Source organism: Euleptes europaea, chromosome 3, assembly GCF_029931775.1.
Source record: "Euleptes europaea isolate rEulEur1 chromosome 3, rEulEur1.hap1, whole genome shotgun sequence".
In the NCBI taxonomy this organism is placed as follows: Eukaryota; Metazoa; Chordata; class Lepidosauria; order Squamata; family Sphaerodactylidae; genus Euleptes; species Euleptes europaea.
Window position 1 is genome coordinate 62,535,427 of NC_079314.1, and position 72,089 is coordinate 62,607,515.

Sequence of the window (72,089 nt, forward strand, 5' to 3'; positions counted from 1 at the left end):
CCATTTTTCTCCAGGTGATCTGATCTCTATCAGCTGGAGATCAGTTGAATTAGCAGGAGATCTCCTGCTACTACCTGGCAGTTGGCAACCCTAATTGTTTTATATGTGTTGGGGACCCTGCGCTGGGTGGAAAGGTGCACAGAAGGTTTTTACATAAATAAATAAATTGCAATAATTGCTACTTTTCCTGGGAAGGTAGTGCTAACACTGCCGTCTTGGTAACATGGCTGCCAGACCCTCTCACCAATGGTAGCTTCTGCCCCCTGTTGTGTGCCCATTTCCACTCACTCCTTGATAAGGATGGAAGGGGCATACTGCAGAGCTCAAGCATGAGCCAAGGAAGCCAATTCTGGCAAATGGCATTCCAGCAGGCACACTCACCATGAACCCCTTTGGCCAAAGAAGGAATTAGAACTGGAAGAGCATGTTGTCCAAGGTAATGGGAACGTTTACACTGCGACTGGGTGCTGCTTCATTTATGGTGCATTCATAAGAACGCTGCGTCCTTAAAGTAATACCCATTGACCAGACCTGAGTAGGTTTTTGAGTAGGCTGCTTAGGATTATTCTTACATATACTCTAATATTTTAAAGGTACGTGTAGAAGACTGAATGTTGCAGACAAGTTTACAAAATATGTATCATACTTGTCAGGGAGACCAGGATTGGCCTCAGGTCTCTAAAAAGAGTATAATTGGGCCACCTGTTTGAAACGAACTAGAGAGGCAGCTAGCATGAAATGACAGAGGACAGAAGAAAAGATGGTTGAAGAAAGACAGCTAAAATTCTTGCTGGAATTGACAACAGATGGTCTTTGGCCACAAACTGTTTAACAAACACAACATTGTGGATGTGGTTTTGTGGGGAGCGGAAGGGAAAGAGATTGTAAGCTTGGTTGATTCTCCTTAAAAGGTAGAGAAAGTCGCTATATAAAAACCAACTCTTCTCCTTCTCCTTCTCGCTGTCTTCATACCTTAAAGAAACTAGGAATATTGCTGATATTTAAATATGTAGAGGAACTGCTCTCTTTTTTTCCCTTCAGTGCCTTAAGAAGCCCAGAGGACAGAAGTAAATTAATCAGAAATAGAAGATGATGAGAATAGGTAACTTGGGACTGCCTCTTCATTCCTGTGAGCAGAAGCAATTAATGTACCCAGAATGCCTATTAATTGGAGCAGATTTTTATTACTACAGAGTGAAGCTACATACACCGACTTGACTTCCATGCTAGGCTGGTGCTGTGCTGTTATTGCACAGTGTTATGAAACACAGCTGTATAGAGGAGGTGAATTTAATATTGCAGGAGCGTAAGAGCCCCAGCCACATGTAGGGGTAAATAAATCCAAGATGAAGGAGAAGAGCAATAGCAGCAATGTTAACTATCAGGATTCCCATCAGTACAGCACATAACATGAGAAGATCCTTGTTCGGATTTTTAAATGAAAATGTAAAGTTATAGCACATACCATTTTGTAACCTGTACTGTGTGGAATATAGACTGAAATCAAAGCACGTTATTCACAGGTGGAAGAATACATGGGCTGGGAGGGGTGGGAAGATTTTTACTCACTCTTCTCTCCTGCTGCAGATCCTATACCACCCCAGTTCAGTGCGTCTTGTGGACTGATCAGTTGTAACTTTCTGACACTAAAACTAATGTTCGGAAGAAAGATATTCATCAGGTTTTTGCTGAAAATTTTCTGATATGAAAAATCAGTACAAGGTATAGTCCATTTTTTTAAAATATCTTTGTATGTAATAGCCAAGCATTGGCCACCATGTGGACCAAAATATCTGCAAAACAGAGCCAGCTCCAGCTACAATTTAGGGTTCTGAAAATGCAGGGGACCTCCCAGGTTTTCAGAAAAATATGCCTTTTAAAAAGTAGAAGTAAAAAGAAGAACCCTAAAAGTATTAAGAATTATGTTTGCATATGCGATGTGCAAACATTACCTCCCCACACAAAAATCTCCAGTTTGGGTGGCATATTGGGTTGCCATAGCAACTCAAAATGACACCTTGAGGAGGGTAAGGAGGTAGAAATAGAGGAAAAGGTAAAGGAAGAGGGAGCCAGACATGAAGGGGGTAGAGATGGAGGGAAAATGTATTTAAGGGGACAGTGGAACCTAAGCCACCAGTTCAGGCAAGAGGGGAAACAAACCAGCAGGAAAGATGAAAAGAGCTGGGCATTACCACAAAAGTCCTTGCATCCCCTTCCATTGTATTTTACTTTCCCCACAAATTACTATCAGAAATAGTAACTTTACATTATATAGCAAACTACTAATTTTCTGCACTAGTCTTAATACATTTTTATTTACTCACAATGACTAAACCTTCTTTTTCTGGGAAACGAATCACAACTATGGTGTCTAAAATGAATTTTGTAGGGGGGAAAGATGATGTCGAAATAGAAAATGATTGAAGCTCAATGGTTCATTAACTTTCACAAGATTGCCAGCAATTAGAGAGACCGCCTTTTCATGAACATGTCAATTATACAACATTGCTGCAGAATGTTACTATGATTAATAACCAGCAGAAATATTCAAAAGATTGTAATAAATTTAAGTAATTGTGTGCCACAGCTATGAATGCAGTGTCAATTTTCAATTGCGGTCCGTATCTGATCATCAAAGGTCACAATAATGATCACAGTTCATGCACGGTCTATGGTGCAGACATGTACAGTGTTATTAAATATTCCCATCGTGTGTAAACAAATATGAGAGTGCCTGTGGTAAGCTGTAAAGAATGTCCAAGATGTCTTATATACAGCTGTTCTTAATTACGCAACTGGACTAAAGCCAAAATGGATGCAAAATGAAAGTCCAAAGCTATTCAGCACATACAATCGGAACATGGAATGTGAGAAGTATGAATCAAAGTAAACTCAAAATCATAAAATGAGAAATGGAAAGTTTAAACACTTCAATCCTGGGAGTGAGCAAACTAAAGTGGATTGTTAGTCTTTTAGTTAGTATTTAAACAGCTACTAGACTCTTGCTCTTTTCTGCTGCTACAGATAGACTATCATGGCTACTCATTATAAACTGGATTGGATTATGACATTTTCAGTCAGAAAATTACAAAATCTTTTATTCTGGAAATAAAAACTGAAGGAACAGAGTTGCTCTAATAGTAAGACAAGAAGTAGCACAAGCAAGCAGGGGCTATAATGCAAAGTTTGACCAAATAATATCAATCAGGCTTCATGGAAAGCCTATCAACATAATCATCATTCAAGTTTATGCCCCAACTACAGAAACTGAAAACTTTTATGAAAGTTTCCAGGAAGAAATTGATCACGCACCTAAACAAGATGTGCTAATAATCATAGGTGACTGTGGAAACAAATATTGTTGGACGATTTGGGCTAGGAGCACAAAATGAAGCAGGAGAGTGACTCATAGAATTCTGTGAAGACAACAAGTTGTTCATTGTGAACACATGTTTCAGGCAACCAAACAGACAATTGTATACATGGACATCACCGAATGGCCAATACAGAAATCAAATAGATTACATAATCAGAACCAGAAGATGGAGAAGCTCTATTCTCTCTGCTAAAACAAGGCCAGGAGTTGATTGTGGTACAGACCATAAATTGTTACTATTGAAAATTAGAATAAAGCTGAAGAAAAATACCAAAATGTTCATACTGCCTAAATACAATCTAAACAACATTCCTGAAGAATTCAAAAACACATAAAGAACAGATTTACATTACTAAGTTCAAGTGAACAGGAACCAGAACTATGGATTGAAACCAGAGATATAATCAAGGAACAATTAGCAGACTATTCCTGTGGCCAAAAGAAATGGAAAGCCTTTCTGGATGACTGATGAAACTCTCAAAATTGCTAAAGACTGATGAAAAGCAAAAGTAAAAGGTGACAGAAATAGAATCAGAAGTTAAAATGCAGTGTTCCAGCAACTTGCATGTAGAGACAAAGAGAACTATTATAATAACCACTGTAAAGAAACAGAAGAGAACAACAAAAAAGGAACTCACATTCTAACTGTATCTAAAGAAGTGAGCTGTGACTCATGAAAGCTCATGCCCTGCCAGAAATTTTGTTAGTCTTCAAGGTGCTACTGGAAGGCGCTACTCTTGCTCTTTTCTACTGCTAGAGACAGACTAACATGGCTACCCATCATGAACAAAAAAGGAAGTACAAGACATCTGTTCCACAAGATCCAAGAAATCAAAGGGAAATTTAAATCAACATGGAAATACATTAACTCAGTGTTTCCCATCCTGTGGGTCTGGACTCAAAAGTGAGTTTCAAAGCCTTTGTCCTTTCCACTGCTCTCTTTTGTATCTTGGAAACTTTTGTTTCCCATCCTGTGGGTCTGGACTCAAAAGTGAGTTTCAAAGCCTTTGTCCTTTCCACTGCTCTCTTTTGTATCTTGGAAACTTCTAAAACTGTAGGTTCTTCTTCAAAAGATCCTTCTTGGAAGGAATCTGTCATTCTTTCGTCTCTCCTGTATTGTTCTTCAGTGTATCATTCCCATCTTTTCTTTATTTTGTCTGTGGCATTCCAAAGTACACAGACACGTTTTACTTGGTCAACATATATATGCAGTGAAAACAATACCAACTAATGTACGACCTGAAAGATACTGTACATTAGTTGGTTTTCCCCCCACTGTTTCTACATGTTGATCAAGTAAAATGTGTCCTGATTCATCACTAGAGTGAGAATCTTAGGGGGAATTCGAGGAAGTAATGGAGAAGGAGAGGGTGGTCAGAGGCTGGAATGTTACCTCCATGTACAAGGGCTGTGTAATTTGGAATGCCACTTGCTTGGGGTTCATAGTGTGGGAAGCGGCACCCTTTCTGCATTGTTTGTTGGTTTCTCAAAAATATCTGGTTAGCCCCTGTAGAAAATGGAATGCTGAACTAGAGGGGTGCCAAGGTCATAGTTTGCCTAGGGCTCCAAAAACCCTATGGCTAGCCTTGGATAGGTCACCATACCAAGTAAGTTTGGACTTGTCTGTTAACAAAACAAAAATGTTGGGAACTGTTGCATTAACTAAACAGGACAAAATAAAAAAATGGGAATGATACACTGAAGAACTATACAGAAGAGATGAAAGAATGACAGATTCCTTCCAATAAGGACCTTTTGAAGAAGAACCTACAGTTTTAGAAAGTGAAAGTCTAAAAGACGTTAATTCGCCATCTATTTGTGTGTGTTTTTTTAAATCCTTCCACTGACCTAAGCACTGGAATTTCTTGAAAAACATCCATTTAAAATGGATGACTCTAAGCACTATTTATTGGGGGGCAGAAAGGGCCATTCCTCCCCCCCATGTTTCAATCCACCTGTGATTATTCCTCAGTGTCACCTATATGTCTGTCACCTGATTGTTAGGGTTGCCAGGTCCTTCTTTGCTACTGGTGGGAAGTTTTTGGGGTGGAGCCTGAGGAGGGTGGGGTTTGGGAAGGGGAGGGACTTCAGTGCCATAGAGTCCAATTGCCAAAGTGGCCATTTTCTCCAGGTGAACTGATCTCTATCGGCTGAAGATCAGTTGTAATAGCAGGAGATATGCTAATCCCTGGAGGCTGGCAATCCTAGTGATTGTAAACAGCCAAAGAGCTATTATTATAAACAATACCAAGTTTATCCACAGTTACAAAAGCAGGAGTTCACATTTTGTACAAGTCTGTCAAAACTGGTTCTACAGTATGTTCTGACAAAGAAACACATCTCAGCACAAAGCCCTAATTACTAATCAGATTCACATTTTCATCCTACCTTTTTCCCCTCAAGTACTAAGAATGGACTAAACATTGCATAGATTTCTTTTACATTTTTCATTCTCTGTGCTATAACTTATTTTCCCCTCAGCTATTACTGTTTATTTAGGAAGGGATTTTGAATACTGTACAGTACATTGCACATAAGTTAAAACAATTTTCAATTTAATTTACAGTCCCCATAGGACACTGCAAGCATTTGCTTATTTCTTTCTATATACATGAAGAGATAAACTATACACTTGAGGCTATACAGTTACGCTGCTCAGTTGGTTTCATAATATTGTTTATAAAGCATTCTTCACTGTACACATCACACACACACATTATATATGTGTGTGTGTGGGCTTGAATAAAGTATATTTTCAGACAGAATAAGGGCTCCATAGCAATAAAGTTACAGATATTGTCTGAAATAAGATAAACAATTGAACGATTCATGGGGTAGCAGCAGGTATAAAAAGGCTCGTTATAAAACTGCTGAGTTAAACATTTCCTTGGAAATTTTGCCTTCCCCAGTCCTTCTACTTTCACCAATTATCTATATTATTCTAATGGAGCATAAAGAAAGTGGGCCCAATCCAGTAAACAGTTCTCTTACTCAGAGTGTATTGAAATGAATGGATTCTCAACTTGGCCACTACATTCAATACAATGGTGCTTGCACAAGAGACTGTTCCACTGGATTATGCTCAGTATGTTAAGGTTATAGCCTTATCTCACAGCCTGTTCGGCAGTTCCCACATGATCCTCCTGTGTTCAGTAGTCATAATCACAGAAATCAGAGTGGCTACACGTATTGGCATTCCATGAAGAGAAGCCAAATCATTCTCTCTGTGTTGTGAGTTTAACTTTCCATGTGTAGTTACCATACAGACCACCAAGAGACAGCTCTGAAGATGGACTGTATGGCATTATACCCTTCTCAAGTCCCCCCCAACTCCCACCCTCTAAAGGCTCCACCCCAAATCTCCAAACATTTCTCAGCCCAGAGTTAGCAGCATCATTGGCCCTCTCAATCTGTCCTTTCTTTCTCAGGGACTAGGGAGCCGCCTCTGGAGCTACTGGTGGTGTCCAGTGCCCCAGATACATTAGAAAGAGAATCTGAGATGTTGTGGAGATGAAGTATAGGGAGCAGAGAGAATCTAAGCAGGCACTGATTCCCTTGCCTGGCACAGCCAAGTCTGGCTTAGCTGGGTTGGCGGCAGGAAAAGTGGTCCCCACCCCAGAAGCAGAATTCACAATCAGTGGGGGAAGAGGAGGAGGAAATCAGTAAATCAATAATGAACATACAAATTACCCCCCCCCCGCCGCAAATGTGAATATAACAAAAATAATGAATGCAACATTAAAGGAGAACATAGAAAGAGTTGGCGATCACCTCTTGACAGCAGAGACCAAATAAGTTTTAGCAATCAGAGCTCCTGAATTTTTTAGAATAATGTGGTAATCTGTACTCTTCCCCCCTTTTAACTTCTGACTGTAATCCAAACTCACAAGGGACAAGTATGTGTTCATTTATTTATATCCCCCCAACCTTGTGAGGTTAAGGTAAAAGAGAGAGAGTAGGTCAAAGTAACCCAGGCTACTTCAGCAGCAAGGATTTCCCACATTTCATCCACCTGACTTTTACATTTTTTTTTCATGTTTCCACATAATTTTGTCCTCAAATTATGCACAAGCCATTAACAGTGTAGTCCTTCCACAAACAAATCTGCTTTATTTTAAACGTGTTTTAAAAAATGATGTTTTCTGGGCAAGATGCTATCAGCATAAGCAGTTCCTTGTGTCTGAAGGGAAAACAGCATAATTGAACTATTTCATGAAGCGCTAATCAATGACTCCTTTAATTTGTTGATGTCTTCAAGGAGCTGCTCCCCTGCAGAAATTAACATAACAGAAGAAAATCACCTGCCTTTCAGACAGAGGAATCACTGGAGGGAGAGTTTTATTTTTTAAGGCTGCAAAGTACTATATTATTCCTGTCCATCATTATTCATGCCTTTTTTGGGGGTGGGGGGAGACCATCAATGGAGTCTGAGTGTTTTTTATAAAGTTTTTTAAAAGTATTGTGTTGTTTCAATGCAGTGTTACCCATGTTCCTCAAAATGGAACATGGGTGGAGAATCCTGAGGGTCACATGAGAGAATGGGTGGGGGACTTCAATACACATCAGGTATAAAAGGAAAATCAAGCTAACAGTGGAGAGAAAACCATTACCCTCTGCTGTCAAGAATCCCCACAGGAAGGGTGATTTAACCCAGGATCACTTCACAACCAGACTATCATGGAAAATCATTCGGGTGTGGAAAAAGTCAAAGTGATATTTGCTGGCAACAGGAGGTTTGACTTGGGGCCCTCCAGACCTAACTCAACACTCTAGCCGCTAAGAACTGCCCAGAATACTTCTACACAAATTGATTTGCTGATAGATGCAAGTAATTTGTAAAGTGAACCTTCTGTTGATTGAGCCAAATCCCGATATTAATAAAGGTAAGTCCAGACACAAGGCCATCTGGAAAAGGGACAGTGGGCATTCCTGACCCAGCAGCAATTTCTGTAAAAGTAGGCATATAATTATCCCCATTGCCCAGAGAATTATAAAATAATATTTTCTCCATTCCATATAATTACATTCCTTGAATTTCTCATTTTTTCCAAGTCTAACACAGCAAAGTCCACAGTGGGTAGCCGTGTTAGTCTGTTTGCAGTAGTCAAAAAGGGCAAGAGTCCAGTAGCACCTTAAAGACTTAACAAAAATATTTTCTGGTAGGGTATGAGCTTTCGTGAGCCACAGCTCACTTCTTCAGATACAGCTAGAATGTGAATCCATCGGTCTTTAAGTAGAGGAACAGAAAAGTCCATATGTTATGCTGTGTTCCTAGACATCATGCTGTTTAAAACTGACGTGTGTGTGTGTGTGTGTGTGCGTAAAGTACCGTCAAGTCGCAGCCGACTTATGGCAATCCTTTTTGGGGGTTTTCATGGCAAGAGACTAACAGAGATGGTTTGCCAGAAAACTGACTTACCTATAGCTAAATGACGCACACTTTTCTACATCCCTACATTGCACCTGTGGAAGCTTATAACATTTTGAATTCCTGTCTGATTTGCTGTCCATCACTCTCAAGTTCATGTCTATTATTACTGCACCAAAGACTTCAATATAAATAGCTGACCTGGTCTTCAGTATAAATAACTGACCTGAATTATCTCTGTTCATTTGTTTAAATGCAATTATATTATCTCCTACCCTTAAGGACTGTCCTTCTCCCACCTCTAATGACTATTACACAGGCTAACAGGAGCATAGCCGTAACTAGCTAATTTTGTGCCTGAAGCAAGAATATAAAATTCCCCTCATTCCCACCCCCCCTTCTTTCATAGTAGTTATTTTGGTAAATATTTAATAACAAGAACAAAAACACAACATTTATTTTAGTTGTGAGAGCTGCATACACAATCAACTAATGCATACGTGAGCATTTAATTTACCATTCAAAAATATAAAATTAAACTACATCAGGTGCAATCTTTTTTTTTACAATTACACTTTTTGTGCTCTCAATGACATGAACATTAAACGAAATTAATATGTTTTTATTTTTTACACTGAATTTACTGCCAAACAACCGGGAACATTAACATGAACAGCCTAGCTCTGATGACTTGAACGATCTTAACCATTTCTATTTCATATTTTCTCTGATGTCACAAAGCAACAAACCACTATTCTCAAAAAGAATGGAAAGAGTGGGGGAGCAGGCAGCACGGAACCATGAACATACAAGATGCCATATGCAAAGTCTGAAATTTGCAACACTTGGTTGCCCTGGTGGTTGGTGCCCGCTGGGGCTGGTAGTGCAGAGGGCAGAGCATGGTGGGCAGAGCTTTTTGCCTTGTCAAGCCAGTCATATGCTTATTTACTTGGAAGTAAACTGAGTCTAGTAGGTTTTGTTCTCAATTTTGTTCTTAATTTATTTTATACACGTGACAGTAATACACTTTGCTAATAAAAAGTTCTAGACTGCAATTCTGCGAGAACAAAGGACTGAGGAAGAATGAATAAACAGCTAAGAATTTGAAATGTCGTATCCTCCATAACATTTTGATCTTCTGCATGACTACATGATATTTGCCTTCAGGAAAGAAATTGTACTCTGACAAGAGACTTTTTTGAAAAAATTGACTTTATTACACAAGTACTCTTACAAGAGACTTTCTTTGGAATACCTCTTTGTACATACGTATATGTGTTTGTTGTTTGTTGTAGGTTTATGCGCACACTCTGGTTTGTTTGTACATTTATGTGGTAGCTTATAAAGAGATTTTGCACTTTGTATATACATCTTTCGCTCCTGTACTGATTTCAAAATCTTTTGATACTAGTAAAGTGGTGTCTATTTTCCTTCCACTACCTGGCAGTTGGCAACACTATCCCTAACCTTCCCAGATTGCACAGCAAAGGTCCAGGTCCTTCCAGAACAGCACAAACATCACAGCAAATACCCCAGGGCATGCCATGCCAGAGCAGCAAAGCACAGCACAGCAAAGCCACATCCCTTGACATAACCTTCACTTACTTTCCACAGCTACAATTGGACACAGGCAGAAGGGTTGGCTATCCTTGTAAGTCTCTGATTAGTAGGGTTGCCTGGTCCCTCTTTGCCACCAGCAGGAGGTTTTTGGGGCAGAGCCTGAGGAGGGCGGGGTTTGGGGAGGGGAAGGACTTCAATGCCACAGAAGCCAATTGCCAAAGTGGCCATTTTCTCCAGGTGAACTGATCTCTGTCAGCTGGAGATCAGTTGCAATAGTGGGAGATCTCCAGCTAGGGTTGCCAACCTCCATGTACTAGCTGGAGATCTCCCACTATTACAACTGATCTCCAGCTGATAGAGATCAGTTCACCTGGAGAAAATGGCCACTTTGTCTCTATGGCATTGAAGTCCCTCCTCTCCCTAAACACTGCACTCCTCAGGCTCCACCCCAAAAACCTCCCACCAGTGGCAAAGAGGGACCTGACAACCCTACTGATTGGTCAATACATTCCATAAGAATTCATTGACCATGCCTATCAATCTTTCCCTATTTTTATATGCCTCACCTTCCTTTCTATGGCTGCATTGGGCAGCCATAGGCTTTGGCCCAGAAAAGTGCCTGCACCTTGAAGAAGAATGGGAGGAGGAAACTCTCTAGCTGGAGTGGAGGGAGGAACTTGGCTGAGCACAAAGACAAGCAGACTAAGATTGATTAAAGAGGAGGGAGTTACTGCCTGCCAGCCCTGGGCTTTAGTTTTACTAACTTTTACTGTGAAAGGGGCAAGCAGTAAGCAGCTGAGCTTGGTGCAGCACTGCCCCTTCTGCCCTAATAGATAAGGTTGCCAGGTTGCTGGAACCGATGGGCAATCGCCCACCAATCCAACAGCCTGCTTGGAGCAAGGGATTGAGTGGTAAAGGGCTCCTTCACCACGCAGCGCTTCCGAGACGAAACCTGGAAGTGACATAAGCACTTCATGCCTGGCTGCGCACAACTGCCCAACCCTGCCCCCCAAAACCTCCTGCCGGTGAAGAGGGAGAACCTGGCAACCCTACTGATAAACCAGCCATCCCTGCTTGGTTGGTTCAATTTGAATTTGTAGAAATGTGCCCTTTTCTTAATGGCATGGTGGCTTGGGATAGTAGATACATATTTTGAATTTTTTTTCCTGCACCCCTCAGCTTTGTGCTCCAGCTTTGTTAATTCTCTGAATAGGGGAGCAGACTGGATGCACCTGCACACCTTTCTCTACCATAATGGTTTCCAAAGTACAATGTGTGCCTGCACAGGGTGAAAATATTTTGTTTCAACCACTAAAAGTGGTGGCCAGTAGCCAAAAGGACGATGCCCCAAACCATTGTGCTAACGATGCACTGGCTAATCAGAAACAAAGGCCTCAAACAGGCTGTTTTTCTTATTCAGCATGGAGGAGGGTGAAAGGGAACCAGCTTAGCATATTGCTTTGTCACAGTGGGTGGGTGTCACGTCCAGTGGGATGCGGTCTTTGATATTCCTCTCCACTGAGGAAGAGGGATTCTAGTTTGATTTGGGAAATCCAGTTATCTTTGCCTGAGCTGCGTTTGCTTCTATTCCCAGAAGCAAAAAAAAAGGCACAATAGGGTAGACGGGGCTGGTTGGGCTGGGTGACGCATGCTGTATACTTGGTAGTGCAAAAGGGGCCCTAGCTGTCTACTATTGATGCTATTCATACGCATTTGGATGCTCAGCAAATGTACACCTTGCCGTTCATAATCCAATAAGTGATATAGATTATGGTCAGTTTCTGTTTTACCTGTTTTATCTGACATATTAAAGTAAAGGTCCCCTGTGCAAGCACTGGGTCATTCCTGACCCATGGGGTGACGTCACATCCCAACATTTACTAGGCAGACTTTGTTTACGGGGTGGTTTGCCAGTGCCTTCCCCAGCCATCTTCCCTTCACCCCCAGCAAGCTGGGTACTCATTTTACCGACCTCGGAAGGATGGAAGGCTGAGTCAACCTTGAGCCGGCTACCTGAAACCGACTTCCGTTGGGATCGAACTCAGGTCGTGAGCAGAGCTTTTGACTGCAGTACTGCAGCTTACCACTCTGCACCACGGGGCTCCTAATCTGACATATTAGCCACAAATAAAATTTATTTATTGATAAGTGATATAGACATAGAAGCCTGCTTGTGCATTCACTAGGCTAGGGTACGCAAGTATAGTTTCTTCACAAAGCAAAATCTCAGTTTATCAATTATGATATTGCTATACATACATTCATATGTAAAATCAATAAACAGAGCTCTCTGTGTTTGTGTGTGTATTCAACTAGGAATTCTAATTAGACATTTTCAAACTGTCGGGAACACTAAGGCTTACAAGAAAGACGGTTCTGAAACTTTTATTTGTGTGCTGCAGATGGTGCATACTTGTTAAATGGCGTTTTGCTTATGGAAGATAATTTGGGAGATCAAAAAAGGAAGAACTGCAATTAATATGACCTGGAGGCATGTATAAGAGGCAACAGAATGGTTCAGATAACTTAATTTGGTACTCCCACTTCCTCATTTAAATGGTTCCTTTCTTTTCCAAAGCCCTTATACCTGAAGGGAATGAATATCAACTTATGACATCAGCTCCAAAAGCAGCTGTAAGACCAACTGGATTCCCTTCCCCAGGGTACACATAGCAGCAAGATTGCTAGGTTTCCATTTAAAGATATATTTTTATTTCCTCATAAGCATTTGCAAATCACTTAGTGGCCCTGAACATTACTTTAATTTCCAACAAAACAAAATGCAAGCTGCATTATTCTCAGTATGAGTTACAAACTGCAGTGTCTTCCATCCATGGGCTTGTGTTGATGGCCTTTTGATCCCTTCCAGTTTTAGGAGTCCTACTTTGTTAAACTTTCCCCCCTTTGTTTCACGACTATGCAAGTAACACAGCTGTCTGGTATGAAAATCAGAAGGGCAGCATTTTATATAGATTTTGCCCTTTCAAAATGTCCCTGATATTTACGGCAGGACAAGGAATCAATCTTCTTGGGAATGACAATGCTGGGTCAATTCTGCATTACAAACATATATCAGTATATACCAATGTAACTGTCATGGATTTCCTCAAAGAATCCTGAGAACTGTAGTTTGTTGTGGGTAGTGGGGTGTATCCTACCCCCATCCTACAATTTCACTAAGTTTATTTATGTATTTATTTAAATATTTATACCCCACCCTTCTTTTTGGCTCATTTGAAGCCTTCCTCCAGTCGAAGGAAGAGCCCCAGCATTTTCAAGCTCTCCCCTAAAGTCCTCCTTCACCTCAGTCAGGCGTACTCTAGCCTATCACTTGGACACCACCACTCTTGTCTCTGGGTTTGTGTGTGCTTCCCCTGGTCTCTGCTGCACTGGAGAGCTGCTCCTCTGTCCCTCCGGCTAGTTAGTTGCTTCAGACTTTTGCCACTTCTGGAAGACTTGCCCACCTGACACCCATCTCTCCAATTGCCTCTCCCCTGAGGTTTGTAGCTGTCCTTTTTAAACAACTCAACTGTCTGGCCAGATTCCGGCAGCAGCTGCCCATTTCCAGCTCAGATGTCCGAGCTGTGGGAGAGCCCCAGCTGCCGGCCAGGTCCACCAGGATCCCCTGTCCAATCACAGTGATCAAACACAGTTTTGCCCTGTTTACATGTTACAGTGAACACACAAGCTTCCTACATGTACATGCATGAATCTGTTTATAAGAAAGAGCCAACATGCATTCACTTTACAAACAAAAGCCAAGAACAAGTACCTGAGTAAACGTGTGGTTTCAATCAAATGTTCAGCTGTAAATGTGTTGAATAAAGAGAATAAAACTGTTGCTATCATACTGCCCTTGTAGAAATCTATGGTGAGACCACACTTGGAATACTGTTTACAGTTCTGGCACCACACCTAAAAAAGGATATTGCGGAGCTTGAGAAGGTGCAGAAAAGAGCAACCAAAAGAGCTTAGGGTTGTTTCGCTTGTAAGGTAAGTAGGTAAAGGTCCCCTGTGCAAGCACCGAGTCATTCCTGACCCATGGGGTGACGTCACATCACGGCGTTTTCTAGGCAGACTTTGTTTGCGGGGTGGTTTGCCAGTGCCTTCCCCAGTCATCTTCCCTTTACCCCCAGCAAGCTGGGTCCTCATTTGACCGACCTCGGAAGGATGGAAGGCTGAGTCAACCTTGAGCCAGCTACCTGAAACCGACTTCCCTCGGGATCGAACTCAGGTCGTGAGCAGAGCTTTTGACTGCAGTACTGCAGCTTAACACTCTGCGCCACGGGGCTCCTTTTGTGTGTAAAGAAGGCGGTTAATGGGAGACATGATAGAGGTCTATAAAATTATGCATGGTATGAAGAGAGTGGACAGGGAGAAGCTTTTCTCCCTCTCTCATAATACTAGACCACGGGGTCATCTGCTGAAGCTGAAGGGTGAGAAATTCAAAGCAGATAAAAGGAAGTATTTCTTCACACAATGCATAAATTGTGGAACTCCGTGCCCCAGGATATGGTGATGGCTGCCAACTTGGAAGGCTTTAAGAGGGGAGTGGACATGTTCATGGAGGAGAGGGGTATTCATGGCTACTAGTAAAAATGGCTTCTAGTCATAATGCATACCTATTCTCGCCAGGATCAGATGAGCATGCCTATTGTATTAGGTGCTTTGGAACACAGGCAGAACAATGCTGCTGCAGTTGTCTATAAGTCTATAAATGATATGGCCAAGGAGTAACTAGGGAGGATGTTCCTAGTGCACGCACACGGACCCCTGGTCTGAGGCCACTGAGGGGCGTCACAGCTACCACATAAAAAAGGAAGGTGTGGATTACACACACACACACACCAGCCACATCCAGTGCCATTTCCCCTCATGCCCACAATTTCCCCTCAACCACCACCGGTGCAATTTTAGCTGGATTTTTAAAGCCAGTTGTAGGTATATAATGAAATAGCTACTACTAATTTTTGAAAAGCCATCAAAAAGCACCGTGGCAGCTGGGAGGGAGGCAGGAAACAGCAGGCATGAGGGGATACCATGGAGAATACCCACCCCCCATACAGAGCCTCAGTTGCCATAGTGGCAATGAGAGCACAATGGGGAATTGTAGCTGTGTAGAAACAACCATAGAAACATGTTGTGCCTTCATTAAGACAATCAAAATTATTGCAAATAATATACCTTTCTTTATCATTAATACTTCAAGCTACAAATGCCTGTGTTTTACATATTCCCCTATTTGTATAAGTATATGTATTTCTTTTTCCAATATTCTTGGACCTCAGCGTGAATTAAAGTCAAGCAGGAAAAACAATTTCCATTGTTCACTAGAACACATTTGATCTGAAATAAAAAACTAACAGTTCAACAGGGCTTGAGAACAGCCTTTAGCCAGTGAATCAAACGTAATGCCCCTGCTAATGCCAACTTGACCTTTGTATTAACATAGCTCTGTAAGCATATTTGCAAGTTGCAGATTTGCAGAATTTGTTCCCTGTAAGTTGAGCTAGCAGACATGTTTAAATTAGAAAATGCTCTTGTCAGCCACTTTGCTGCTAGGCAGAATGAACTGATGGATCACTTCAAAGGATCACAGAAATCTGCAAAATAAATACATTCAGGCCCAATGAAGCAGTTGTTTAAGACAGGCAAACGCAGCTGATACTAAACAGAAATACCCTTAAGAACATAAGAAGAGTCCTGCAGATCAGCCCAGCAGTTCATCTAGTCCACAACTCAGTACCACTACACTATAATGGCTCTCAATGAAGTAAATAAATAAATAAATAAAATATGTTGGGTATATGGAATTAATATAGAGGGGCCTGATTCTAATTATTATTACTCACAGTCCACATCCTTCAACCTAGAACCTGACAAATCTTATCCGTGGCTGGCCTGCGCAGTCCCCAATGTGTTACTGCATAGAAGATCCACCAGATGAACAACAGTTACAGGTAAGTGAAACTCTGTTTTACTCACAGTCCACATCCTTCAACCTTTATCTTCATAAGGTTTTACTTTAAAACCTCTCTTTCATATACCCTTGGCCATAGCCTACACATTCTCTACAACCTACACATTCTGGAGAGCCAGTGTGGTGTAGTGGTCAGGAGCGATGGACCCTAATCTGGAGAACCAGGTTTGATTCCCCACTCCTCCACATGAGCGGCAGACACTAATCTGGTGAACTGGGTTGGTTTCCTCACTCCTACACATGAAGCCAGCTGGATGACCTTGGGCTAGTCACAGCTCTTTTAGAGCTCTCAGCCCCACCTATCTCACGGGGTGTCTGTTGTGGGGAGGGGAAGGGAAGGTGATCATAAGTCGTTTTGATTCTTCCTCAAGTAGAGAATACGTAGAGTAGAGAAAGTCGGCATATAAAAACCAACTCTTCTTCTTCATCATCTTCTTTTTCTTCTTCTTCGCTATTGCAACTTTTAAATAACTATAGAAGATTTCAAATTTTTACAATTAGAAAGATTAGCATAACATTTTCATTACATGATAATTTGCATAACAGTTGGTTACTTCACTTGTTGGAGCCTGCCATACGTCCATTTTGATAACACATGGATTCATATATTTTTAAAAAATCTATCCTTTCAATTAGCTCTACAAACATTTCTTGCCCTCCAGTTATTTCCTGACATCAGAGTCCTCTCTTCAGTATGCTGCACTTGAACTGACTAGTAAGCAACATTATATAGCAACTGACAAAATAATGAATCTGCACATAACATGCATACTATTTTGAGTAGCAGCAAGGCAAAGAAGCCAGTTTGGACAGGATGCATGTTTGGAAAACACGTGCTTTTTTTTAATGTTCTGATGTGTGTGTGTAAAGTGCTGTCAAATCACAGCTGATTTATGTCAGCCCCTTATGGAGTTTTCAAGGCAAGAGACTAACAGATATGCCAGCAAAAATTTCACACAACAGATACTCGCTAAAAATTAGTCATAGTTTGTGGCTCAGAGGAATAATAAGAAAAGAGAATAAATTGTAATCAACAACAACAAGAAGAGCTGGTTTTAATATGTTGACTTTCTTTACCACTTAAGGTAGAATCAAACCGGCTTACAATCACCTTCCCTTTCCCTCAACAATGTACTTGGACACAAAGAAAAATGAGGTGGAAGTTTTTGGGGGCTGGATAGATCTCCTAAGCATTTAGTAAACATTTTTATTACCCTATACAGCAGGGGTGGGGAACGTTAGGCCCGGGGTGTGTGTTTAAAGCCCGCAAAATCATTTGGTCTGGTCCTCCATGGGTCCTGGCAGAACTCTAGCTCAGAAGGATCTAAGACTGGTGATCCACCCCCTCCCGCAGACAGGAATAGCCTCTATTCAAGGCAGATGTGAGTTTGTTTTGCCGAGAAAAGGAACCCTTTTCCCCCCTTGCAGAAGAGTCATCAGCTATGGAGCTGCTAGGACCGCCCAAGAAACTGTGTTAACCCTTTCCCACCCGGGCCATGGAGAAACGTATTCTCTCTGTACTACAAGAGGGCTGGGGGCGGAAGTGGCGACAATGGAGGGGTTAAAGGGGGCAGGGCCAGAATGCGTGTGTGTGGGGGGGAGTTCTTAGCCAGTGTGTCCTCATTTCATCCCTGCAGGTGGAGGTAGCAGGAGCTGGCTGTAGAATCCAGCCCTAACCATGTAGAGCAGGAGCAACTCCGGCGTGCAGCTGGACGGCTACGCCCAGCTGGTGCAACAGACCATCCTGTGCCATCAGCTGGACAAGTGCACCACCGGTTGGATGCCTGCCTGCTTGCCCGCGGCAGGGGGGGGTCATCTGGGGCAGCTGCCTACATGGGGCTTGGTCGGCTAATTTTTAAGTTGATAATTTTGTATGGCCCGCGAATGATGTTATAAATATCCAAATGGGCCTTGGCAGAAAAAAGGCTCCCCACCCCTGCTATACAGCAATTCCAGAGGCCCAGTTCACTGATACATTAATATGTCTAATTACAAATGACTCAGCAAATTCCAACCTGAATACTAATATGTACGTCTATAGAAATAACTGAAAACCCCCAAATGAGTATGATCCTTTATATAAAATGCTAAGGGCCATTTTGTGATCATGAGAGATTGTGGCCTAAAGATTTCAAAGTGCTGCCAGGATCCCAACCACTGCTTGTTCACAATAAATTGAACTTATTTTCCTTCTTTTATAGGCTGTCTCTTTTTTTAAGCATCTTAGCTTATTACATTTTATATTTTATTGTAACACTGATCACTAACATAACATATTTCAAGTGTTCAAAGATTTACACAAACATCATCCCATAATCTTTACAAGACTCTGGAAACACAGGGCAGTATATTACCTTCATATTGTGCGTGGGGGAACTAAAACTAATTTACTTAACGCTACCTGCACTAAATAGGGACAGTTGCAGTATGTGACATGATGAATGTATTTATTTTACAGGCTGGTCTAATATACATAAATAAAACAGAAATTATGGGCAAAAAAGGAAGCGTGTTTAATTTAAAAGTGACAAGAAGATAAAACCGGCAGTTTGTTTAGCAGAACAACTGCATGTCAGTGCTATTTGACTGTCAGGGCCCTGCCCAACCATTCACTGCACAGGTCATTTGCCCCCGGTTCCAAATTGTCAAGTGTTGTTGCATATCCAGATGTCTTGGCTATAAAGCCTTCATCACCTGCTTGGGCCAGAAAAGAAGCACAACATACCAGTTCTTCCTGCCCTGTTTCATTCACTATAATAACCAGGTCGGACTAGTACTAGGACAGTGATGGCGAACCTTTTCGAGACCGAGTGCCCAAACTGCAACCCCAAACCCACTTATTTATCGCAAAGTGCCAACACGGCAATTTAACCTGAATACCGAGGTTTTCGTTTAGAAAAAACAACTCATACATTAACATCTTTTGTCTTAAAAGAAAAACACAGTAACAGAGCTTTCAATGACACAAACAGCTTTTACAGAAAAACTTTTAAAATTACATGCTGGGTAAGTGGGTGTTCCTCTTTTAGTAGGGGATTTCACTGAAAGGTGGGAGGCACCGCAAAGCCTGTGCTGTGGCCCGAGTGCTCTGCTCCCCTCCAGCTATGCCATGCTGTGAGCTACGCTCCCCTCCAACCTAGCTCCTCTCCAACCCCACCACGGGAATCACCTTCGCCACACCTTCAATTCGCATGTGAGCCGCCCTGCTGTATGTGACAGGGGAGGGAGGAAGCGCTCCCATTGGGCTGCTGGGCAGAGGGGCGGGTGATGTGAGAAATGCCCTCAGGCGCGCGTGGAGAGGGGGAGGGGAGCAGCCCAGCCCCACGTCCCTCTGGCTTTCTAGTAACGAACTTAGGCAAACTCTGTGCTGGGGCGACGGCGGCCGTGCCCACAGAAAAGGCTCTGAGTGCCCCCTCTGGCACGCGTGCCATAGGTTCACCACCACTGTACTAGGAGATGGAAGCACAGATTGGTCAGGAGGACATGGTGAGAACAGGCGCATGTTTAGCTAGATTTGGAAGGCGCTCTTTAGCCAAGTGTCCTATGGTTTGTTTAGCTTCTTTCCTTTTTCTTCTCTGAACAATTAGGTTCTTAAGAACAAGAGACCCTTGAGATAGACCTGATCTTGTTAACTTCCTCCTCTTTTTCTCTCTGAATATAATAAAGTATGTCCCTTTGAAGAATGGATCCACTGCTGCAAGTTGGTATAATTGCAACAGGCGTCAGAGGAGTATTTTGAACTTTAAATTATGGGAACTGGTTCAAAATCATGTGTAATGCTTTTCTCTTTACATCTGTATTGTGTTCATTATGCCACTTTGCCACTGTGGTCCATGTAAGAGGAGGACCTATCTAAGAGCCCAAATCCTATTTCTATAATTAGATGCATAAATTGTCTCCTTTACAGAACTGAAGAAAATCAATAATACATTTTAATTGCACTTAAGGTTGCCAACTGGCCTGAAAAAACCCCAACCTGGATTGCCCTTTCCCTCTAATAGTTTGATATGCAGAATTAACTCCCTGCCATGAAAGGTTTTGCCTGCAAATATTATCACCTCCTAACTTCTGCAGATGACACTGTTTAAAGGACAGCTACAAGGACTGGTTCAACAGCAGGCAATGCTAATGGTATTAGGTGGTCAGCGTGGTGTAGTGGTTAAGAGCGGTGGTTTGGAGCGGTGGACTCTAATCTGGAGAACTGGGTTTGATTCCCCACTCCTCCACATGAAGCCAGCTGGGTGACCTTGGGCTAATCACAGTTCTTAGAGCTCTCTCAGCCCCACCTACCTCACAGGGTGTCTGTTTAGGGGAGGGGAAGGGAAGGTGATTGTAAACTGGTTTGAGTCTTCCTTAAGTGGTTGAGAAAGTCGGCATATAAAAACCAACTCTTCTTCTGGTCCAAAAGCTCATACTTGAAATAATAAGAAATTTTTTAAAAGTTTGCTTCTGGAGAGTTTATATGCTATACCCAAATCTGTACACTCAGATTTAGCAAAAAATATGGTTGATCTATTTGTAATTGGTGCATATAGTGCTGCTGCAAGACAACATTGTATGTTATTTCTGTGTCCTGGAGACAGAATAGGAATTGTCACTTTTGAAACTATATTTTTAACATCTGTGGGATAGGCAGACATTTAACAAGTGAAGTTGTTTTTGTCATTGATCAGTGAGCACAAGATATGAGGTCCCAGCCAAAAAAAGGACAGCAACCCTAAATGGGTAAGGAGGTTTCCAGGCAGTTAGCACACAATGTTGCCAAGCTCTTAGTCAGCCACCTTTACAACAGGCTGATATACAGATACTAGGGGCCACTGATGTTTCTCTCCAAACTGTGAAAAAGTTTCAGGGACTGATTTCTTCCCACTAAGCTGTTGCTGAACTCACAGAGATGCTTACCACGCTGAATTTACCACAATAATAAAGAAGGGTGGCTTCATTCTCTGTCTCCATCAGTGAGTTGATAATTTTAGCATCAGTGTTAACTGTTTGAGATCTTCATACTGTAGTTTCTAGCTTTGTGGGCAGGCTCTCAGCATTATACTATTTGCAAGAGACATCAGATACTTTGTCAGTTAGAGGGTTACATATTTTATCAGCTGAAGCGCCTTGCTATTGGAATGCCCCCTCCCCATGAAGCTTAACTTATGCGCATTATTTTCTTTTAGGCATCACCAGGCTCAAACATTCCGTTTTATTCAATTTTTACCCAGGTTTTAAGAAAGGGGTTTTAGCCCTTTGATGTTTTATGGCCTGCTTCTAACCCAAGAATAATTTTATTTATATTATTTTAGACTGATTAATGTGTATTTTATGCGGTTATGCCCTTTCTTGTTTTAATGACATTGGCTTGTTTTTACTGGTTTTGTTTTACTGCTTTCATTGTAAACTGCTTTGATAAGCTCTCTGGGGAGGTGGCATATAAACTTTCTAAATAAAATTTTAAAAATGCTTCATTCATGGTAACGTTCATGAGTTTAAAATTAAAATTAATTTCTTAGTGTATTTTACTAAGAAAAAACATAATGCTGGGAGCTAATTTGGAACTTCCAGATTTTAAGTACAGTAAAGAAAGGTGAAAATGTAATGTTTCTTTAAAACACACACAAACCTCATGTGAGAATTGCAAAAGCCCACACATATCCTACAAGCCTTTGGTTGGTCATAATAATTTGAATCAATATTGCATCTGGCTGCAATCCTAAAAATGTTTTCCTAGGTGGAAGCCCCATTTAATAAAATGGCACTTACTTCTGAGTAGTCCCATTTAGGATTGATGGCAAACACAGGAACTTTTGGGGGCAGGACAATGCATTGCACTATGGCTGCAGTCCTGGGGAGGGGGGTAGCTGAAGCTCCTTAGGAGCCAGAGTGTCCCTGCGTTGGCATAAGTGCCCTTTTAACCCAGGATAAGGGGCACTTATGCCATCACAGTTGGCATCCACACCAGCACCGGGACACAATGCAGGGCTCAGGTGCTGGCGCTGCCTCCTGGCAGCATTCCAGCAGCACAAGTTCCCACGCCAGCTTCCTGGGAGGCATTCCCAGGGCATTCTTTAGGCAGCTTCCTAACCCCTTTTGCCCTGGGAATGTCCCTCATGCTGCAACGTTGCTATGCCACTGTTTTTGGTGGTGCACCCTCGCTATAGTCAATGGGGACATTTTCGTTTTTAAAATGTTTTAAAGGGTTTAAATTTCTTTTTAGCAGTGGATCTACTGCTAAAGATCTACTGCCACCGCGGATCTACCCCCCCTCCCAGATATTGCACTGCCCATCACTTTCAGGGGATTGTTGGAGTGTTGCTGTGATGTGTGATATCACTTCCAGTTAGTAACAGCCCAATCCTAAAGGGGGGGTGGATAGGAGCTGGCGTGTCCTCTGCGCCAGTGTTAGTGCCACTAGTGCCAACTTTGCCAGCAGCATTTTCCCAGTGCAGGGGCTCACTCTGGCATCAAAGGCCTGGGAACACCCCTTTTTGCATGTGCCTAGTTATGCCTGCAAAAAGGAAGTCATAGCCCCATGGAACTCTACAGAGAGTTCTATGGGGTTTTCTTCTCAATTGCTTTTTCATTTGCTGCGCTTGGCAGCAAACCACTCTAGAGTCACACCCTTCTTCACCTACTGACTTTAAACCCTAAGTAACTCTGTTTAAAATTAAATTGTTATAGAAAGCTTTCCTTGGAGTCAGCCCTATTGAGAAGGATTTTGAGTTGACTTGCTAAGGAATACTCTCTTAGTTTCCAAAATAACATTGAAAACCTAAACCCCATTTCCTAGGAGTATCTGTGTGTGTGTGTTGTGCTCTCAAGTCGCTTCCCACTCATGGCGACCCTATGAATCAGTGACCTCCAAAACATCCTATCCTTAACAGCCTTGCTCAAATCTTGCAAATTGAGGGCCGTGGCTTCCTTTATAGAGTCAATCCACCTCTTGTTGTGTCTTCCTCTTTTCCTGCTGCCTTCAACATTTCCTGGCTTGTCTTTTCCAGTGACTCGTCTTCTCATAACGTAACCAAAGTATTGTAATGCCTGAAATCATTATATGCTATGGGAAATGTATTCTTTGATTTGAATTATATTCTTTGTACTCAATAAAGTATATCTGCACTTATAAACATGCCACACTCAGTATATGAGTTGGCATCCATTACTATAGTCACACCAAGCACTTGTGTATGTTACATGCCTCAAGTACAAGAGGCCCAGTTTTGCTCCTTAGTTAGAAGCTAATTAAAGAATCCATGGATGGTCTTAGTATGCTTTCATAAGCTGGTTTTCCAGAGATAAAGAACCAGCTAGGAACCTCCTTAGTTAGCCTTGGCAGGAACCAAGGTCCAAGATAAGGATGGCAGTAACTTAGGATCAAACGAAGAAGCACCTGACAATGGTGGGTCTTCTCTGCTCATTAGTGAGCATTAGATCACCACTTTCTATGCAACGCCTCCGATTGTCTAATAGGGTATGCTAATCCGGGGGTCCCTAGTATTGGGTATTTGGGTCTCTACGTTATGTATTACGTCTTTGTACCAAAGACTATATTTGTGCTTGTAATCCTTTGATGTGTGTGTGAATTGTCCGGCACTTTGGGCAATTTTCACCAGGTGTTTTGTGTATTGGGCCAATAAACAAACTGCTTTGAATCTTCAACCTCCTGCTGTTTTATTGTCATTGGGTATTGATACAATATTACAGGCATTTCAGTACGATAGCCTCGGTTTAGTCATTTTAGCTTCTAGGGTCAGTTCAGGCTTGATTTGATCTATAACCCACAGATTTGTTTTTTTGGCAGTCCACGGTATCCGTAACACTCTCCTCCAACACCACATTTCAAATTAATCTTCTTTGAAAGGAGTATCTACTCTTTCTTAATTATATTTTTTTGTTAAAATCCCCACTTCCTCTGAGGAGTCTCGGATAGTGGTGTACATACAGTCCTCTCTTCTTCCCGTTCCTACGGATCTGCCACTTTGGGGGGGGGGATGCGCGAGCAAGACTTGCCTCCTGGTTGAGAGGAAAGCGAAAGCGCGCGCCTCGCGTGGACCACCAACAGCTGCTAAAGGCGGGGGGGGGAACTGGACTACATTTCCCAGCAACCTGCAGGGAGAGGCGGTGGGTCACATGACCACGCACGCCAGTCCGTCGACCTGAGCCCTGCCTGCCATGCCGTAGAGACAGAGCCCTGCGGCTGATGCTGCCGCGGCCGCCGCCCCCCCCTTCGGAGCGGTAGGCCGGGAACACGGAGGGGAGGGCAGAGAGGGGGCGGGACGCCATCCCCATGGAGCCCGAGCGCCGGGCCCGGCTCGGGGTCCCCGCTGAGGCCTCGGCCCCCTTCCCAGCCCGGCCTCAGCCCCGAGAACAGGAGCGGAAACGGCAGCAGGAGAAGCTCTCCGGGGTGGTGAAGAGCGTCCATCGGCGCCTGCGCAAGAAATACCGCGAAGGTAACGGTGGGCCTGGCCTCGTCTGCCCCGGGGGCTGGGGGAGGGGGTCGTCGCGGGGGGGGGGCCCTCCCAGGCGGTTGGGGCAGCGAGGTCCACCAGCCACTCCCACCCTTCTTTTCCCAGGGCTGGGGGAGGAAGCTGGGCCCGGGCCCCGCTCCCTTGACGCTCTCGGTCTCCAGCTCTTGGGGGTCTGTGACGGTGGCGGCGGGTGTTCTGAGGCCTGGCGGAAAGGCTCCTCGGGAATGGACGGGTATGGCTGGGGGCCTGTTGAGGGTCCCCCGCTGCTGCGCCTCCTCCTGTCCTGTAAGAGTATGTCTTGTCTTCTAGGGGCATCGCCTGCCTTAATTGAGCACTTGATGAGCTGCTTGGCCAGCCCGCAGCGTTTCATCCAATTAAAGGCGATGCCGAGCTAGGGGCCAGAACGAGGGGTCGGTTGTGTTGCAAGGAGGGTCTGGAATCCTGGTTGAGGGTGATTCTGGGATTAGCACGGCCATCCCTTCACGCGAGACTGCCCTTCATTGATTTCAGTGGGTTTAGACTGGAGTAACTGTCAAAGATAGGACATTTGGGAGGACTTTCATTCATAAAGTCGCCCTGAGTCGGAAGCGACTTGACGGCACTTAACGCACACACAACAACTCAGCGTAGGATTGCACTGTTAGAGGGTCGTCTCTCATTCCTCTGTCCCTGGGTTTGCTGCCTGACTGTACGTCTCACGTTTTTTAACATCCCTGTGCAAAAGAAATCTTTCGTTTTCAGAGATGTTTCACCCACGATGTGTGCAAATGTGGCAGCCGGTCCTTTATTCACAGGGTTTGGTGCAAGTCTGCAAAAAAAAGCTAATCTGACATTGACAGCCTGTACTTGGTAATAAAGGAGCCCCGTGGCGCAGAGTGTTAAGCTGCAGTACTGCAGTCAAAAGCTCTGCTCACGACCTGAGTTCGATCCCGATGGAAGTTGGTTTCAGGCAGCCGGCTCAAGGTTGACTCGGCCTTCCATCCTTCCCAGGTCGGTGAAATGAGTACCTAGCTTGCTGGGGGTAAAGGGAAGATGATTGGGGAAGGCACTGGCAAACCACCCCGCAAACAAAGTCTGCCTTGGAAACGTCGGGATGTGACGTCACCCCATGGGTCAGGAATGACCTGGTGCTTGCACAGGGGACCTTTACCTTTTATACTTGGTAATAAATATTGAAATGCTGTGGTGCCTTCAGAGAAGACCCAAGCCTCTGCTCTTCCAATGATGACCAGGGATTTTCTGTTTGTAGTTTAAATTCCTGATAGTTTTTAAACTTTAAAAATGGTATGTAAATCATCAACTATTTGAGTAAGGTATAAACAACTCCTTTGTTTGTGGTGTGTGGCTCAAACAGGTGGCTGTATTTTCAGTGGACTATGTTCAAGTATCTCAGTAAATGCTTTGGATAAAAGAAACTGCTCTCCTGACATGAGTTTCCATCTATTGCACCAAGACCATGGTCCTGGTATCGCCTCCTTGCTTTTCTTTTCTGTGAACTTCAGATAGTCCAGTTCTGCTTCTACATCTTCCTCTCCAAGGAAAGGCTGGATAGATGGGGTTTCCACTAAACCTAATTTAAAATGTAATAAGTGTAGCCTGGTAGTATTTAAGTCAAACATAATCGGGGGGGGGGGGTCAGATCTGCCCTCTTGAGAGCTCTTATAAAGCCCACAAGCCAGCTGGGGAAGCTACCCTCCCACCTGTTCCCAAAGTGTAAATTATCAAAGACTATTAAATAAAAGAAAATACTGTAAGAGTGTTATTGTTTTAAGCATGTTTATTTTAAGTAAAAAAATATATCATTAATTGGCTTTGCCTGTGTCTTCTATTCAGTTTGTATACATGGCATTAAATCTTACAGTATGCATGGCCCGGCCTGACCAAGTGACATTTATGTCATATTTGGCCCTTGACACCCCTTATTTAAGTTGCAAGCACTTGCTTAATCTGAGGAAACAAATAGTTAAAAGAAACCAATTTCTATCAGCCAGAAGAAGAGTCTAAAGTATTCTGTAGAGCCCTGGGACTAAGAATTGCTAATTTATTTTTGTATACACAGCAAATGGGTAGCAAACCTGAACAGGAAGAAAAGATATATATTTCCTAATCTCACTCTTTGACAAGGCATTCAGCTCTGCTAGTTTGAGGCAAAACTGAAGGATGGAAAATTTCAATCCATAGACACTTAAGATGGGACTTTTTTTTAGTGGAAATTTTTAAAGAAAGGACTTCAGCTTAGAGCTGCTTCTCTGCTTTTAATTACTTCTTTACTAATCACTACCAGCTTGCATGATAAGAATAGCCAGTCAAATGAAGTTACATCTCTTTCTTTTAGCTATCTTGTGGTGATCTATAAAATACATACCATAGCTTAAGTGCAATAGATATAATTTAAGTTGATTTTATTTGTCACCCAGATAGAGTGAAGATAATTGCTACTGAAAATTTAAATGTTAGTTTGTGTAAGTGTGAACACTTCTCTTGTGATAGATAGATATTTTAAAGAATCAGCCATAAAGGAGACATCTTAATGAATGTCAGCTTTAAAAAGCAAAATTGAAATAACTCTTGATAGTTATCAAGGATTTCCTGATCCTAGATAGTTGTGGCAATATATTATCTAGCAGTGCCATTATAACTTTACTCCTATGTCAGCTCAAGGGTCTGTGATACTTTTTCCATCTATATGGAAATATGTTCTGTAAATATTGCAGTTGCTTTATTAGAAAGTGAGTATCTATTAGCTACATTGACTCTCATATTCCTGGGTTGTTGTAGTTGACCCCCCTCATCTTTTGGGGCAAGGAACAGCTGTTTGAAATAAAAGATGTTCTGGAAACCCTAAAGGGCAACATTATCTTGATTGTGTGGCTGTCTCTTAATTCCTGTTAAGGCATGCGTCTACATTTTTCTTGCAAAGTAGCAGTCCAATTTAGAGACTCTGGTGGATAATAAGGAACACTTGCCAGCAATATTTTATTTCTCCATGCAAGACAAACTATTTTAAGGTGTGTGATCTTATCTGGAACATTATGTTCAATCATGGGCATCATAGTTCAATCAAGGTTCCAATAAGAGCTATTTTACTTGTTAGCGAGAAGTGATTTATGAAGAAAGGTTTAATAAAATATCTATGTAGAGCCTGAAAGAAAGGAGAGATGTGTCCGTGATTTCTACATGTCTAAAATGTCAGAAAAAGGATACTTTCCTTACTAGAGTTTAGGGAGGAAAGGCTGGACTGTCAGAATGAGTTCCAGGCATGCAGGATATCCTACACTCTGTCCAACAGTTCCTTTTCAGCATTGGTTCTATGTTTGTGGGTCTCCAGAAGGAAAAACTGTACAGCCTACTTTCATAAAAGAACTAATTTGCAAATTGGATTCAGGATGTATAGAGATCATTCCAGATTCTGATGCCAGTGTGGTGGTGGTTAGAGTATTGGAGTAGGATCAGGGATACCCAAGTTCATATTCCTGCTGGGCCGTGGAAGCTTCCTGGGTGACCTTGATCTAGTCACTCTCTAAGCTGAACCTACTTACGGTGTTGTTGTAAGCATAAAATGGAGAAGGGGAGAACAATGCTTTAAGCTGCTGTGGATCCATTTTAGTGAGAAACGTGGGATAAAAATATCTTTAAAAAAACAATGTCTTTGGTTCTTGTTGGTTATCCGGGCTGTGTGACCGTGGTCTTGGTATTTTCTTTCCTGACGTTTCGCCAGCAGCTGTGGCAGGCATCATCAGAGGAGTAACACTGAAGGACAGTGTCTCTCAGTGTCAAGTGTGTAGGAAGAGTAATAATAATAAGAGTAATATTATTACTCTTCCTACACACTTGACACTGAAACACTGTCCTTCAGTGTTACTCTAAAGATGCCTGCCACAGCTGCTGGCGAAACGTCAGGAAAGAAAATGCCAAGACCACGGTCACACAGCCCGGATAACCAACAAGAACCAATAAACTCTGACCGTGAAAGCCTTCGACAACAATGTCTTTGCTTGATAGCCTATAAAGATAACCTGAGATTCAAATCTGTGCATTGCTATGAGGTTGACCAGGTGGCATGTGGGCAATTTGTCCCTCTCAGCCTAACCATCCCCATAGCGTTCGTGTGAGGCCTGCCCTCCTCTCTCAAGAAATTGCCTTTGAAATGTGTTGTGGCCCTCTCCAGGAAGTCCTCCAGCCCTCAGGAGTGGCTCTTTATGGGAAGGACTGCTATAGAACCTGAAGAGCCCCAGTGGCATGGATACATGCCTGTGTTGCCTTTGGTGTTCCATCTATCTTTAAGATTATTGTTTACACATTCTTATCTGGTGTATCAGTCAAGTTCTTGGTCTCTGATCTTATTAAAATGATGTCTCAGCCATCTCTCCTGTCATCTGTCTGTCATTCTAAATTCAAGTACTTCTGCATATGAGTAATTCCTTTATCAGTCTATGTTGAAAGGGAGAGGAAACTGGTGGGTGGATAGAAATTTGCTGAATGTGATTTTAAAGGTTTTAATCTTCTGCAAAATATGCTAAAGAAATGCCTGTATAGTGCCTTAGTTGTCTCTAGTTCCTTTACTGGTGACTACTAGTTCAGACATGTTGTAGCATCTTCCAGGTGGATTTGTTGGCATTCACTCAGGCCTGAAATTTTGTGAAGGTAAAATTGCTCACAAAACTAAAATGCATGCATACTGGATGTGTGTGATTCCCACAATTTCTGTCTTTCTGCACCATTTGGATCACAAGAAATGTGCAGCAATCATGTTACTGGGCTCAACCGTACTTTTAGTTCCCTCACTTGCTCACATACACACAAACACGAGAGAGAGAGGAGGAGAACAAAAAGTATTTTTTAAAATTGCTGAATTATTTTTGGGTTTCTGAACTACTTATGAAGGAAAAATACTCAATATAATATACTGATGTATGTTATGTTAAAATGGTTGTAATGTCCCCCTTAAGTGCTTGATATATTGTACGTTTCCCTAGCTTAATCTCTATTACCGTATATACCCGTATATAAGCCGACCCGTGTATAAGCCGAGGTGCCTAATTTCTCCCCAAAAATGGGGAAAAATTAGGCACCCGCGTATAAGCCGAGGGTCGGCTTATAACTCCTCCCCCCCCCCCCCCGCAGGCTTACCTGACCGGCTCCTGGCGGCGAAAAGCGGTGCGGGCCCGGTGGGGGCGGCTTTCCTGCAGCCGCAGGAGGCCGCCCCCAGGCCGCTCCGGGCGGCGGAAAGCGGCACGGGCCCGGCAGCCTCCCAGGCAGGCCCCGCTGGCCGCTCCCAGGCCGCAGGAAGGCGAGCGGGCCGGCGGCGGGGGGGGGGGGGCGGAGGGGGCGGCGGCGAGGCCTGCCTGCTCCCAGGCAGGCTCCGCTGGCCGCTCCCAGGGGAGCGGGCCGGCGGCGAAGGATGGCGGCAGTGGTAAGTTTCCCTCCTCCCCCCTCCCCTACCCTACCGTATTGACCCGCGTATAAGCTGAGTTGGCTTTTTTCAGCCCTTTTTTTGGGCTGAAAAACTCGGCTTATACGCGAGTGTATACGGTATGTATTTCTGGTATGCCATAAAATATGTTAATAATCCCTTAATATCTGTGCTGCTTAGTTTGAGTATTTTGTACGGAGAAGCTTTTTAATGCCCCGGGGAAGGGGAGTACAGGATTAAACCTGCCAAATTCTTTCATTCCAATTTTTCAGAGTCTAGCAGCAGTTTTTGTAATCATTCAGGCTGTCCCTTATCAGTTGACTTATGAGAAAAGAAAGTTGCTTGAGGAATCATTACTGCTATCTGATTCAATGTTAACCAAACCTAGACTTGGTAAAGGGCAGATAAAAGCAAAAAGGGTAGATGATGGCTGACATTTGATAATAGTATACAAAATGGGCATTAGTAATGCAGTTAAAGTGTCATGGTTTTAGTTTTTTCTGTTATGTAAAATAAGTTATAATTGCCAGGGTTTTAAAAATTGGTAGCTTTCTATTGGTGCAACAGTAACTGTGTACTAGGCAGAACATCAATCAGTTATTCAGAAGAGATTGTGCAGCTTTCCAGCATCAATTACATCAGCATAAATTTTAGAAGGTTCAGGAAGCATGGCTAGAACAAACTTCAAACTTGGACAGTAAACAATTTCTTCTTAGTAACTTGATATTGTCTGCCTAACAAGAAAAACAAGCAAAATTTTCCATGTATGTGGTGAAGGCTCTTGGAAGAAACGGGAATGAAGACTGAACTATTTCTGCCACTGGGTCTCTTTGCTTCAAAAGAATTGTTGAATCTGTGTGGTTTTTCTAGCATGAGTTTGAAAGCCAAGAAAGGGGACGAGTATAACACAGGGAGCTCTCTACCTGGCTTCTCCTTCAGGCCATTCTCCACTGCTCCCATTCACAAGTGAGTCTAGGGGCAACAGCCTCTGGGAAGGAGTGGTAGCATTCTGTTATGTGCAGAGTAACTGTCATTTAATTAAATGGTATTTTACTTTCATATCCTAAATTACTTTATTCTGTATTTACCTGGAAGTCTGAATACATTGTCTAAGAAGATTAAAAATATGCCAGGCAGAAAAAAGTTCACCAAAATTTATCTCTTAAAATTTATCTTGTGAGCAAGGCTGCTTTGAAAGTTAGTTTCAAAAGCTGTAACCATTTGTACTCTTTGGTGAACTGGTAACGCAGGGTATCTTGCTATTCAGAAAGAAGTGGAGGGGAAGCAGTATTTTTGGAAATAAAATGTATGTAATAGCATGGTGAGGACTTCAGTGTTCATTAGCTTTTATAGTATATTCAAATGGGTTTTCTAGTAAATATTTCATAGCATTCTTCATGACTAAGCTAAGATCCAAACTGCATTTTTCTAGGGGCAATGTGAATGTGATATATGTTAAGTAGACAACTTATGTTACTGTCTTAGTTGCAGTTCAGTTAAATTATTGGTGAGGGTTACTTGCTTTTCCTTCATGAAAGCGGATTCTTGTAGCATAGCCCAGACTTTGGGTTTGATCACCACTCTCATTCTTCATCTCCATCTCTTGCTTGCTGTCTTTTTGTTTAGTGGGAGACTTTGATAAAATCTGGCGTGAACATTGTGAGGATGAGGAAACCCTCTGTGAATATGCAGAGGCAATGAAAAACCTGGCAGACAATCATTGGACTAAAACCTGTGAAGGAGAAGGCCGTATTGAATGGTGTTGCAGGTAAACCTTTTCACTGTCTTCATGGGATAATGTATGAGCCTTTTGATGTGAACCTGCAGCCTCAATCTGTATTTGAGAACTGTTTATCCTTGCTCAGCAACACACATTTTGGTGTATAGCAGCTTTCAGAGTTCAAGTATCTGTCTTTCACTGAAACGTGCATTTCAGCATCTAGAATGCACAACACATGCCGATGCCTAAATATGGGGCACATAAACAATCTTCGTTCTATTTATGTAGCTGGGAAAAATAGATCTCATTACAGTTTCTGGAGCAGATGTGGCCAGTAGTGCTGTATGCTTGAATTTGTGGATTTCATTGTAAAGTGGTAGAAAGGTGTGCATTCACTGAGCTGAATTCAGAATCATCTGCATTTCAGAATCAACTGTTTAATTGTTGATTCTGGCTACTGAATGAAAGGAGGAACAATGTTGAATGGGAGGCTTATGGAAGTATAAATAGGAAATTGCTACAGAAAAACAGGCTGATGACATAAGATCCGGGGGGGGGGGATGGAACAGAGATGGGAAGGAAAAGAACAAAAAAAACCCCAACAGAACCAGTAAAATTCTACAGGGAAGTATACTTTTTAAATATAGGGATCCTGCATGAATTACATGGTACTGGTCAAATAGGAAACCAGCACCCTTGGTTGCTATGTAAATCCAGATTGCAGCATTGATGCATTATGCATAGTTTTGATGATATCCATAGATATGGTAGTCTATAACCTGAAATTCATACTCTGACTTGTGGAATTTGACCCCTCTCCATTCTGGAGAAATGGCTTCTGCCTAACATGTCTCTTCTCAACCCTTGAATCATAGAAGGTCTTGGGATTTGAATTCACCATATAGAATCATTTATTTTTGAGAACATTGATCTGAATTTTGGTTTTCAAAATGTTGTGAGTCTTTGTAAGGATATGATGGAAGTAAATGAAAGAATGTATGAGTTGCAGGATAACACGATTTCTCTGTACAGGGCATAAACTCTAGTCCACAGAGGCCTGCTCAAAGCGTCCCTTGATTTCTGAACCTTTAGCAAATGATGCTTGTCCCATGTGTACTGCAAGAGACTTAAAGTTCCCTTAAGTAAACAGACTGTGCTCGGATTCAAATGATAATATGTAGATCTTAAATTAGCATATGAAAACTGATCTTGATACTGGAAACAAGGGGGTAGCACCGATAATGGAAAAACACAGCTCAGGACCACCAAGTTGCAATTAAACTTCAGTAATTTCCAGTGCATTTCAGCTCTCTGCAGTAGGGGCATTTAAAAAGGTAAAGGTCATTCCTGACCCATGGGGTGACATCACATCCCGACGTTTCCTAGGCTGACTTTTTTACGGGGTGGTTTGCCAGTGCCTTCCCCAGTCATCTTCCCTTTACCCCCAGAAAGCTGGGTACTCATTTTACCGACCTCAGAAGGATGGAAGGCTGAGTCAACCTTGAGCCGGCTGCCTGAAACCAACTTCCGTCGGGAGCGAACTCAGGTCATGAGCAGAGCTTGGACTGCAGTACTGCAGCTTACCACTCTGCGGCCAGGGGCATTTATTGAGCCCAAAATGCCAATACCCAGTTCTGGCATCAACACATATTTACCACCATGAAACAGTGCATACCTCAGAATAGGTGAACAGTAACAAGTAATTAGAGGAGAGAAAGGAGATAGAGAAGGGAAAATATGACCTATCCCTTTTCTATTTGGAATCATTGGGGTAGCTTAGTTTCATTAGTCCCCTAACTGGTACATTAACTATGTCTTGAAGGGAGTTCTGAGGATAGGTGCTTGACATTGGGCCAAGCAGGCAATCCAGTAGCAATTCCAGGTAATAAATTCTAAGAGGGAAGGAAGCTGTGTCTGATCAACATCTGAGCAATCAAGGCACACAGGTAGGAGGCAAGCAAGCTTGCAGGCACATACATATGTATGAGGAGAATGTATGAGAAAAATGTGTGCACAAGAAGTGTATCATTTGGTATTGAGAAGGGGATCAGTTATAAGAATCAAGCACAATAGAATAAAAGTTGATTTTTGCAGTCTTGCCATGGTGGAAAGTCTTCTGATTAGTGCAAAAGGGAAGAAAGTGTGAAGCTGAGGTCTGTTGCTTCAGTCAGAGTAGGAGGGGAGGGATTAGAGATGTGTGAGAGGCTTGGTTAGTATATTTGAACAAGAGTTGGCTGCAAAAAAATTTTGGTATGAAGCGAATGAAGAAAGCCTTTGCCTAGACTAGCTTGGAGTACTTGATTAGATCAAAATATACAACATAATGGCCATGGTACCTTGGGAATGTAGAGTTGGGCCCACCTTCCCAGGTCTCTTCTAAGGATCATGCATACCATAGCTCCTTCCTTGATGAGCCAGTCATTGTCACAGATTTGATCATCCAAAGTGGCTCCATTCTTGCCTTGTGACTTGTACCAGACCATTCCAGACCTGGCCAGGTGCTAATCAAAATGTTAGAGCATGATATCAACAAAATGGAGGCATATCAGTTTTGGCAACAATATCCATACATTACTTAGATTGTTGTACAGGCAGAATAAGGTGTCTTTAGAAAATAGGAGAGTAAATGTCATTGTTGGTATGAAAATGGTAATTTTTTTTACTTTTGTTTAGTGTGTGTCGGGAATATTTTCAAAATGGTGGGAAAAGGAAGGTTCTTGAAAAAGATGAGAAACGAGCAGCCCTTGCTACGCAAAGTACTCAGACCACGACTGTTCACCTGTCTCCAAAAACAGAGAATTCTTCAGAAAACTCCATAAACTCGACTTCTTTAATGGATAAGTAAGTGTTTATTAGTGGTTAGGGCTTTAAGTTGTGTACATCATTATTTTGATTTAGCATTGCAACCAAATAACAATGGGCTTGATCCATCCAAAGCCTATTATTTTTAAGTCCCATTGATTTTAAGGCAAAACAAAGCATTGTAATCAATAGAACTTTTAAAGTTTGGCTTAAACTGGCTTAATAGTCACTCCCTCTCTCCAACAAACTATGCAGTTATTTGATAGGTGCTGAGAGCTCTAACTGAATTCATAACACATACACTAGACTAAATTGCCCCCAAAATTCTTGTGGAAAAACCCATGGCAACTAAAACTTGTATTTTAAATATTCATTGGGTGTAACTTAAAATGTTTTCTTATCCATAAACATTTCAATGCACAATAGCACTAATGATAAGTTACATATAAGCTAATATCTAATACTTTTAATGTATTTTATAGTAATAGGCATATACCCATTAAACTAAATCACAACTTGCAAAATAACATGGTTTTAAACTGATAATCCTATGCCAGCCATGTGATACATTTATTTGAATGCTGTACTGAATGATACTTCAGGAGCCCTAAATTTAAAAATGTGCTGAACAATCTGAAGGAATTAAAAATTTATGGCATAAAATTACAGTTGACAGGGAAAAATGCCCTCTGAACTGTGTTGGTATGTTTAAAATGCAACTGTATTATTGACATTGTGGGGCCACCAGAATTTCTATGCTTGAAACAGCTTTAAGTGCTGGATCTGGTTAGCTTTTTTTTTTTTTACTCACTCTTGTCCAATTCTCCTTCTTACAGCTCCCATTCCATGTGGCTTTTGTGCATGTATTTCTCATTTTGGGGTTGTCAAAGGGGACCCCTCCCTCCTTTTTTCTGCAGCTGAAACATTGGTTGGATCCAACCTGACATCTTAAAAAAACTGACAAAGAATAGCACAGAAGTCAAACAGAACTGATGTACATTATACAACTGCAGTTAAAATGTGTGTCCTACTTTGAGCAGAATCACAAATACCTGCTGTGTGCTTTTAAAAGGTGACTTCATAAATTGAACTCTTTTCCATTTAGGCTGCTGCATCCTTCAGGGAAGATCAGATTGCTTGATGTTGGCAGCTGTTTTAATCCATTTCTGAAGTTTGAAGAATTTTTGACTGTTGGCATTGACATTGTTCCCGCAGTTGAGGTATGAAATATTGACACTGCAACTTATTCAAAAAGTCAGAGTTGTTTATAGTAGTTACTGAGAAAAGACCATTACATTGTAGTGCTAACTATCATTTGCGTTGTATTAACAGTGTGTATCCTTATGGCATCACTGTATTTTACAGGAATGCTGTATAGGAAAATGCAGAACAAGCAATTCAGCTCAGTAATAATGTTGCCATTAACTTGAGTTTTTTTGCTTCAGAAACAGTTAAGTTGTAAACTACACAAAAGAGAATAGAGCACAGTAAATTCTCTGAAACTAGCAGATTAAAAAAATGCTTAACTCTGGCTGAGCTGTGTCTTAAATCTCTTGTGACTAAAATAGTGAAATCATGAACTTTTACTTTGTGAATGGCTACAATTCAGTATTTGAAGGTACCTGCCATTATTATTTTTTACAAGACTATACTGGTAAGCCTTTTAACATTGGGTGATCACATGAACACATGAAACTACCATATACTGAATCAGACCCTTGGTCCATCAAAGTCAGTATTTGTCTACTCAGTCCAGTAGCAGCTCTCCAGGGTCTCAGGTAGAGGTCTTTTACATCACCTACTTGCCTAGTCCCTTTAAGTGGAGATGCTGGGGATTGACCCTGGGACCTTCTGCATGCCAAGCAGATGCTCTACCACTGAGCCATGGCCCCTCCCCGTATAGTATAGATCAGTATAGTAAGGCTTGAATATTTGCTTTTGAGCACGTCAAACCCACTCTTTTTCTGCTTCATTTTTTTTGTTGCAGAATGAACTTAGATTTCACAGTTCAGTGATCTTATGTCAAATACCTACAGTGCTCATGTGTTGTGTTACACGTACTTTATGCTTCAAATGTATGGCTTGTATGTACCCAGATGTATCCTAAAAACATGTAATTATGTGTGCTTCTTCCTCCAGAGTGTCTACAAATGTGACTTCTTAAACCTTCAGATTCAACAGCCTCTTCAGCTTGCACAAGATGCCATAGATGCTTTTTTGAAGCAACTGAAAAATCCTATTGATTCTCTGCCTGGGGAATTATTCCATGTTGTTGTCTTCTCCCTCCTCCTCTCTTACTTCCCATCACCTTATCAAAGATGGATATGTTGCAAAAAGGCCCATGAACTTCTTGGATTGAATGGATTGCTGCTCATTATCACTCCTGACTCTTCCCATCAAAATCGCCATGCTATGATGATGAAAAGCTGGAAAATTGCAATAGAATCCCTGGGTTTTAAACGTTTCAAGTATTCAAAGTTTTCTCATATGCATCTCATGGCATTTAGAAAGATCTCACTTAAAACTACTAGTGACTTGGTGAGCAGGAACTACCCTGGGATGTTATACATCCCCCAGGATTTCAACAGTATAGAAGAAGAGGAATTTTCTGACTATTCTTGTTACATCCGATCAGATGCTGAAGACGAACAACTAGCATACAGCTTCATGGAACTTCCAGATGCTCCTTATGATTCAGACTCTGGGGAGAGCCAGGCCAGCTCAATCCCTTTTTATGAGCTAGAAGATCCGATTTTACTTTTAAGTTAACATTAAAAAAATCTGTTTCAAAGTCCAAGCTCCTTTACTATAAAACTAAATTTGCCACACTGACATCTACTCCCACATGAAAAAGGAAATGCAGAAGGTTTTGAGAATGGGTATTTTTTTCTACTTAGAACTTTTAAAATTTATTCTTGTATTGAGAATTTGAAGTGTGCGTGTTATGCGGAATGGCTTGTGTCATAGCATAAACAGGGTTTACTCTAGTGTTTGTATCACTGATAGGTACAGGTTTTTTTTCCTTCCAATGCTGTGATTTTGCAAAATACGCTGTCTTGATACTTTAAATCTGTGGATAAGGTTGAAGTCACTCTAGCCTTTTCAGAAAGCTAAATAGAAAGAGCTAATAGGCACTAATGAATATAAAAAAAGTGTTTGGAAAGCTTGGCTGGCTTTTTAAAAACTTGAATGAAAGACACACAAAGATTCTTAAGTTAACTGTAATCTGGTAAAACAAAACTGTCTGCAAAATAGCTTTACTTTGCTTATTTGGATTGGAGATGATCCTCTCCCTTGTGGTTCCTTCAAACGACACAGAAAACACACACAATGGGTGGGCTTTAATAGTTTTTGTGAACTTCAGAGGTAGAATATTTTTGCCATTTTATGTTTGCAGTGACATCACTCTACCCTATGGGTTTTTTCCCCCTAGCTATCTTGTATTGTTGCAAAGTGTTCTGTCCAAAATACTTATATAGGGAGTCTCAAATCATGTGAAATCTGCATATTACTTGAGTCCTAGTTATGAATGAAACTTAGTTATGAATGAAAAATTAAAAGTACTCCAATGTGTGAAAGATTAACCATTCACTCTGCATTATATTTCCTATACAACCTGCTCTGAAGTTTGGATGCTAAGAATTCCTTACAACAACTTTGTTAAGACTAAACTTGGTGATTAATAATACACCTGCATTTTAATTACACCAGACACTTGATTCCATATAATTAAAGATCACTTCCATACTTAACTAATACAAGCGAATCAGTTCACAGGTCTGAATTCAGACCAATAATTGAAAGATAAATTAGTTTTACAGTATCCAGAACAGCAGGATTATGTTAGCCAGATGTTGACGCATAGTCAACTGCCATTTCAGAAGTGCCACTACAGACCTTGTAAGGTTTTTTTTAAAAAAAAAACTTTTACACTCCCACCAAAACTGCACTGAAATTTCACAACTGATTTCTTAATTTGCTTTTTCATACTGTGCTTAGTTTTATACACAATTCCATATATTATAGTGTCACTTTATATTTAAGCATAGTTTTTGTACCTTTTTCATGTAACAGGTTTTTTAAATAGCCCCTGAATAACTAAATTTGTTTACTGGCTTAGCTATTAATACAGTTACATTTGAAAACAAATAATAATTGTAATATTTCTATCATTCTGACAAGGGCAGCTTGATCCAGCCATATGGTTTGTAAAACAATAAGCAGAAAAACACCCTGTGTTGGGCAAGTAAGGTGAAGCTGTCCCACATTGCAACCCTGCGCAGAGGAACTCTGCATAGATTTGTACTGCCAATCTGCCCGATGTTCCCTTTTCTCCAGCCTACCATTTTCTGCATCCACAGCTGTTCACAAGCACTAGATTTGAGGGCTCTGGATAGCACCTGTAGTATTGAGTAATGGCTGTTGGGAATAGCCTTGGTAGGCAGCTATGAAAACCTTTTTATGCAACACTTCTGTTTGCAGCAGTTATTCTCATGCAGGTGGAGCTGCTGCTACATAGGTACTCATGCTGGCTCCCAGTGCAATAGGGTGAGTTTTCTCCCTTTCTCCAGTAGTGGGAGTCCAGCATCTTATCCTATAGTTGATTATACATTGCAAGGTGACAGGCTTTTAGTTTTGCATAAACTGTCATTGAAATGTATTTTATTTAGCTGTCTCTTGTTTAAATGAAATGTTGCAATATGAGCTAAATATAATAGATGGTGTCCGCAGCTGATAGCCCTCTGAAGAATACCATCTTTGCCATCCCACCATTACCAACTCCATAGGCAAGAGGATGGTAGATGAGCTTGCACCCTTGAGAACAGAGCACTAGTGGGTGACCTTGCAGGGCCAGGTTTGGCTCCTGGACCCATCATGTCCAGTATATTATCAATTGGACCTCCAACAACGAAAACTAGTTGATGACCAGGTAAATAGATTGTCTATATTTAATGTGAAACACTTTTTACTAAACTAAAAAATTTCCTTTAAAAATGCTGAAATTAAAGCTAATGTGTTGTGCTACCTCTCTCATTTAAAAAAATACTGTTTACTTATTCTCCAAAATGTGCATGATGTGCTTTTATTATTAGAGAAAAGTTGGCAAGACTCCCTAGCATGGATGCATTTGTTGTGTGTGTGCGAACGTCATTTGTTTTCCTGTTCATTCAAATTATCATATACTGGAATCCAGGTCATGGTTATATGTAGATGGAATAGTTAAAAATTTAACGGTAGGAGTCTGCCAGTAATATCACCAGTGGCTTGGTGAAAGTGTTGTAGGTCCTTCATTAGGGGAGTAGCTTCTTTTTTTCTGTTTTGAAATGTAGATACCTATTTCAGAGTGATTCTCCCCCCCTCCCCCCCGAATATTATGTATGGCTATGGTTACTTAACAAGGGACTTCCTGCTACGCTTTATCAGATCGTTTCTGTGATTTTGCTTGAAGTGGTTTTCAGGATGGCTGACTAGGTCTAGAAGTCTCCTCAAGCTCCACTGTGCAAAGACACACCCAGTTCCATACATGGAAGGAAGCATACTACCAACTTTGGCATTTGCTTTTTTTACAAAGGTTTTTTGTGAAAGTGCCCATTAAAAAGTACAAACAACTTTGAGTGTGTTAGTGATGTGGTGTGTATTTTATGTGGCACTGCATAATCTTGCAGAGTGATGTACTGTATACGGAGTTCTACCATTCCAAAAGCTGTTTCCCATGTGATGGATGGTTGGCCACTTCAGGTTTATATGCAATTTTTTAGATATGCTGTAACCTCCCAATTTTTTTTGGGGGGGGGGGCTGTATACTTTATCAGTCCAACAGTACCTTGCCTGGCTCGTTTTGTTTCTTGGTTTGTTTCAAGGCAGGTGCTTTATAAAATGTTATTTTCGCTTATATTGTGCATTAATACAAGGAAACATTTGCTATACAACAAATATACTCGTGTTCAAGGTAACGATAAAGAATAAAATGCATCTTTAAACCATTGTTCTCTAGGCTAAGGTGGAGATTTAATGATACACATACAGTCAGGAATGTTTAGTTCTGAACTGTGTTGGTCTATTCACAGGATGCGTAGGTATCTTAGAATCATGTTGGTGTGATACTTCTAGCTAAAAAAAAAAAGCTCTATGAATGCTGGAGTGGCGACAACATTCGGAGGAGCTAAAAATTAAAGCTGTCATCGTTTTTATTGAATTAAAAATTAAACTTGCTCTGCCTACCTAGAAAGGAAATGGAACATTGCTCCGAGTGCCTGACCTGGATCAGCTTTGATTCCTTGAGAATCCAAACATGACCGCACTCATGGTTTTGATTTTTAAAGATGCTCTTCTTAGCCGGAAAGGAACTCCGCGTTTTCAGCGGCTGTTGACCCCTAGGAGTTCCGACGGCGCAAAAAGCCGCAGGCGGTGGCTCTCAATCTTTTCCCAACGCTTCGCGCTCCTAAAAAGGAACTCTGTACACGCTCGCAGTCGCTGCCTCAGAGGGGGATCCAATGTTTCGAAACGTCCACGAGAGCGGCCCTAACGCCGCCCCTTTAGTTTGGAGATCGGGCCAGGTACCGCGGCAAGGGTTCTCGTAAGGCGCGAGTGGCGCCGCCAGAAGCCTAGGCCGGCTGCGGAGGAGCGCGTCCTGTTCGGCCCGAGCGACGGGCCGTGCTGTGCAGGCGACCTCCCGAAGGCAGCCTTTCTGGCCACGCTCCGCAGCTTCCCCGCGCGCGTTCTGGGACCCGTGGCGGCGGCGGCGGCGGCCCTCCCTCTGCAGGGAACTTCGCGTCCCGCGAGGCACGGGAGCCGCGTCTGCAACACAGGAGGCCGGCAGAGCCTCCTTCCGGAGAAGGCTTCCGAGCCCGCCCGATTCCCGCGCCCCGAGGCCGGCTAAGCCGCGCGGTTTGAGCCCTCGCGCTCCCCGTATCGGGCACCGCCGAGAAGGCTAAGATGGCGGCGGGCGGGGAACTTTCTTTGGGGGTTTTTTTGGTGGTGTTGTTAGAGCGAGCAGCGCACGGTGAGTTTGGCGGACCTTGGTGGCAAGCAAAACTGAAACGAGGAGGAAGGAGTAGGAAGCTTAGTTGAGCGAGGAGCTGCTTCGGCTTTCATTACAACTCCCTGAGGGGAGGATGTAGGCCCCTAACCTGGGCTGCTAGTTTCGGTGACACCACCACCCCCGCCCCCACCCCCGGGGTCTCCTGTTGCCTTTCGAGAGAAGAGCTTCTCCCGGTCTCGAACCCTTTCCTTTTAGTAGTAGAAAAGAGCAAGAGTCCAGTAGCACCTGAAAGACTAACAAAAATATTTTCTGGCAGGGTGTGAGCTTTCGTGAGCCACAGCTCACTTCTTCAGATACATCTTTGAAGAAGCGAGCTGTGGCTCACGAAAGCTCATACCCTGCCAGAAAATATTTTTGTTAGTCTTTCAGGTGCTACTGCACTCTGGCCCTTTTCTACCACTGCAGACAGACTCACACGGCGACCCACTGTGAATTGCCTTTCCTTTTACTATAACCGAGGGGGTGAGAGGAGCAGACCGCCCCGCCCCTTGCTTCCTTCTCCCCCCACCCCTTCCCCATGATTGTACTGCTCATGCGCCAACTCTGAAAAGAACCGGACTTAACGGCAACTCTTCAGAGCGGGGCGGGGATTTCCTCTGATCTCCTCGCGCTGTCTCTTTGACACGTGACCGTCCTAGTCGGATGGGCGCTTCCTTCTGAGCAGGATGGTGATTCCAAATTGCCTGTTCCGTGTCCTTTGACATCCCTCTCTTTTGGGGCGGTATCATTAGATCTCCTCAATTTGACTTTTCAGTGTCCGGGGTGTCGCTTTGGGAGAGCCGCAGTGGCCGCCGCAGAAAGAGTCCGTGCTCACACATTCTGTTGCAAGAGTAAGTTCTCGTTTGTTGAGGCGACAGGAGGGTCCCCGCCACTCTCCGCCTGGGGCGAACTGCCACAGCACGAGCTGCTCTGTTTCAGACCATCGTCCCAGTGATCCGGGAAGTACTGTTCGTTTGAAGCAAAAAACGGTTTCAGCAGGAAACCAGCTGGCACCTGATGATCTTAAATGGCCATAGACTCATGTAACGGATTCGTAGCGCAGTCTGTTGCAAAGTTGTGTGTGTGTAAAGTGCCGTCAAGTCGCAGCCGACTTATGGCGACCCCTTTTTTGGGTTTTCATGGCGAGAGACTATCAGAGGTGGTTTGCCAGCGCCTTCCTCTGCACAGCAACCCTGGTCTTCCTTGGTGGTCTCCCATCCAAATACCAACCAGGGCTGACCCTGCTTAGCTTCTGAGATCTGACGAGGTCAGGCTAGCCTGGGCCATCCAGTTGCAAAGTTGCGCCAGTCTAAACCAACTGAAATCAAACAGGTTTGGAGTAGGATTTCCTGTTGAAGCCACTCAGGAGCAAACTTAAGGGGTGTGTCTCAGGGGCAGAGCATAGGCTTTGTAGGCAGGAGGCCAGGGTTCAGTGCCTGGCCTCTCTATTTAAAAGGATCTGGTAGCAAGTGATATAAAAAACTACCTGAGACCCTGGAGAGCCTCTACCAGTCAGAGTAGACAGTACTGACTTTAGTAGACCCGTACTCTTATTTGGCGAGCTGAACAGCCCTAGTGGTGCTGGCCGCTGCAGAGGCTGTTGGGTTCTGACCATCCAGCCAGTGCCACTGGGGCTCGGCTTGCTGTTGTTGCCGGCATCCTCCAGAGCAGTGACCCACCAAGTCCTTTCCTGGTAAGCAGAAGGGCCAGCCTGCCTCTGTGAGTCAGTCATTAGATACTGCTTTATTAAACTTTATGCAGTGCTCTTAGTGGCTTTGTATCAGTTATGCCAGCTGTTATCAAAGATGAAACTTCGTCTCCCCAAAGAAATGTTGAAAGATATATTTCCCCACTTTTCAATCATTGGTGTATTTAAAAACAGACGCCATGCTCTCAGCACCATGATTCCAGGAGTGAGGCACTGTAAGCAACTAGCCATTCTGGAGTTTAGCTGGAGGAGACTGCATTTAATGCTCTTTCCGCTGGTTATCCTGTTTCTGTTAGCAGCTTCCCATTTTGTGGAAGAGGGAAGGAAAGATAGAAAGGCATAAGCCCACTTCTGGCTGGCAGTCTCGCACCAATAAACCCTCTCAACCATGCTCGCCTCATGGGCTAGTGGCGGGGACAGAATTGATGTTGGGCTGTGTGCCAACATCATGTTTGGGGGGAAAATCCCAATGAATTTCTAGACTCTTGTAGGTTATCCGGGCTGTGTAACCGTGGTCTTGGAATTTTCTTTCCTGACGTTTCGCCAGCAACTGTGGCAGGCATCTTCAGAGGATTAACACTGAAGGACAGTGTCTCTCAGTGTCAAGTGTGTTGGAAGAGTAATATATAGTCAGAAAGGGGTTGGGTTTGAGCTGAGTACTGTCCTGCAAAAGTAATGTGCTAATCATTGTCCTGTAAGTATCAAGATAATGTGCTAATGTTTGTAGGTTATGTTTTTTCAAATGTTTCTCCATCCTATCAGTGACTCCTTTAATAAATGGCAGGAATACCTTTCCTATGGGAGACTGTTTTTCCTGAGTTTTCCTGAGTTTTCTGATTTTTGTTTGGTTTAATGGTCCTTCTGATTTCATTCTTGGAGTAGCCGTTTGCTAGCAGTGCGTGATTTAGATGATTAAACCCACCAAGAAAATACAACAAATGCTACGATCAGCAAAAGTTTAATCATCTAAATCACGCACTGCTAGCAAACGGCTACTCCAAGAATGAAATCAGAAGGGCCATTAAACCAAACAAAAATCAGAAAACTCAGGAAAAACAGTCTCCCATAGGAAAGGTATTCCTGCCATTTATTAAAGGAGTCACTGATAGGATGGAGAAACGTTTGAAAAAACATAACCTACAAACAGTGTTTAAACCCACCAAGAAAATACAACAAATGCTACGATCAGCAAAAGACAAAAGAGACCTCCTCACCTCTGCAGGAGTATATCGTATACCTTGCAGCTGTGGAGAAGTTTACATCGGGACCACAAAACGCAGCATACAAACAAGGATAAAAGAACATGAAAGATACTGCAGACTTGGCCAACCTGAGAAATCAGCAGTGGCTGAACATGGACTGACACAAACAGGACACAGGGTCTTATTCCAAGACACTGAAAGACTGGACAATTCTACCAACTATTTTGTCAGATTGCACAGAGAAGCCATTGAAATTCATAAACATCGGCACAACTTTAACAGAAAAGAGGAGAGTTTAAGAATGAATAAGGCTTGGCTTCCTGTTCTGAAAACCTCCAGACTAACAAAGGCAACAGTCAACAATAGCCATGCAGATTAGCCTTGGATTACACACATTAACAGATCACTTCAGGATACAATGGTTCCATATTAACATACCATACCCTCATTAGCACATTATCTTGATACTTACAGGACAATGATTAGCACATTACTTTTGCAGGACAGTACTCAGCTCAAACCCAACCCCTTTCTGACTATATATTACTCTTCCTACACACTTGACACTGAGAGACACTGTCCTTCAGTGTTAATCCTCTGAAGATGCCTGCCACAGTTGCTGGCGAAACGTCAGGAAAGAAAATTCCAAGACCACGGTTACACAGCCCGGATAACCTACAAGAACCAATGAACTCTGACCATGAAAGCCTTCGACAATAATTTCTAAACTGTTGGTCAATGTAGTGACATCACGTTTTTGCCCAGACTTGATGTTGGCACGTAACTCAGTGTATTGGCCTTGCTTCGACATTTTGTATTGCGTATTGTTAGCTTCCTTGAGAGGCTTTTTGTGTGTTCTGAAAAATCGAAGTGGGATATAAATAATAGTTATGATTTTAGAATATCTACTGCTTGTGTAACTCCTAACAATATCAAAGAAGTAATAGACAAGGCTACAGAAATAACTTTCTGTTGCATTTTTCAGGTAATGTTATCTGGTATTCTTTCATTATTTGTTACCCTCCTAGAGTTCTGTTGTGAGAGGGAGAGAGAGATCCAAAAACATGGCTTGGTTGAGAGCCATTTATCTTTTAAGATGCTTTTAAAATGGAAATACAAGTGGAATGATGCAAACTGGAGGTGTGTAGAAACAAATGGAGTTCAGCATTGTTTCACAACTATCATCACTTTTACCCCAATAGTACAACTCTTCAATATGAACTCAAAACTGAAAAGAATGTTAATGTAATTCAATAAACTTGATAGCAATAGGGAAGCCAGATCCAAAGATACTCTTTTTTGTTTTGTTTTGCAACTTTTTGGGGACTTTATTTGCAGCAGCTGGCATGCTGCTGCTGCCAACTAACCACCACCACCACCACGAATAATTTCATTCAGGCCAGATTGGTTTCAATGAAATGTCATATTTTTGAGAAGTTTAAAATATGAATTTTTGTAGGATATAAAGAAAATTACCATAGTCCAGATAGCCCAGGCTAGCCCGATCTTGTCAGATCTCAGCAGCTAAGCAGGGTTGGCCCTGGTCAGTATTTGGATGGGAGAACAGCAAGGAATACCAGGGTCATGACGTGGAGGGAGGCAGTGGCAAACCACTTCTGAACGTCTCTTGCCTTGAAAACCCTGCAAGGTTGCCGTAAGTGGGCTGCAACTTGACAGCAAAAAAATTAAATAAAGAAAATTAAATAAGTTCACAATTAGCTATCTTCTTTCAAAAATCTGCCACCATAAATAATCTAAAATTAATATAAATGTTCTCACCAAAAATACCTTTATGTTAATGTTTAGCTATGTAAATGTGCATCTTTATTGTATCTGTATGTTGATTTTAAAATTCTAAATTTAAATTGTGTTTGTTCTTCCAGAACTTCAGTAATCCTTGGCTGTTATTGATGAAACAACACTGCAGAAAGTTACTTTTGCATCATGTTTCTTAGATGAAACCCAAGCACTTGTGTTGTGTGTATATATATATATATATGTATATGTATATATATATATTTTGCGGACTGATACAATCTTGACTAGTCAGCTTACATGTGTAAATCATTACGTTACTGTGTTAGCCACTTCCTCTACGCAGCAATGACAAGACTGGAAGAAGCAAACCGAGAAGTGAGCATGCATTCCTCTGTCCGGTATCTGGGCTATTTAGCCCGAATGAATTTACTAGTTGCAATATGCATGGGCCTTTATGTCAGATGGGAGAAGAATGCAGATGCATTAATACTTGTGATTTTTATCCTGGCTCTTTTTGTTCTTGGAATTGCCAGTATACTTTATTACTATTTTTCCATGGAAACGGCGAGTTTAAGTCTTTCTAATCTTTGGTTTGGATTTTTACTTGGCCTTCTCTGTTTTCTCGATAATGATGCTTTTAAAAAGGATGTGAAAGAAGAAGCAACCCAATACTTGCTCCTTTCCTCAATCATTATAAGGATATTGCATGCTTTGGTGCAGCGGATATGTGGCTGCATCCATCATCGACCCACTCTGCTAACAACAGTTGAGTTCCTGGAACTGGTTGGGTTTGCAATTGCCAGTACAACTATGCTCATACAAAAATCCATGAGCATTATTCTGTTGGTTGTGGCTTTAGCAATGCTCATTATTGATTTGCGGATGAAGTCTTTCCTTGCCATTCCAAATTTGGCAATCTTTGGCATCCTTGCCTCAGTATTGTTTTTTCCTTCCCTAGCAATACCCACAAATCCATTTGCCTTGGGATGCTTTTTTAGCTGTCTAATCACAGACCCTCTTCTTGACGTATACTTCAGTGGACTTTCAGTTATAGAACGTTGGAAACCCTATTTATTTCGTGGGAGAGCTTGTCGAAGATTTTCTGTCATCTTTGTTGGACTTGTTGAACTTATTTCTTTCATACTATCAGCCTTCAAGCTGGGTGATTTGGATCTTTGGTATTTTGTGATACCGGGGTTTTCCATATTTGGAATTTTCTGGATGGTCTGCCATATCATTTTTCTTATAACACTTTGGGGATTTCATACAAAATTGAATGATTGTCACAAAATCTACTATACGCACAGGGCAGAGAACAACAGCCTTGATAGAGTCATGGCATCTAAAGGAATGCGTCATTTTTGTTTAATTTCTGAGCAACTTGTGTTTTTCAGCCTTCTTGCAACAGCGATTTTGGGTGCTGTATGTTGGCAGGTATGCAATAAATGTGTTCCATATTTTGTTACCCTTATATTTTGGGACATTAAGTATTACTGTTTATAGTGTATAACAGGTTAGTCTATTAGAGGTTTATGACAGGGCTCTGGCCGCATCAAACAGAAATTATTTTCATTGGAGACCTTGTTCTGCCTCGTGGTTTATCTCATCCACAAAATATTGGCAGGTTGTAAACAAGGCATCAGACGGTGTTAACCCAGCCTCAAGACAACATTTTAAACCATCTGTATTTTAGCTTGGAAACTAGCTGTATTACCATAACATACATACACACTAGTAGGCTACAGCACCATTTTCTAAAATACAAGAATATATTGCAAAATGCCTTGTGATAGGTATGGGGGAAGGATGTGAGTATGAATAGAGTGGTGGCTTTTTATTACAGCAGGCCTTCAACTGGATCCAATGCATCTCTCCATTCTACTCGTACAGATACAGTGTGGTCCCTCTGTCTATGCGATCTCTGTAATTAGAGACTGGACACGCTGCTTTCAGGAGTATTGGGCAGGTTTGTTCCCACTGCAGTATTGTCCTATATTTTCTGTATAGGAAAAATGTCAGCTTTTTGGCCAGACACTTGTCCCATCTTAACTGTGGGCTTATCCACATGGTTTTCCCCCGTCAGTTCTGGCCCCATACTGCTTTGGTTTACCACCTGATTTTCACACACATTTTTGTGCCCCCGGTTTTCGCTTCTTTTGGTGGTGGTGGGTTTTTTCCCCTCAGTTCTTTTGAGACCCCTTTTACCTCTTATCTTTTTCTGGAAGTCGATTTTGAGTCATCTTTTCTTTGTGTGTAATGTTTCTGTTGGGTTTCTTTTTCCTGCCCACTTCCACCTATAGCCCACTTTTTGATGATTGGACAGTCTTCATCGTAAAACCACTCTCTCTCCTCTCCCCCCCCCCCGCCCTGAAGACAATTGATTTTAAAAGATATTTTCTTTTTAAAAAAGACAACCCTTGCATCAATATATCGATATAAACGTGCATACACACACACAAATTAGGGTTAGTAGGTTATCTGAATCCTCAGCCTTCATTAAAGTCTCTAGCCTCTTCCCTTGCAGAGATAAGCCGTTTTCCTTATATTTCTGTGACGGAAGGGACTAGAGCCTTACTTACTTTTCTTTTTTAATGAAAGTCGAGAATTCAGAGAACCTGCCAAACCCATCATTACAATGGTATGTTGATATATGCAGCCATGATATTGATACATCTACATAGAAATGTACAAAAACTGAAGGTGGGTGCTGTGATGCCACTAATAACAACACCATCCCTTGAAAATCCTGACTATTTAAGGCATGTGCAGAAAAAATAAACTGATGCCACAACTGTGAGAATGTGGGGACGAGGGGGAGAAGTGTGGAAGAACCATGCCCAAATTGATGTCAATGTTTGTGGATCAACTGCCAAGAAAATCAGCATGCGGAAAAGCCCTGTGTCTTAGATCACAGAGTAAACACAGCATCCCATAAAACAGTGAGAATTGCTGAGAATTGAGCCTGTCCCTATTTTTATTTGCCTCTGTTCCAGGTTCTATTTCTTGGTGAGGCTACAGCATGACATATGTAAACCTACAAACATACTGGAAACACCAAAACAAACAGACTCACATATACTTGTTAAGACATTTGTTGCTTTAAAGGGGGAACGTCCTACCTAATCACCTGGAATTGTTTTTATTACAGTTGAATGAACAAGTAGCTCTTTATAAATCTATCTTAATCTCTATGCATGGTAATCCTTTGAATACTTCTGTATAAACTTGTTACAGCATTGGAGCAGGATGAAGAGTTCAGGACCCCATTCTGAGCCAGAGTTGGTGAACACCGTAGCATTTCAGATTATGATTAAACCAAATGTGAATTTTGTTATTAGCTTGTCTTCATCAAATTGTGCAATCCATTTTGATTTTCGTAGTTGTGTGTGTGCCTTGGTTTTCTGTACATTAGTGAATTGCATCTGTTCAAGACGACTAAGGAAAAATTCTGAAGTAGGAATTTTAATTTAGATATGCAAACTGATAGTGTCTAAATGCATTGTTTTCTTTGTAGAAATCCAATGGAATCTTCATGAGTGTGTTTCTGATTGTCTTACCTCTTGAATCCATGGCTCATGGGTTATTTCATGAACTGGGAAACTGTTTGGGAGGAACATGTGTAGGGTATGCAGTTGTGATTCCTACCAATTTCTGCAGGTACGATATTGATGAACACTATACAGTTAATATAGATGTTATGAAGATTGTTGGGACACTCGTTTTTTTTCACAAAACAAATGCTAATTTGTTAACCAAGTTTATATAAGCTTTCTCTTTTTCCCTCTCCCTTTTCTTAACAAAGTACTTAAAAGATAATAGTTACTGCATGAGTGGTGGATGTGTAATTGCTTTACATTTAAATTGACTCTTAGGAAGCTCATCAGAACTATTCTGACTATACTGAAATAAGGTTGCCAGCAGGCCTGGAGAAAAATGTTTTGTCCAGCAGCTTTTTGTTTGTTTTAAATATGTGTATGTAAATTGACGTCAAGTTGCAGACAACGTAGGCAACCCAGTAGGGTTTTCAAAGCAAGAGACTAAGAGAGGTGGTTTGCCATTGCCTTCCTCTGCATAGCAACCATGGTATTCCTTGGTGGTCTCGCATCCAAGTACAAACCAGGGCTGACCTTGCTTAGCTTCTGAAATCTGATGAGATCAGGCTAGCCTGGACCATCCAGGTCAGGGCTTATTTTAAATGCATATCCATAAAACAAGGAGTAATGAGAGTCCCCATGTTCAGTCTGAAAAATACACCCCAAATGCAAATTTACCACCTCAGTGAAGACTTGGCTATGTTAGAAATGACATCTATTGCATCCACAGTATTTAAACTATAGAGCCAGTCAGTGTTTCACAAACCCCGTTTTAAAAAACATTTTGTAACTGACCGTCTTTATTTTAAAATGAATTAGCCATCACAGTGATAAAAAATAGTTCAACTGTATCATAAAGCAAAATGCTATTAATGGCAGAAGCATCCTAATTGTAACTTTCCTTTTTCTACCCTCCCCCCCCCAGTTCTGATGGCCAACCAACCCTGCTTCCACCTGAGCATGTACAAGAGCTAAACTTGAGATCAACAGGCATGCTTAATGCCATTCAAAGATTCTTTGCATATCATATGATTGAGACTTACGGCTGTGACTATTCTACAAGTGGACTTTCTTTAGATACCCTGCATTCCAAGCTGAAATCATTTCTTGAACTTAGGACACCTGATGGACCCAGACATGACACCTATGTTCTGTATTACAGTGGCCATACTCATGGCACTGGGGAATGGGCACTAGCAGGTAACTGACATTTGTAGCTCTTTCTTGCATTTATGTATCTTTACAGTTTAATTATTGCTTTTTGTGGATTAACAGGTACGCATGTTTTATACCTCATTGCTATATGTGTGTGTGAAGTGCCATCAAGTCGCAGCCGACTTATGGCGACCCCTTTTTGGGGTTTTCATGGCAAGAGACTAACAGAGGTGGTTTGCCAGTGCCTTCCTCTGCACAGCAACCCTGGTATTCCTTGGTGGTCTACCATCCAAATACTAACCAGGGCTGACCCTGCTTAGCTTCTGAGATCTGACGAGATCAGGCTAGCCTGGGCCATCAAGGTCAGAGCCATAGCTATATAATAAGAACTAATTCTAGCTTGATTGTGCTGGTGGGGAGTGTAATAAGGTGTTGAAAAGGCTTTTGTAGTCCCTTTTTTTTCACACAGAAGGCCGGCATCTGTGTGTGCTTGAGAAGATGCATGTATGCTAGATACGCATCTATGTGAATTAGAACTGTTTCCTACATGGGTCTAAATTCATGCCAGAAAAGCCAAGCATGAGAAACCTCACCTATGTAATATTCAAAGAAATGCTATTTTTGTATAAAGCGTTGGAAATTAATAATTTAAAAGCTTAGAATTATTATTTTCCTTTGAAAAAGGATTGTACAGGCACTTAATTCAGAAGATAAGATTTTTCCGTTTGTGTATTTTGAATGAATTTTTCCTTTTTTAGTAACACAGAACACCTTTGCCTGTCTGACAGGCCAGAACACACAACTCTTGAGTGAGATGTGTTCTTTCATGGGCGTTACTTTTGTTTCCAGTAATGTTAAATTACTGGAAGTACTTTAAAGCAAATAGGACCACCTTGGATGAATCTAAACTGCAATATTATTGCAACAAATTTATGAATTTAAAACATTTCCCTTCATTCAATTGATAAACCATCAGAATCTCAGTAAAACAATAAAGACCGCCAACAAACAAAACCTGTTATGTTTTGTCATTTCTGATTAAAAATACTATGTGAAAAGACATTCCCAAATTAAAAGTGGTTGCATTTCAAATATCACATTGATAGTAATGACAAGGATGTTCCATATGGTTGTCTTGTAAGAAGAAATGTGGCTCAAGAAGGAAAAAGATAGTCACATGTTGCTTTGTGATCAGTTTGCTTAGCTTTCATGGTGGAAATGCAGTGTGTAGTTTGGTCCTGCTTATCAAATATACTCAGAATACAAAACCAAAGAGCACCTCATAACAAACTTCTGTATTTATTAATCAGACTGCAAGGTTTGTGACCAATTGAACACAGAATCATTAATGGCTTGGATCCAAACTGCCCTATGTGCAAGAGGTTACTGGTTTCCTCCCCCCACTGCTGACCCTTGCACAGCATCCCACAGTATTCCATAGAGAGATTATTAGAACTGCCTTCTTAACTGCCTCCTCTGTAAATGTGCATGACTGTGGATGGATCAAATGGAGGAAGCAGAAAATGGTGGAACTCTGTTAAGTTGTGGGTGTGTTTAGAAGTCTCATGTTCTCCATGATTTTGCTGTGCTAAGTAATTTTAAATGAAATGGTTGAGCTCTTAAGTTCTTCTGAGTTGACTTGGCAGTCTTCTTCTTTCTGGAGTTGAAAGAATTTATGGTACTCGTGCTAACCCTTGAACTTTAACATTTTGGAAAAATAGTGTTACACTTGCAGTCATGAAATCTGAGAGTTGGTTCAAACCCTGAGTTGCCAAAAGGAAACAAATAGGTGTTTTGCAATTCTTTGCATTTTGTTGCAAATTAAACAGTAAAACCCTTCTGTTAACATAAGTCCCCAAACATTAGTTTTCACCAGCATCTCTTGGATCATTTAACTAAGAAAACTCCATTAGTACGGCCATTTTTATAGAACAACATTTGCATTTGTAGTAGCTGTTTTCCCCCTTCTTTCTGGTCATTTATTCATGGGGGTTTTACCTGAGGTTCGTTGCTGGCTGGACCCACACTTTCCAGTTGGGAATCTGTGTTTCGGCAGCCTCCAAGCTCAAATCAAACCTTTAAATGCTGCTTTGTAATAGGTTTACTTTGCAGTGCTCACTGTGAGAGAAGATCCCCCCCCAAATCCAATTGCTGCATAAAAAAGCATTTTAAGAACAAAAAACAAAAAACAGAGCAATCTGAAAGAAAGGGGGCGGACCAAGCCTTGGTTTTAGAAAGCCTTTCTTTTTCTCAGAAAGAGCTCCGATGAAGCAGGAAGTATTTGAATCCCCACCTCTTTACATGCTGCTTTGAGGTTGGCTGTGAGAAAAGCCAATCTTTTGTGGCCCCTGCTTTGCCATGTGCATGGAGATTGCAGCTGGACTGAGCTCAGGGTAGAGGGAAGAGTCAGGTTAACAGAGAAATGAGAAGACCCGGACATTGCGAGGATTGGCAGCGAAGTCATTTCTAATGGACGGAGAACTTGTGCAGGGCTCCAAGGAACAACCGAGTCAGATTCGGGGCAAACGTGAGTCCAAGTGCCCATGCATAAATGACCTCTGACTCCTAAAAAAATTTGTTGGGGGGAGTCCTGAAGCAAACCTCTCTTCTCATCCAGGTGTTTCCAAGAGTACAATTTCTGCTACTTGCTGGTTTGGCTGGCAGCTTCTGTTCTGGGTACATAGTATGCAGTTTCTTTTAGAGCCAAAATGAACGTTCTCATAAAAGCCTAGTAGTCCTACCCCAAACTATATACTTATCTATTTTAGGTGCTTTTTTCTTGATTGAGGAATTTTTTTTCAACATTTATAACTGAAAAAATGTAACAGTTTTATCCGGAAACAGTTGCTTATTAACCTCCATTCTGGTTTGGACTGAAAAAGTGTTTTGCTTTTAAAAGCTGCATTTCAGGGCTTCAGTCCAGTACATGTATCTGAGAAATTGGATTAAAATGGTTCTTGAATATCTTCACTATGTGTTTAAGACCCTTGATCCAGAGAAATATTTGCATAGCAGTTGGCTACATGTGTGAATATCCTTGCCATAGTCAGGCTTGAAAAATGGATCACCTGGTGGATAGAGAGGGGATTCCAGATTCAGTCTGATTGTCTTTCAAAAAGCTGACTGAGTGATAGCTCATGCCCAGTATTCCATCGTTAAACACAGAGTCTCAGTACAAGAAGTGCAGCACCCTACCACATGGGGAAGATCTGTTCTGAAATGCAATCTGAACATGGCAGCATTGGGGAAGTGCAGAATGGTCCCCAGTCAAGTTCCCAAAGTGTTTTCCATTGGCCTGTCAAACAGTTACTGATGTAATATATAGCTATTTTTGTGTAATAATGATGTCTTCCGTTTCCCCTCAGGTGGCGATGCATTACGGCTGGTCACACTTTTAGAATGGTGGAGAGAGAAGAATGGCTCTTGTTGTTCACGGCTTATTATAGTCTTAGACTGTGAGAATTCTCAGCCTTGGGTTAAAGAAGTAAGAAAAGTCAATGACCAGTATATTGCAGTACAAGGAGCAGAACTGGCCAAAGTGGTGGATGTTGAGGAAGCAGACCCTCCATGCCTTGGTGACTTTACTAGAGAATGGGTGGAATACAATTGTAACCCTGACAGTGACATCAGTTGGTTTGACAAGGGGCGAACTGTCAAAGCCATGTACGGAGTGTCAAAACGATGGAGTGACTATACTTTACACTTGCCAACAGAAAGTGATGTTGCCAAACACTGGATGATGTATTTTCCCCGTATCACCTACCCTCTGATTCATCTGGCTAACTGGTTCTGTGGTCTTAACCTTTTTTGGATCTGCAAGGCTTGTTTTAGGTGTTTGAAAAGGTTAAAAATGAGTTGGTTCCTTCCTACAGTATTGGACACAGGACAGGGCTTCAAACTTGTCAGATCTTAAATTAAGAACCAAAGATGAGCAGGAGCTCTTAAAATTTTAACATATGAATGACTTGTAACAGTTTATGCTGTTGAAGGAAACTTGCTACTTTTTGTAGCGGCATCCCCTTTGTTCATTACCTTGAGCAACAGTATATGTGAAGGGTTAAATTCTGTTAGGAAACCAAGAACAGCATTGATGTCTTGACTTGCTGTCATGGAGTGGTAGCAATGTGCCGCACCGTATTTCAGTTCCAAAAGCAAAGCAAGTTATCTTTATTTGTATGTACTGAGGCATTAAAAAGGGGTATGCCTTGGGAATACCTTCTGAGGCTTCAGAATCTTACCTGAATCCAGTTAATTGCAAAGCTTATGGTAAAAAAGTATTGTCTGAGAAACAGAGGTTTCAGTGATACTGTAACTGCCTTTTGAACATTCCTAGTGGTTGGATTTTTAACTAGGTGAGGGTCTACCGTATTTAAAAAAATAAATGTTCACACACCATTGGTGTTAGGAGCTGCTCCAAGTGCCATTGATTTAAAATCACTGTAAATTACAGTTCCTATTACTTGATTTCTTATTGTGGAAGTCAAATTGGCAAATTATAGTCTTTTTCTTTCTTCTCTTTTTGCAAATTCTATGAAAGTATCGCATGATGAAAGCATACCTCAGTTAAGGGGATAATTTATAATATTCAAATTATTGTTTTAACTTTTTAAATAAGAATTTGTTTTCTAATTATTCCTTTATTTAAGCATGAAAATTTTGGTTAGTCTTTGTAAAATATGTATTCAACTGTTTGGATATGAGAATTGCTCTTGCTGCAGTAAATTACCTTGCATTACTAGAATGTTTATTTTAAAAGACCTTTTTAAAATAATGCTGAAGCTAAAACCTGAATTAAGATAACCTTACAAACCAAGAAGCCCTTCTCTCCAGTAGATCATGGCTTCTCGAGACTCAGGAATTGGTGGCAGTTTTCCCTCCTTTTCTCTTGCTGCATACCCTATACCAGTACTGCTCTTCCAGGATGTATGGTTCTGAAATATCTGTTTGGGTGCAGGGATAATCAGAGGTGCATATGAAATCAACCTCCGGGTGTGGTATACATAGAGAGTAATAAATTGTGCCACCCTGATACTGAATAAATTGTACTAGAGGTCTGAGCAAAAGTTGGACTTAAGAATGAAATCAAAATTTGCAGTGTTCATCTTGGGTGACAAGCGCTAGAATTTGAACCAACACCATTAATACAATAGCTCTCACCAGTATGTAATGCTCTGCAGTCATGAGGCTACTTTGTGTTCTGTTGAATGTTCATTATTGCTGCATTCACCATATAGAAAGCTGAAGATATTGCTGAAATTTTGTTGTAGTTTCAGCCAGCATGTCTACATTGTTAGTTTTAAGGACATAAGAATGCTGCAGAAAACCTAAGATTAAAGCGATCTTCTGATGTTCCCGCAATATCACTTCAGAATGAAGTGTTCTGTGCAGAGATTATCTTGATTCTTTATATTTCATTTGGCCTCCTTTATACTCATTTTGCTTTAATGTGCTACTGCCGATGTCTCACAATAGCTTACACTTAATTGGAATGCAGATTGATAAAGAGTTCCCTCAAAAAGAAGCAAGCCATTTCTTTTCTCTTGCAATTGGATTTTCATACATTCTAATTTCTTTAGCTGTATATTGAAGCCCTTTCTCAGCCTTGAAAAGTGGATCTTTTTTGTAACTTTCATTGTGCTTCCTTTGGGGTGTAAAGTGCTAAACTGACTGACACTGAACTCAGCTTGAGTATTTAAAGGGTTTATTGCCTGTGTTGAATGATGTTACTCTAGAAAATTTCCTTGTTACCATTCAAGCTTTTTAATTGAATTTATTCTATAAAGGGATTATTTAAATATATATGCTTCTCCTGTATGATCATCCTTATACTTTGAGTTGATTTCTACATTAACTCATCTCTTGTGGTATTCAGTTTTCTAGCGCACGTTTTTAACCTATTGAATATAATATCACAGTAAGCAGTCTGGAATGATACATAAAATGGATGACCTGACCATTAATTTCATTTTGCTTTTGGGAACTGGGCTGCTTAGAAGAAGAAGAGGAGTTGGTTTTTATACCCGTTTTTATCTACTTTTAAGGAGTCTCAAAGCGGCTTACAATCGCCTTCCCTTCCTCTCCCCACAACAGACACCTTGTGAAGTCGGTGGGGCTGAGAGTATTGAGAGATAACTGTGACTGCCCCAAGGTCACCCAGCAGGCTTCATGTGTAGGATTGGGGAAACAAACTCCGTTCACCAGATTAGAGCCTGCCGCTCATGTGGAGGAGCAGAGAATCAAACCCAGTTCTCCGGATTAGAGTCCACCGCTTCAAACTATTACACCATGCTGGCTCAGGAGGAGTTTTTGTAGAGCCTGCTTGACCCATATAGAAGTGAAAAGACAATAGTTCCACAGAAACCAATATCTCTGGAAAAATTAAAAAGCTCCTGACATGTTGGTTGGGGCTTATATAATATCTTGGAGAAATGCTAAGTTGGGGCTTATATAATATCTTGGAGAAATGCTATCAGCCTTCTGCTGGTGCCTGTGGGTTGGAGCTTGATGAGAATATGAGACTATTTAGCAGAACAGAGCTTCCCTGTCTCCTCCCCACCCATGTAGCCTACTCATTTCCCCTAAAACGTTGTTTGGGGGGGGTAGATGGAACCTTAAGAACAGCATAAGGGGTGAATCAGAAGTTTGCAGCAAGAGGCAGAGATTGTGAAAGTATCCACTGTGCACACACAAACACACACATAGATCACACTAGTGGAAAATTTAGTTGGGATCCAGCCCTATCTGTCATGACATGGGAGTGGCAGTGGGAATAATGTTATGTATGTTGTCACCATAGCAAGGTTGTTACATTACACTTTGCAATGTTATGGTGGCTGTATATGTGATTCTCCTGCTTCAAGCCTTAAAAGCAAAAATAAACTGGATTTGGTAGGGGAGAAATGATGTAGAAATTTATCCTTTTCTCTGCATCTGTTTGGTAGCCTTATTAGAATGTTTTTCCACAGTTTGTTTTGATCTGATATTAACGTAATCCAGCATTTCTTGACTATTTTCTCCCAGAAATTGCTGCTTTCTGTTAATATCTTATTATTATGCATATATAACTTTCTTTTTGGACTAGCACATTTTGTTTTCGCCACTTTGCTTAGATAGGATAACTGATCAATATTTTGGTACCTGAAAATGATATGCAGAGAAATCCTAAACCACTCAGAAGTCCCATTTTATTCAGAGGGCTTACTCCCAGGAAAGAATTCTTAGAATTTCAGCGTGTGGGCTGTTTATTGCCAGTGTGATTAGATATATTCTGAGATCCATCAAAATTCTTATACTCCTTTTAACTTTTGGGGTTTATCAGCGTCCCCCAAATACTTTCTTTATCTAAGCTAAATATTTTATACTTCCAGATCTAATCTTTTGTGAAGTGGTAATTTTATATTGAATAGATTTTAACTTTTGGACTAAAAAAATGTATTAAATATAAAACTTGATTGTGGTAGGAAGTGAGAGTTGATGTAAGACAGTTCTTGTGGTATATTCCAAACCACCTTGGTGTTAGTCCAACTTTCATACTTGCATCCTTATATAATGCCTAGCTAGAACTGCCAAAGCATAAACAGCATGCTGCTGCATCAAGAAATGACTTCTAAAAGAACTTAATTGGGAAAACATTTCCACTTGAAGTAATGAGCCAGCTGTTGATTAGCAACCTAATTTTCCTGAAAACATTAGTGAAATTATGCAATACAAAGTTTGTTCAGACATTACCATATTCACTAGATGGAAAATGAGTATAATTAAGCATGACTAGTCCAACACAAGAACAGTGGAAGTTGACAGCATTTCTGTCAATGATCTTTGTAGAGTCTTGTACAAAATTCTACATGTTCAAACGTTCAGATAAACTTTCTGAAATGAGGGTGAAAAAACCCTAGAATAAACTAAATCTTTCAGTAAAAAATAGTAGAAGACAGTAGAACAATTTACTTAATATTCAACATGGTGAATTTCATTAAAAAAGATACTTTTATCATAAGGGCTCAAAGATGGCAATCCTAAGCAGGTCTAATCAGAAACCTATGCTGGTGTATCCAGGAAAGTGTTCTTAGGATTGTAAGGGAAAAGATCTTGCTGACAAGGAAACTAAATATTTCTGGAAGTGGAGAGTGAGTTTTACAAGCAAACAAATGTACAGGCAAGAGGAAATATGTGGTTATTGCTCCCACTTCCAAGAGTTGCTTGTTTCTGTCAGCCATAAGATATTCTGCAAGTCAGAAGTGTAGCTGAAACAGCCTTAATGGCTGAGCCTGTGTTGACTCTGTGATCAAGACTGAAAACAGTCAGCTTCAACAGTCAAGTTCAGCAATAAAGGGAAGGGAATGACTGATCCGATGGGGAATATTCAAGTTCCAAGGCTTTTGCTATTTGGATTAATTGTTGCGAGTAAAGCCTCAAGTCCTTGATTGGTGACACCAGTGAAGGATCTCCCATGATGTCCTCCAGTGACGGCATAGATATGTACTCTGACTCGCCCTCTAATTCTTTTTTGGTGCCTTCTTCCTCTTCAGGCAGGGCTCGTCCAATCTGCATTGAGACAACTTTTCTTCTTGTTTGTTTCAGAATGTTCCAGCCCCTCAGTGCAAGCTCTAATGTTAACCTCTCTGCTTCCCAAATACTAGGACAAAGAGAATATCTTATTTTAGTTGCGCTAAACCCACCCATTGTAATACATATGAGCTTGGATGCCCTCAAAAATATGATACTGCTGTAATGTAAGGCACCAAATCTACACTTCAATAAATCTAAGTACCAATTTTGCTAGAATTGGTCAGTATTTTCCTGTGGAACTTTAAGCAAACAGAATAGCTCATCATTCAGTATGATTCATTCAGTGCAAAAAATGGTTTCCTTTCTACCTAATGCAGTTTCCCAATGTGCTGTGATTTTTTAAAACTTGGATGCATGAACCACTCCTACAAACAAAAAGCCTTAGTTATAAAGTATACACCTATCCTTAGAATTCTCCACTCTTCTGTCTTTTTGTGTAAGCCATAGCAGTGGTTATACCTCTTGAGTGGAAGGAAGCAAGTATGATTCATTCATACAGAGATGCCACCAGGTGACCTCCTCTGAGGGCAGGTAATGCTACTGTTCCCTTCTGTTCATCTCCCACCTCCTGAAGTAGTATGGTTGATTGACCGCCACCACAAGAACATCACTCCTTGGTAGGAATGGATAAGATGCTATTAGATGTATTATTGTTCTCAGCGTTATTTTAAACTAATGTTTTGAACTATTATGTATATTTTAATGTTTGTTTATATATACTGGTGTTAGCTGCCCAGAGCCGGGCTTTGCCAGAGGAGGATGGGATACAAATTTATTTATTTATTGCAGGAGTTATTGAATGACCGTGTCAGCCTGAACTGTCCTCACAGAAACTGATTAGAAGGCTGAAACAGGCAGAGAGACGTTGGGCATCCTTTGCAGTGGATGAGTACTTTGGACTCCCATTTTTAATTGTGTTTTTTTCCTGTGGTACCCAGTTTGGGAATGGTGGCCCCAGTACATATTTTTCTAAGGCACGTGAACATTACAGGCCTTTAGCTTTAAACCTAATTATGCCCTAATCAAGTATCTCTGAGTTGTAAATGAAGATAACCTTCATTTTGTTCAAGGGAAAGTGGAGGTTTCAAGTCTCCATTGGATGTAAATCCCACTCTAAATTCACAGACACAAAAATCATCCCAATGGCATTCCTATGGTTAGTTTTGGATGGTAGACCACCAACGAAGTCCAGGGTCCCTATGCAGAGGCAGGCAATGGCAAACCACCTCTGCTAATCTCTTGCTTTGAAACCCCTACGGGGTCACCATAAATCAGTGGCTACTTGATGCAACTTTTCACCACCAGACTTAACTCCATTGTATGATTTTCTAAGGTCTAAAGGACATTACAAGCCTTTGACTTCATCTTTACTGTGCATATTGCAATTGCAAGTTTGGAAGGAATGCCAAGACCCTATATGCAGTAAAAAAAAAGAAAGAAAGAAAGAAAGAAAGAAATCAAGCTTAATATGGGAATGATACAAATCGTTTAGGCAGAGGAATAAATGAGTATTAAGTAACTAAATAATACCATTAGTAATGTTGGTTTAGATCTAGTGCAAGGAACTTGTGAGGTCTGTGCAAGTGTTCCTGATCTTTCTTTATGGGTCCTCTCACCCATAAGTAGGATTGGGGAGGGGTATTTCAGGATGCTACAGGAGGGAGGAAAATTACGTTATGTGGGTAGAAGTCCTTGCATCCTCAGAAACATTAGTCTGGATCCAAGCCAGTGTCTCTAAATATGTATGCTAGTTGGTCATTTGTCAGACCCAAAATGGCTGCAACCTCGTCCCTAGATTGTGTGCCTAGCAACTAAAAAGATTAACTGGCCTAGGGTTACTAGGCATTACTTTTTTAGAGGACTGTTTTATTCTAGAATTGCTATATTGGATGGTAAATAGCAGCTGTCTGAGCACCACAGTTTTTGTGGCTGTGTCTATCATCTGCGTCCTTTCAATTTAATGTCAGCAATTCCAGACAGCTGGCTCTAACCCTTGCACCATCTACTGCCTATGCATTTAAACTGCACATATTACTGTTTGTGTCTGCAAACTCACAGAACAGCTTGGGGATTCACTGAAAACAGAGGGGGAGAAAAATCTAGCTCAGCATCCTGACCCTTGGACAGCCATATATCTGGCAGGCAGGTGCATATGCAAGAGTGCATTTTCTGTCCTCTCTTCCTAAGTAGAAAGGGCTGGGAAAGATGACCCAGGACCCATTGATTTCAAGTGGGAGAGTTTAAACACATTGTCAGTTCTGAAATTGGTGGATCTTTAAAAGGCATATTTGTGCTAAATCATGAACAATATGTATGTTTGACTGAGAATTACCGATAGTAGCTGCAGGGGGCATCTTATTTTCACCTTCCTACTTTCTATTTTCCTTCCCTAAAAGTCCCTAAAGTTCTCCCCTTTCCCTACTTCTCTCCTTCCCACACACCAGCCAACCCCCCTCCCCGGTCATGAGCTTTACCTCCTTCCCTCCCCTTGGCAGCCTCTCCCTAGGAAAACTTTGCATGGTTCCAGCCACTGGGCTGTGAGGTGCCAATTGTCAGCTCAGTTGTGCAGTGGGGAACCTGGAACAATTTGCAAGGGCGCCTGGCTTTCTCCTGTATCCCTCTTCCCACACTATTTCTTCTTCCCACTAGCAACCTGCATAACCTCACCTTTCCATACTTCCTTTTCTCTTTCCAACACACCTTTTATCTGCCCCCCATCTTCAACTACACTCATTATTTATTTACTCCAATAATACCCTATCCTTTTCCACAAGGGTAACTCAAAGTAGCTTAAAGCATTCTCCTCTTCCTCATTTGATCCTCACAACAACCCTGTGAGGTAAGTTAGGCTGAGAATGTGCAACTGGCCTAAGGCCGCCCAGTGAGATTCCATGGCAGAATGGGTGTTGAAACCTGGTTAGAATCCAAAACTCTAACCGCTACACCACACTGGTTTTCTTAGGGTGGCTGCTGTCAAACCATATTAAGCAGATGGGCCTGGGTGAGTCATGCAAGTTGTGTGGCATCATCATCCAGTGGTTGCTGTCAGGACTGGCCCCATGAGTCTTCTCTATTTTTAAACCCCGATTTATTTATTTAAGATTTTTCTACAAACCTGGAGCTTTTTTCAGGTTTATAGAAACAGCTGTCTTGTCTATCCATGGCTTCAATCTCCAGATTTAAGTATCCATAGATGGGACCATGGTGAGAATTAGACATACTGAGACCTGGAATTCCTTACACCCTGCTCAAGGATGTGGTGATGGCCGCCAACTTGAAAGGATTTAAGAGGGGAGTAGACATGTTCATGGAGGACAGGGCTATCCATGGCTACTAATCAAATGGATACTAGTCAAGATGCATACCTATTCTCTCCAGCATGTATATTATATTAGGTGCTGTGGAACACAGGCTGAATAATGCTGCTGCAGTCATCTTGCTTGTGGAATTAATAGAAGCACCTGGTTGGCCACTGTGTGATCAGACTGCTGGACTAGATGGACTTTGGTCTGATCCAGCATGCCTTGTCATGTTCTTATGTACTCATTAAAGGTGCTAATATCTTGTATTTCCCACAGGAGGTAATAACTTCAGCTATATCTCTATAACTTCCTTTTGTATCTCCTTATTTCATTTCATCCTACCCAAGGTTTCATATTTTGCCTAGCTAACAAAAACTTAGAGGGCCTCATACCCACTGATAATCAACCAATTACTCTTTGGGTTAGACTGTGCTTTGAACTGGCCTTTTTTATAACATCCCACTCACATACCCCTTTTTATTATAGGTATACATTGGTCTGATAGATTTACACCTCATGCATTTGATAAAGTGAGCTGGTAGAAATGTTGTTAGTCTTTAAGCTGGACCTCTGTTTTATTCTGCTGCCTTTTACTGATTCAGAGGTCATTGGTCCATGTAGGCCAATACTGACTGCTCTGACTAGCAGCAGTTCTCTCTCGCACCCAGAGCAGAAATTCCACCTCTGGGCCATGATCTGTCCTATTTGACTAAATTGGTAATAAACTATTTTTTTTCACATTCCCCTCTACACAAAAAATGGTTTTAAAATAAAAGGATTTAATGAAAATACAGTTAGTGAAGAAATTTAGCAATTTCAAAAAAAATGGATATGGCGAGGAAAGTTTTATGTTCTTCCAAGAGTTTCAGACTTACATTTTAAATCTGTTCCAGTAATGAAACTACCTGCTACTCACACCCCATGATTATCACAATCATGTGCCATGTGGTTATGACTGAGTGAAGCAGCAATTAGTTTGTTTCACCTGGAATCACTGGGATATGGAAATTTTCATAAGCTAAAACGTAAAATTATTTACAGATTTAGTAGATGAATTTGGATAGTTTTGAAAGAGAAAATCATAGTTGTAGGCAAAGAAGAAGCATGGAAACTAACAGCTTGGTGCTATATTGCTAGCTCAAGGAGTAAAGGCTTGTCTTGGACTTTTAATTTTAACTAGTAAATGAAAGAAGTGGACGGAATGACCAGCTGGTTTGCAGAGGATACAGAAGTAGCAGAGTTTGCAAATATGCCAGTGTTTTAATATGGTATGCTGATCAATGAGAGCACTGGGCTGGAAAGAATAAAATGAAATACTATCAGGGCAATTATAAAGTATTACACAATGCAAAGAAAAATGTATACATACAAAATAGGTCAATATCTGAACAGAGAATGCCAGAATGGAGGCTATACTTGATCCGCAAAGACACATTAGTCTTCATACTGGTAAAAGAGCAATTAAGATCGTTATCTTCCAGCTCCTTCTGACTTATTTTTGGCATGGTTCATAAATCAGAATACAGTGTCTGTTTATAATATGTCCATATACTATACAGCTTAGAAATGTTAGGATAGTGATCAAGATGATTTACTATGCAATCCTATGCAAAGTTCCTTCTCAGCCTATTGGGTTCAGATTGGAGTAACTCTGCATAGGACCATACCATAAACCACTTAGAATGGTCCTGCACCTATTTACTTTATGTGTTTCTTACATTTATAACCCTGCAACTGAAGCGGCAGCCCCTTATGACAGTTTATTACAAGAGAAACAAAAATAAAATAGTACAAAGATAGTCTAACCAAAGTGAAGTACCCTTGATTTTAATGCAAGAGTTAAGCATACACTATGAGCTTTTCTAGTAGAATCGGTGAAACTTTGAACAGTTTCCTGTTTTAAAAATCTAACGTGGTTTTTCTCTGCTGCCACTAGGAAAGAGATAAATTATTTGACATTCAAATTCAACATGAAAACAGGCTGGACCCATGACTGTGCTTAATATGAATTTGGCTTTAGCACAAGACCCATCAATAAAACAGCCTTTGAGCATGTGCCTTTGTCTATTCGGTCTTCACAAATCCTAGTCATGACTGCCAGAAATAGTTGATTGCTAGCATCATTCATGTTAGCAATTAGTATTGGCCTTGGAACAAGCTGCCTAAGCAATTTCTAACAGTCTCTTCATGAGTGTCGACAAATATCTGGCTGTCAGAACTGAATACAGTGAATCGTTTCTCATCCAGGGAAAGGTATCCTTGAGATCTCAGCCAGTTCCAACATTCTACTTGACTTGGCCAAAACAAACAAACAAAAAGAATCAAGAAGCTTGCGCAACTCCTCCACAGGCATTGTAGGGGCAGACTTAGAGCTACAACATGGGCCATGGCAAATGATGATGTTATGCTAGCTTTGCAGCAATGTTGCAGAGGTGTTTTGCCAAGTATGCCAGCAGGATCCCATTGTGGTACAGCCAATTCTCGAGACTAGTGTGATCAGGGCTTCTATTAATCATGCCCAACAGCTGTCACATTGTGAATTAATGAAAGCAACTCGCGAATGTTGTTTCAGACCGCTTTAATTGGGATACAGAATTCTAGACTCAGTAATATGGGTCCCCATGGGGGGAAATGCGGAATATAGATGAATTAAATGAAAAATAAAAAATATGTAGTTTTTCCTTTAAGAATAACAATAAGTCCCTGCAGCAAAGAAAACAAACACAGAAAGCATTCCATAATGTCAGTGGTAGAACTGTTAAGGCAAACATAAATGTTCAGTAATGTCACAATAAGTTGCAGTGACTTTAGAAGTCTACTCTATAAGTATATTGGTTTTATGCCAGTTTAATAACAATGGTTTCCTCCAAATAATCCTCAGAACAGACATTTGGTATGGGTATAAAGTATTCTCTAAGTCTCCCACAAAACAATGGTTCTGTAAGAGAGGGAATGAATATTAATCCATATGCTGTGTAATCTGTTGTATTGAGTAACATTATTGTTCTATCTAGTGCAGTATTTTTACGAGTGAGTGATTACTCGTGACAAGTATTTATTGGGGTATATACTTACTATCCTTTTTATGTATATGTATATGTATATCTTTTATTTGCTGGTCTTGGACCGTATTAAACTTATTGATGATGTAGTGCAGTATTACCCACTTTCACTCTCAAGGTCTTGGATAGAGTTCTTTCACACTCCTGCTACCTGAGAACTTTTTATCTGGACAAGATGGGAATTTAATGTACTTGTTGGGTACATTTTTATCCCATCTACCCTCCAAGACTATGGTGGTATAGAATCACATCTGCAGAGAAAAATGTTTCTTAAGAAGCCGCATGGAACTAGGAATTAGAAGCCTAGTCCAATACTCTAACCACTACACCACACAGACTCTCTGCTCTCAGTCTCAAGATCCATTGCATCTTGAGGTGGTCTGAAGGAGTATTTCTTCACTGAGCTTGAAGTCACAGGGAGATGTCAAAGGCTTTGGTGCTGATTTAAACTAACAACAAGACCCTATGAAAGAGATATTGTCAATTCAAGGAACAAGATTTACTTAAGTAGGAAACAATAATTGCCTGTAATTTTTCAAGGAAGAAAACAAGTCTACAAATATAAAACTGTGGCTCAGTCCTGTTTCTTTCCATGCAGTGCTTTATTTCAGTTCATGAATAATGGATCCGACTCTTTTTTGTGTGTCTCATTGCTTCTCACAGTATTAAAAGATGAGCATTATGCAAATATGATGTCTTAAAATGGTCTCCTGTCAAATACATATTGCTTTCTGTTTCTCTGTTTTTAATGTAATTGACAAAACACTCGATAGTACTGATTATGCCTTCCCTTGTAAACAACTTACTTTATGGGCATAAGCAGCTGTGTTTATGCCTCTATGAATTTCTAACTTCATTACAGAGTTGTCATTGCACTGTGAAGAGTGCTGTGCAAAGAGTCCTAACCATTCTGCTTTCCAGCTGGCAGAAGATCCTTTTAGTAACAAAGGCAAGGTGATCATGCAATCAACACTGGTAAACTCTTAATAGGTGTCAAAGGGTTTGTTGAATTTGCTGTTGTAGATTTTGTTTGTTTATTTGACTGGTGATACCCAAGAATGTAACAGGAAACATCCAGAGGTTCATACAATATTTAAGATATGATCTGATCACTTGGGCTAAAGCAGGCCAGGGCATATTTGTGTTAGTAGAATCCCAGTGGAGTGCTTAAGACAGGAAATGCACTTCTGTTCTGAGTAAGAAGCGGCAGGGAAGGACGAAGAAATAAGATAACAGCTCATGGACATAACCACTCAACCCAGGAACTGCTCTCATGCCCTCAGAGGGCCCACAAAGTACAATTTTTTCCACATTTGCTTTCAAGCAACTTCTAACAATGCAAAGGGAGCAATAACCATCTCCCACATAAAATATGCTTTGGACATGGCTCAGACAATGAACTGTGAACATTTCAGGTACTCGGCTGTTGAGCTACTCTTCTGCACCGCATATGCATTCATTTTTAATCTTCTGCCGTTTCCTCTGGTCAAACTGCCTTTGCACGTCTCTGCAGAGTGTTAAACAGTCTTTGGGAAAGCCACCACCATATCACAACTGTATGACTTATGTGTCCTTATTTTGTGCCTCTGCCAAGGGCACACTCCCTTCCCCTCCATGCCCAAGTTAGTCTTTAGTTTTTATATGTTCCAGGCTGTTGTCCGCCCAGGGTTTTTACCCTTGCCCTCTGGCTCAAGGAACATACACTGCACATTTAGATGTAAGGAGGGCTTTGTTATTTTATTTGGATCGTATCGAAGAATTCCGTAAATCAGACAAACTCTGGACCACAGAAGGAATGTACTACTGCTTCCCAGACCATCTCCCACTGGGTAGTCTTTGCCATCAGACTAGCATACCCATTGTCTAAAGTAGACTGTGCGCTTCCTATTAAAGCACACTCAGCTAACTGGGAATTTATACCACAGAAGGCTGAAGATATTACTGTACATTGATTTTTTCTTATTATAATGTCGAAGGCTTTCACGATCAGAGTTCATTGGTTCTCGTAGGTTATCTGGGCTGTGTAACCGTGGTCTTGGTATTTTTTCTTATTGTTTATTATTTTATTCATTATGTTTATTATTCTAATAATTTTATTCCTCTTCTAGAAAATGCCCTGGGAGAAAGGCAGAGTATAAATGAAAAACTATAAGTAGTTAGGGGTTAAAATGGTATAGCTGTTAATCCTTCATCTTTAGGATTAGCCTTTTGCCGCCTTTACTGAACTGCTGTTTGTTCAGGGAGTCATTTTCAACAAGTCTTTCCCACATAGCACATCATTTTAACTGTCAAAAATGAGTGAAATGAATTATCACTGGTACTAAGCCTTTGTGTTTGTTGGCTCTTCTCTTCCCTCCCCCATCTTGGTTCCAAAGTCTGTCAGTCTCATAAAGCTCTGTTACAGAGTTTCTAGCCAACTCCATAGAAGAAACCTCCCCCACCCAAAAAAAATTCTGAGCCCATTACAGTCACTAGGAAACAAAGGCAGCTTCAGAGAGAAATCAGCTTCTGCTCATGCGTAGCCCCAGATGAGTAATCAGGATTGCTAAATAATTAATCAAAGTGCATTTAGCACAAAGGATCTGTTGCCTAATTACTCAAGCTTTTAAAAAGAGATGCAAGAGATGCAATCATGTGAGCCTCCATCCAGAGTCTGAAGTGGTATAGCTCAGATTCAGCCTTACCACTGCAGTACAAACTCAGTTACAGACTGAATTTTTATGGACAGTTTCAGAATAGTGCAATTTCTAATATCAGTTTTTTAAAATTGCATAATTAGTCAAAAACATCACAGGCAACTCCTGACTTTCTTTGTGCATTATTTCCTATTACACCACCAACCATGGAAATTCTATACAACAAGTGGGAACCCGCAAGGACTTGCAGGAGGCATCTCATGTTCCCCTCCCCCACTATTTCTTCTTTCCCTTTCCTGAAAGCCCCCATAGCCTCTCCCATTTTCCTGCTTCCTTTTTAGGTTTGCCAACTCCAGGTTGGGAAATTCCTGGAGATTTGCAAGTGGAGCTTTGGCAGGCAAGGTTTGGGAAGAAAAGCAACCTCAGTAGGGTATAATGCCATACAGTCCACCCTCCATAGCAGCAGTTTTCTCCAGGGGAATTGATCTCTGACATCTGGAGAGCAGTTGTAATTCCAAGTGATCTCTGCCCCCCACCTGGAGGTTGGCAACCCTAATTCTCATGAAGGAAATGGCTGCTTTGGAGGGTGGAGTTTATGGCATAATACCCTTCTGAGGTCCCCCCCCCTCCTCAAACCCTATTCTCCCCAGGCTCCCCTTCAAATCTCCAGGTATTTCCTAATCTGGAATTGGTAACCCCATCTCCTTCCCACCAAACAGCCAACCCACCTTTATCTGCCCCCCTGTCTGAAGCTCCCCCCCCCCCATTCAGGCAGCCTCTACCTAGGAAAACTACCTAGGCTCCCTTGCATGGTAGGAAACCCCCTAGGGTGGCACCTCACTTTTCCTTCTATCCCCCTCCCCACACTATTTCCTCTTTCCACTCTGCTGCCTCATTCCCTCCTCAGCCATTATCCAACATATTTTTTTATCTACCTCCCATCTTCAGCTATATTATTTGTTTGCTTCATTTATACCCACTGCTCTTCATAGTGGGGACCAAAGCAGCTTCCATTATTCTCTCTTCCTTTTTATCCACACCAACAACCCAATGAAGTAGGTTTGGCTGGTCCAGAATCTCCCAGTGAGCTTCCACAGCAAGATGGGAATTCAAACCTGGGTCTCCCAGACCTTACTCTGAATCTCTAACCATTATACCACACTGGCTTTTATAGGGTGGATGAGGTTGAGCAGTAGCAAGCCCCCAGGCCTAGTTGAGGCATGCAAGTCAGGTGGTATCAAGTCACCAAGGTGTAGTTGCTGCCAGGCCTAGGGTTGCCAATCTCCAGGTGGGACCTGGAGATCTCGCAGAATTACAACTGAACTCCAGACAACAGAGATTTGTCCCCCTGGAGAAAATGGCTTGTTTGAAAGGTGGACCCTATGGCACTATATTCAGCTGAGATTCCCCAAACCCAGCCTTCCTCAAACTCGATCCCAAAATCTCCAGGAATTTCCCAACCTGGAGCTGGCAATCCTAGCCAGGCCTGGCCCCAGTGAGTCCTCCCTCAAAGGCTAAAACACGCCTGGAAAGAGCCCTGCCCCTCCCCCTGCTTTTTACAGACAGAACCAAGCCTAGAATCTGTGGTTGCTTAGCAATAGCCACTGAGGAAATCCACTACAGGCGCTTGGTTTATCATTTTGGGTTTTTTAAACTTCCCAATCTTTTTTTTTTTTTAGATTTCACATTTTTCTGCAAACCTGAGGCTCTTTTCCAATTTGTAGAAATATCTGTCTTGCCCCTTCACAGCTCCAGTCACCAGATTTAAGTATCCTCAGATCTGGCCAACTTCACTATTAGAATATGTTACCCCATGGTGCAAAAAACACTATTCTTGGTATAATTCTTCTTTTTTAATTAGTGTGTTTATGACTTATCCATGAGCAGTGGGGCTGTATCTAGAAATACTGCCTTCTAGTAAGAGCTGATTTCTGCATAGGCTGGATTAGGGGCTGTCTGACAGCAGGACAGAAAAAGGGGGTGAATTCCAAGTGAAGGAAGAAGGGAGTGAGGTATTTTCTGGAGGGGGTCAGAATATATCTGTGGAAGAAGTTCCAAAGAAGATAGCCTATGGAGCCATGAGAAGGGCAATAAAAGAGGCCATGTCCTGGCATGGGCCATTTGTTCCAAAGTGTTTATGGGATTCCTCCTGCTGCTAAAAGAAAAAGTTACTTCTCAGGGACAAACTAAACCTTTGGGTTTTTTTACGAGTTGGGTCCAGATTTCCTGGACCAGTTACAGGGAATGACTTTTACAAAATAAAGGAGAACCCAAATGAGCTTAGAAGTCTCTGTCGTGGGGGGAAGGAAGGGCTTCTGGCCCCCCAAGCCATTTTGCCATACTAAAACAGGGCATGGGAAGAGTTTTTTCCCCTGTGTTTCCAGTTCCACGTGGAGCATTCTGTACCCACGGAGCAGCAAAAATGGGGAAATCACCCCTCCCATGCTGTTTTGGCACAGGAAAATGGCTTGGGGGGGTAAGGGGCCATCCCCCCCACAGAGGAGTTCCAAGTTCATTTGGGCTCTCGTTTATTTTTTTTAAAGAGATTCCCCACAGCTGCTGTATGGCTGCAGGGAACTTGAATTTAAAAACTCTTTAAAACCTCGCATGTCTGGTTTGGACCTTAGAGCCTATACTGGGAGGCCTTCCTGACTTTAGGACTATATATTTTATTACTGGCACAGTTTGGTTCAAGACTCCCAGTTCTATAGTCCTTGTTCCCCCCCTTTAAATAAAAGCTGTATTCATTTAAACTGCAGTGTGGATTTTGAATGGGAGGCATCTACAATATTGTGACTAGTAATCTGGCCCTTTTAAGGCTGAAAGGGTTATCCTTGCAACTTTGGTCATTTATGCATGGGTAGTTTCACTCACGTTTGCCCCAGTCTGTCTCAGTTGTTCCTTGGAGTTATGTATGAGTTTTCCATTTCAAAATTTTTATTTTATGCTTACAAATAACAATAACAGAAACAAATAAGCATGACATTGAAGTAACACATAACAAACACGGTTTTACACATTGCCAAATATGCCTTACTTAAACCAAGGTTAACTATCTATAAAATTAATTTGTGACTACCATCCCTTAAAAACTATTTATGTTTATATAGAAATACAAAAAACATATTGATTATACCATATTTAAGCTTAAGTGACTGTTCTAAGTTATTATAGGCTGTTAGCATTTTTCTTATACTACTTATATCTTATATCTTCTAAACTATGGTGTTAATTAATTAACATCAGCCATATATTTTGGCTTATTTAATCTCTTAACATACAATAGGAATTACAGGTTTGCATAATCTTAATAGAATTTCCATTTTTTTTGCAGTTCTTCCAGTGGTCTTTTGTTCAGCAGATGTGTCAACTTGGCCATCACTGCATACTCTGCCATTTGCTCTTG

General features: G+C 41.4%; 2 protein-coding genes across 2 annotated transcripts; both read left to right on the forward strand.

The window, feature by feature from the left end:
- The first annotated feature begins 24,546 nt into the window (after nucleotides 1-24,546).
- On the forward strand, nucleotides 24,547-37,451 carry BMT2 (base methyltransferase of 25S rRNA 2 homolog). The gene is made up of 5 exons (XM_056846947.1): nucleotides 24,547-24,725; nucleotides 31,783-31,924; nucleotides 34,550-34,717; nucleotides 35,784-35,898; nucleotides 36,818-37,451. The coding sequence occupies exons 1-5, from the start codon at nucleotides 24,563-24,565 to the stop codon at nucleotides 37,445-37,447; spliced, it is 1,218 nt and encodes a 405-aa protein (XP_056702925.1). The 5' UTR covers nucleotides 24,547-24,562; the 3' UTR covers nucleotides 37,448-37,451.
- Nucleotides 37,452-46,633: 9,182 nt separating this feature from the next.
- On the forward strand, nucleotides 46,634-55,199 carry TMEM168 (transmembrane protein 168). The gene is made up of 4 exons (XM_056847457.1): nucleotides 46,634-47,801; nucleotides 49,882-50,024; nucleotides 50,886-51,160; nucleotides 54,481-55,199. Exons 1-4 carry the CDS (start codon nucleotides 46,665-46,667, stop codon nucleotides 55,026-55,028), a joined length of 2,103 nt encoding a protein of 700 aa, XP_056703435.1. The 5' UTR covers nucleotides 46,634-46,664; the 3' UTR covers nucleotides 55,029-55,199.
- Nucleotides 55,200-72,089: the final 16,890 nt, after the last annotated feature.

Coding starts and splice junctions, on each gene's coding strand:
- TMEM168 (XM_056847457.1), top strand. CDS start 46,665: ATGTGTAAATCATTACGTTACTGTGTTAGCCACTTCCTCTACGCAGCA. Junction 47,802..49,881: donor TGGGTGCTGTATGTTGGCAG/GTATGCAATAAA, acceptor TTTTCTTTGTAG/AAATCCAATGGAATCTTCAT. Junction 50,025..50,885: donor ATTCCTACCAATTTCTGCAG/GTACGATATTGA, acceptor TCCCCCCCCCAG/TTCTGATGGCCAACCAACCC.
- BMT2 (XM_056846947.1), top strand. CDS start 24,563: ATGGAGCCCGAGCGCCGGGCCCGGCTCGGGGTCCCCGCTGAGGCCTCG. Junction 34,718..35,783: donor TCGACTTCTTTAATGGATAA/GTAAGTGTTTAT, acceptor TTTTCCATTTAG/GCTGCTGCATCCTTCAGGGA. Junction 35,899..36,817: donor ACATTGTTCCCGCAGTTGAG/GTATGAAATATT, acceptor TTCTTCCTCCAG/AGTGTCTACAAATGTGACTT.